Source organism: Leucopleurus acutus (genome assembly GCF_964270905.1).
Source record: "Leucopleurus acutus genome assembly, chromosome: 1".
NCBI lineage: Eukaryota > Metazoa > Chordata > Mammalia > Artiodactyla > Delphinidae > Leucopleurus > Leucopleurus acutus.
Window position 1 is genome coordinate 145,707,632 of NC_139142.1, and position 70,617 is coordinate 145,778,248.

The 70,617-nt window shown below is 48.3% G+C and overlaps 2 protein-coding genes across 5 annotated transcripts in view; one reads left to right on the forward strand and one right to left on the reverse strand.

The window, feature by feature from the left end:
- Nucleotides 1–18,556: 18,556 nt before the first annotated feature.
- On the reverse strand, nucleotides 18,557–25,160 carry CRABP1 (cellular retinoic acid binding protein 1). 2 transcript variants are annotated; one of them, XM_082835050.1, is made up of 4 exons: nucleotides 25,030–25,160; nucleotides 24,297–24,475; nucleotides 22,161–22,274; nucleotides 18,557–18,721 (listed from the first exon to the last, which is right to left on the reverse strand). In XM_082835050.1, exons 1-4 carry the CDS (start codon nucleotides 25,097–25,099, stop codon nucleotides 18,671–18,673), a joined length of 414 nt encoding a protein of 137 aa, XP_082691176.1. In that variant the 5' UTR covers nucleotides 25,100–25,160; the 3' UTR covers nucleotides 18,557–18,670. The 2 variants fall into 2 exon arrangements, with proteins under 2 accessions (XP_082691176.1, XP_082691177.1); XM_082835051.1 differs by lacking the exon at nucleotides 22,161–22,274.
- Nucleotides 25,161–58,414: 33,254 nt separating this feature from the next.
- The window catches only part of SKIC8 (SKI8 subunit of superkiller complex), an 18,144-nt gene continuing 5,941 nt past the window's right edge, over nucleotides 58,415–70,617 (forward strand). The window contains exons 1-7 of one of the 3 annotated variants that reach the window (XM_082839638.1): nucleotides 58,415–58,477; nucleotides 62,216–62,266; nucleotides 62,982–63,009; nucleotides 65,007–65,112; nucleotides 65,486–65,658; nucleotides 69,849–69,997; nucleotides 70,219–70,312. In XM_082839638.1, the coding sequence (XP_082695764.1) occupies nucleotides 62,255–62,266; nucleotides 62,982–63,009; nucleotides 65,007–65,112; nucleotides 65,486–65,658; nucleotides 69,849–69,997; nucleotides 70,219–70,312 (562 nt within the window). In that variant the 5' untranslated portion in view covers nucleotides 58,415–58,477; nucleotides 62,216–62,254. The other 2 variants (XM_082839636.1, XM_082839637.1) reach the window with 2 other exon arrangements.

A 70,617-nucleotide genomic window follows, 5' to 3' on the forward strand; every position in this document is an offset into this window, starting at 1 on the left:
ACTGCAATGCTTCTGGCACATATGTCTCAACAAATATGAATCCCCTTCTTCCTTCTCTTTAGTATCCTTGTTCTGAAACCTCACAGGTTGCCTGAGGCTCAAACAAGAACACTGCCCTCTCTCCAGAAGCCTTGGGCTATGCCAAAAGGTCCCATGGGCAGGCCTGGGAGCTGGGCTCTGCATCCTGGATCCTTCTACCCTGAAATCCACACCCAGATCCAGATTCACTTGGCATGCCGTCTCTCCTCCTAACTCAGGGCAGTGAGTGCAGGTTGCGTTAACTGTCCCTGCTATGAACATTTCCAGGACTGGGTTCCCAAGTAAATTCTGAACAATTTTCCTAAGGAAAAGAAATGAAAACGCTCTCTCAGCTTGAGCTCCCACTGCTCAAAGGCAGGGCTAAGTGGGTTCTCTGGCAGATGAACTTCTGTTAGCATATCTGGGGCTCTGCTCAGCTCCCTCATACCTGCTCCCTCCCCACCCCCTCCCCACTCCCAGATCATGATGATCTAAATAAGCAACCAGATCTATTATTGAACGGGGCTGGTTGTAACCTTTGTTTCTCAAATGAGTCTCCCTGGCTCCTGACCCCAGAGCTCTCCTTTCTGTGTTGACGGGAGGCCACGTCACCCTCATGGTGGGCTCAGCCCCTCTCCAGCCTCTGAGACTGATTCTGTCAATGGCTGGTACCAATGGAAGGAGCCCGAGGCTGCCACTTACCTCAGTGGCTTAATTTCAGGTCATCCTTGCTGTGGGTCTCACTGTGGCCTCCCGCCTAGAGTGCTGCCTCTGCTGTGTCAGCTCCCACGGGATCCTGCAGCTGCTCACCTGGCTAGACTTCCCTTATTGCCTGTAACAGCTGGACCTGCCGAGGGCTTCCCCAAGCCATCCTCATTCTCTCTCTCTCTCTCTCTTTCTCATCTGCTAATGTCTGATAACTGCAGCTCCTGGACGTGGAAATATGGAGATGAAGGAGATACAGCCCCTGGTCCCCTACCTCCCTAGGACTTCACAGTTGAGCAGAAGAGACAGGCATGTAATGAGACAACTACAGCCCAGTAGGCCAGGGTTCTGTTGGAGCGATGCACGAGGAACTCTGAAAAAACAATAAGGGAAGACGCACTGAAGTTTGCCCAGAGTAGTCAAGGGTGGTGCTCCAGTTATCTCTTGCTCCAAAACAAACCACCCCAAAACTTAGTGGCACAAAACAACCATGTGTGTTTGCAGATTCTGTAGATCAGGAATTTGGACAGGGCACTGTGGGGCTATGTCTTCCCTGCTCTATGATGCCTGGGGCCTCACTGGGGGTGACTCTAATGGCTGGAGGTGACTTGAAGATTGGGTGTCTGGGCTGGGCTGGCTGAAGACTGAGCTCAGCTGGGACTGTCGACCAAAGTGCCTACTTGTGGCCTCTCTAGAATGGTGGTCTCAAGGTAGTTGGACTTTTTACATGGTGTCTCAGGGGTTCAAGAGTGAGTGTTCCCAGTGAACAAGGCGGAAGCTGCATGGCCTTTTACGACTTAGCCTCAGAAGACATGCAATATTTCTTTCAATGTGCTCTATGAGTCAAGCAGTCATAAGACCAACCAGAGGGACTTCCTTGGTGGCACAGTGGTTAAGAATCTGCCCGCCAGTGTGGGGGACATGGGTTTGAACCCATGAAGAAGAAGAATCTTCCCATGTGGGAAGATCCCAAATGCCATGGGACAACTAAGCCTGTGTGCAACAACTACTGAGCCTGTGCTCTAGAGCCCACAAGCCACAACTACTGAGCCTGCGTGCCACAACTACTGAAGCCCACGCACCTAGAGCCCATGCTCCGCCACAAGAGAAACCACCACAATGAGAAGCCCACGCACCATAACAAAGAGTAGCCCCCACTCACCACAACTAGAGAAAGCCCGCGCACAGCAACGAAGACCCAACGCAGCCATAAATAAATAAATAAATACATTTATTAAAAAAAAAAAAAAACGACCAACCAGATTCAAGGGATGGGGTTGTAGAATCTACCTCTTGATGGGAGGAGAAGCAAAAAAAAAACAAACAAAAAAAACCCCCATTGCAGCCAAGTTTTCAAACTGTCACAAAAGTTTCTTGGAAGAGATACTCTCTGAGCTAAATTTTGAAGGCAAACTAGAAATTTACCAGATGGACAAAGTGTGGAGGGTGTCCCAGGCTGAGGGATCAGCATATGCAAAAGCCCAGGGACACAAGAGTGGATTGTATTACATGAAATAAGTCCTATCAGATTTCCTAGGAGCTCAGCAAAGTTATCCTTCCTGCCTCTTACCAGGCAGCCATCCTCTGCTGGTCCTCCCCAGCCTGCTGGGGCCCAGAGCTCAGACACCAGCTCCTCAACAGGGGGCTCATCCGGATCAGGGTTTAAGTGGCAAATCCACGTCCCAGCGGTCCCACTTGGCTCCCCAAGCCATAGTGAGCACACAGGGAGATGCCACCTGGGAGAGGCTTGAATAGAGTCTAGTCCTTGCCCACATCCATGTTCTCAGCTCTTGACTTAGAAGCCACTGAGGCCCAGCCAAAATTTCCTTGGTTTGGTTTTTCAAAGCACTGAAGGCTCTGTGTCTGTTGGCTTGAATCCCAGCAATCTTTCCATAATGGTTAGTTCTTTTGATTCCAGGCATAAAAACTCAGACTAGATTAAACAAAAAAGGGAAATTATTGGTTCTTGTAACTAGAATGTTCTAGAAATGAATCATGGAGTTTAAACAATACCAGAATTCTATCTCTTCCTCTCAATTTCTCAGCTGTGCATTTTTTCTGTGTTGACTTCATTTTCAAGTAGCATCTCCTCAAAAGTAACGACCAGGAGCTTGGAAAACTCTAGGCTTAACTATTTAATACTGAGAGGCAGCAAACGGCTTGTCTTCCCCAAATGCTTGAGCTTCCTTCCCAAAGAGGGTTCTGATTGGCCCAGCTCCGATCATATGCCCTTCCCAGATCCAATCACCAGGGCCACAAACGTGTAGTATTCTGACTGGCTATGACTGAATCAAGCTAACCCCAAGTAGGGGTTAAGGGTTAGTTTTTAGCCCTGCAGTAACCACATAGAATCACTTCATTTCAGGAAATAAGGGTTCTAGGGACTTCCCTGGTGGCTCAGTGGTTAAGAATCCGCCTGCCAAGGCAGGGAACACGGGTTCGAGCCCTGGTCTGGGAAAATCCCACATGCCACGGAGCAACAAAGCCCTTGTGCCACAACTATGGAGCCTGTGCTCCAGAGCCTGCAAGCCACAACTACTGAGCCCGTGTGCTGCAACTACCGAAGCCCATGCACCCTACAGCCTGTGTTTTGCAGCAAGAGAAGCCACTGCAATGGGAAGTGCGCGCACCGCAATGAAGCGTAGCCCCCGCTCGCCACAACTACAGAAAGCCTGCACACAGCAATGAAGACCCACCGCAGCCAAAAATAAATAAAATAAATAAGTGTTCTAGATTTTAAAATATTTTGTGTCATTTTTTAGTCATTTTCAGGGTGTTTATTGTTTAAAATTACCTGCTCCTTCACCATTCTTAGAAGTTGAACTCATGGCCTCTGTGTTCACTTTTGAAAATGGTGTCTTTGGCTGAATAACTGCATTAAATTTTTCTTATAACCTAAAAAAAAAAAAAAAAAAAAGAAAGAAATAGGGGTTCTGTAACTAGAATAGAAAAGGAAAATGTGAAGGGCAGACAAAAGTTAGCTGTCATGGTCCCAGGGCCACTAGAACAGTGGCACAGTTTGTACACTGTGCAAGGGAGGATGGGGTGCCTTCCGTATTTTCCCAGAGGGCGTTCCTTTTTCTAATTCACACAAAGGTGGCCATGTGGACTACTGCTGGGCTTTACAAAGTCGACCATGCTTTCCTTTCCCCAGTGCTTCAGTACTGCCTGGAAAACCCCTCCTCATTCTTCATGTCCTTGTTCGAATGCCTACTCCTCCATGAACTGGCTGGGATGAGCCATGAGTTCCCCATAAGCCCTCAGAATTATGACTTCTGCCTCAGTCATGATCTTACAATTGAACAGTTGTGATTCCTCATCTGTGTCTCCTCATCTGGCTGAAGACAGGCTCCACGAGGACATGGAGTGGGTCTGAGCTCCCCTTCCTGGCTGGCAGGAGGGATGCACAGGTGGGAAATGTTCAGTGGATGGGAAGAGAACAGAATTGTCCTCCTTGCTGCCACAGCCTCTCTCCTAGCTGTGGCTGCCCAAGTCAGTTACAGGGGAGCATGAGCCCTGCACTTCGGTCACAAAAGACTGTTGCCTGATCTGTGCATCTTCTGTCTGTCTCCCCTCACCCAGCCTCTGGAGATATTCCCCAAAGGAAGGGGCCTTGAAAGGTACATCCACAGGGCCACCACCAAAGGCGGAGGCTCCAGAAATCAAGCACCCTTCTCCAGGAAACCTCTGGGGAAGAGAAGGTGGTTGGCCTCCATCGGGGCCTCACTGAGGACTGCCAGGCAACTGCTCTAGGGCTCAGCTCTAGCTCCTGATTAAAACCAGATCCAGGAGCTTGGAGCCTTTGGTGAAACTGGATACCTATCAATGTAGGCAAAGGAAATATACTGCGGGAGGGAGGGAGGCTGGCCGGCAGCCCGGCAGTGCTGGACTGGGCAGTAGGTTGAGCCTTCCTTCTGAAAGGTCCCCAGGAGCCCTTGCTATGTGGGATGATGACAGCTTTGAGAAACTGGAGACCAGAACACACCCATTGCTCTGTCACTTTCTTCCCACTTCCTCTGTCGTTGTCTGCTTCTTTTCTTCAGATAGGAGACTTGGGTTCAATCCCACTACCAACTTTTATCCATTTGGGTTAGTTATTTAACCTCTCTGAGCCTCAGTTTTATCATCTATAAAATGGGGGTGAAAATAGTACCTACTTGATTGGCTTATTTTAGGATTAACAGTGATACTGTGTGAAAAGTGCTTAGCACAGGACCTGGAACAGAATATGAGCCCTTATTAAATGTCAGTTATTGTTATGCTTTCTGTCTCCCTTTTTTTCTATGAAAAGCTATTTGGTACCATTAAACTATAAACATATTCTTTGATGATCACAGTAAGGGAAACATTTCATGTCCCCAATAGCAGAAAAAACATTAGCTGTGGGGTCAGACAGCCCAGGACTGTAATCCCAGCTCTGCCATTTACAAACTGAGTAAGTCATTCCAAGGACTTAACCTCTCTGAACCTCAGTGCCCCCATCTGTAAAATGGGATACTGATAATACCTGACCTGCCTACACCCCAGGATTGCTGTGCATGTCACATGAGATACATGTGTGAAGGGGCACTGGAAACTGTGCAGAGCCATATACCTTGGTAATCATTATTTATGCTTCCATTACTGTGTCTTCCTTTTGGCTGTCTTATTTTCTCTTCTTTGGTCCTTCTCTTCTTTTTCCCAAAGTCTTGAGTCAAAAAGACTTCGTGGGACCGTAGTGCTGGGAGACCTTTGTGACCATGGGTTCAGTTGTCCTATTAGAAATCATGGGACTTCCCTGGTGGTCCAGTGGTAAAGAATCTGCCTTCCAATGCAGGAGATGTGGATTCGATCCCTAGTCAGGGAACTGAGATCCCACATGCCGCAGGGCAACTAAGTCCATGTGCCACAACTACTGAGCTCACGCACCTCAACTAAAGAGACCGTGTGCCACAAACTACAGAGCCCATGGACTCTGGAGCCCACGCGCCACAACTACAGAGCCCACATGCCCTGGAGCCTGCGTGCCACAACTAGAGAGAGAAAACTCGTTCGCCACAACTAGAGAGAAGCCCACGTGCCTCAATGAAAGATCCCGTGTGCCACAACTAAAGACCCGATGCAGCCAAAACTCACTTGGAGAAACACAAAGAAATTCAGATTCCTGGGCTCTAACCCAAACCTCAAGAATCAGAATCTCTTACTTTTTTTTAAATTAAGTTTTATTGGAGGATGGTTGCTTTTCAATGTTGTGTTAGCCTCCACTGCACAACAAAATGAGTCAGCCATACACATACAGACATCCCCTCCCTTTTGGACTTCCCTCCCATTTAGGTTGCCACAGTGCACTAGGTGAGTTTCCTGTGCTGTACAGCATGTTCCCATCAGTTGTCCGTCTTATACACAGTATCAATAATGTATATGTGCCAATCCCAGTCTCCCAATTCCTCCCACCCCACCCCTTTCCCCCTTGGTATCCATACATTTGTTCTCTACGTCTGTGTCTCTATTTCTGCTTTGCAACTAAGATCATCTATACCGTTTTTTCTAAATTCCACATATATGTGTTATTATATGATATTTGCTTTTCTCTTTCTGACTTACTTTATTTATTTATTTTCTCACAACCACTGTGCCACCAGGGAAGCCCTGACTTACTTAATTCTGTATGACACTCTCTAGGTCCAACCACATCTCCACAAATGACCCAATTTCATTCCTTTTTATGACTGAGTAATATTCCATTATATATATGTACCACATCTTCTTTATCCATTCGTCTGTCGATGGGCATTTAGGTTGCTTCCATGTCCTGGCTATTGTAAATAGTGCTGCAGTGAACATTGGGGTGCATGTGTCGTTTTGAATTATGGTTTTCTCTGGGTATATCCCAGTAGTGGGATTGCTGGGTCATATGGTAGTTCTATTTTTAGTTTTTTAAAGAACCTCCATAGTGTTCTGCATAGTGGCTGTACCAATTTACATTCCCACCAACAGCTTATGAGGGTTCCCTTTTCTCCACACCCTCTCCAGCATTTGTTTTTAGATTTTCTGATGATGCCCATTCTAACTGGTGTGACGTGACATCTCATTGTAGTTTTGATTTGCATTTCTCTAGTAATTAGTGATGTTGGGCAGCTTTTCGTGTGCTTCTTGGGTATCTGTATGTCTTCTTTGGAGAAATGTTTATTTAGGTCTTCTGCCCACTTTTTTTTTTTTTTTGCGGTACGCAGGCCTCTCACCGTTGTGGCCTCTCCCGTTGAGGAGCCCAGGCTCCGGACGCACAGGCTCAGCGGCCATGGCTCACGGGCCTAGCCGCTCCGCGACATGTGGGATCTTCCCGGACCGGGGCACGAACCTGTGTCCCCTGCATTGGCAGGGGAACTCTCTACCACCGCGCCACCAGGGAAGCCCCTGCCCACTTTTTGATTGGGTTGTTTGTTTTTTTTGATATTGAGCTGTATGAGCTGCCTGTATATTTTGGAGATTAATCCGTTGTCAGTTACTTCATTTGCAAATATTTTCTCCCATTCTGAGGGTTGTCTTTTCATCTTGCTTATGGTCTCCTTTGCTGTGCAAAAGTTTTTAAGTTTAATTAGGTCCCATTTGTTTATTTTTGTTTTAATTTTCATTACTATAGGAGGTGGGTCGAAAAAGATGTTGCTGTGGTTTATGTCAAAGAGTGTTTTGAGGACTTCCCTGGTGGTGCAGTGGTTAAGAATCCGCCTGCCAAAGCAGGGGACATGAGTTCGAGCCCTGGTCCGGGAAGATCCCACATGCCAAGGAGCAACTAAGCCTGTGTGCCACACTACTGAGCCTGCAAGCCACAACTACTGAGCCTGCAAGCTACAACTACTAAGCCTGCCTGTCACAACTACTGAAGCCTGTGAGCCTAGAGCCAGTGCTCCGCAACAAGAGAAGCCACTGCAATGAGAAGTCTGCGCACCACAATGAAGAGCAGCCCCTGCTCAACGCAACTAGAGAAAGCCCACACATAGCAATGAAGACCCAGTGCAGCCAAAAATAAATAAATAAATATAGTGTTCTGCCTATGTTTCCTCTAAGAGTTTTATAGTGTCTGGTCTTACATTTAGGTCTTTAATCCATTTTGAGTTTATTTTTGTGTATGGTGTTAGGGAGTGTTCTAATTCCATTCTTTTACATGTAGCTGTCCAGTTTTCCCAGCACCACTCATTGAAGAGACTGTCTTTTCTCCATTATATATTTTTGTCTCCTTTGTCATAGGCTAGGTGACCATAGGTGTGTGGGTTTATCTCTGGACTTTCTCTCCTGTTCCATTGACCTATATTTCTGTTTTTGTGCCAGTATCATACTGTCTTGATTACTGTAGCTTTGTAATATAGTCTGAAGTCAGGGAGCCTGATTCCTCTAGCTCCGTTTTTCTTTCTCAAGTTTGCTTTGGCTATTCGGGGTCTTTAGTGTTTCCACACAAATTGTAAAATTTTTTGTTCTAGTTCTGTGAAAAATGCCATTGGCAAATTGATAGGGCTTGCATTGAATCTGTAGGTTGCTTTGGGTGGTATAGTCATTTTCACAACATTGATTCTTCCAATCCAAGAACATGGTAGGTATATCTCTCCATCTGTTTATGTCATCTTTGATTTCTTTCATCAGTGTTTTATAGTTTTCTCAGTAGAGGTCTTTGCCTCCTTGGGTAGGTTTATTCCTAGGTATTTTATTTTTTTGTTGCAATGGTAAATGGGATTGTTTCCTTAATTTCTCTTTTTGCCCTTTAATTGTTAGTGTATAGGAATACAAGAGATTTCTGTGTATTAATTTTGTATCCTAAAACTTTACCAAATTCATTGATTAGCTCTAGTAGTTTTCTGGTAGCATCTTTAGGATTCTCTATGTATAGTATCATGTCATCTGCAAACAGTGACAGTTTTTTGTTTTGTTTTGTTTGTTTGTTTGTTTCTTGCGGTACGCGGGCCTCTCACTGTTGTGGCCTCTCCCGTTGCGGAGCACGGGCTCCAGGCGTGCAGGCTCAGCGGCCATGGCTCACGGGCCCAGCTGCTCTGTGGCATTTGGGATCTTCCTGGACCAGGGCACGAACCCGTGTCCCCTGCATCGGCAGGCGGACTCTCAACCACTGCACCACCAGGGAAGCCCTGTTTGCTAGTATTTTGCTGAGGATTTTGTGTCTATGTTCATCAGTGATATTGGCCTGTAATTTTCATTTTTTGTGATACCTTTGTCTGGCTTTGGCATCAGGGTGATGGTAGCCTCGTAGAATGAGTTTGGGAGTGTTCCACCCTCTGCAATTTTTTGGAAGAGTTTGAGAAGGCTAGGTGTTAGCTCTTTTCTAAATGTTTGGTAGAATTCACCTGTGAAGCCATCTGGTCGTGGGCTTTCGTTTGGTGGAAGATTTTTAATCACAGGTTTAATTTCATTACTTGTGATTCGTCTGTTCATATTTTATATTTCTTTTTGGTTCAGTCTCGGAAGGTTGTACTTTTCTAAGAATTTTTCCATTTCATCCAGGCTGTCCATTTTATTGCCATACAGTTGCTTGTAGTACTCTCTTATGATCCTTTGTATTTCTATGGTGTCAGTTGTAACTTCTCCTTTTTTGTTTCTAATTTTACTGATTTGAATCTTCTCACATTTTTTCTTGATGAGTCTGGCTAAAGGTTTATCATTTTTGTTTATCTTGGGCTTCCCTGGTGGTGCAGTGGTTGAGAGTCTGCCTGCCGATGCAGGGGACACGGGTTCGTGCCCCAGTCCGGGAAGATCCCTCATGCTGCGGAGCGGCTGGGCCTTTGAGCCATGGCCGCTGGGCCTGTGCGTCCGGAGCCTGGTGTGTCAAGAGTCTGTCCTCCGCAACGGGAGAGGTCACAACAGTGAGAGGCCCGCGTACCGCAAAAAAAAAAAAAAAAAAAAAATTTGTTTCTCTTCTCAAAGAACCAGCTTTTAGCTTTATTGATCTTTGCTATTGTTTTCTTCTTTTCTACTTTATTTATTTCCTCTCTGATCTTTATTTCTTTCCTTCTACTAACTTTGAGTTTCGTTTGTTCTTCTTTCTCTAGTTGCTTTAGGTATAAGGTTAGGTTGTTTATTTGAGATTTTTCTTGTTTCTTGAGGCAGGATAGTATTGCTATAAACTTCCCTCTTAGAACTGCTTTTGCTGCATTCCATAGGTTTTGGGTTGTCATGTTTTCATTGTGATTTATTTCTAGTATTTTTTTTTATTTCCTCTTTAATTGCTTCAGTGATCTCTTGGTTATTTAGTAGCATATTGTTTAGCCTCCATGTGTTTGTATTTTTTACAGTTTTGTTTTCCTGTAATTGATTTCTAATCTCATAGTGTTGTGGTCGGGAAAGATGCTTGATACAATTTCAATTTTCTTAAATTTACCAAGGCTTGATTTGTGACCCAAGATGTGATCTATCGTGGAGAATGTTCTGTGAGCACTTGAGAAGAAAGTGTATTTTGCCACTTTCGGGTGGAATGTCCCATAAATATCAATTAAGTCTATTTGGTCTATTGTGTCATTTAAAGCAGGGGTCCCTGACCCCTGGGCCACAGTCCTGTACCAGTACTAGTCCGTGGCCTGTTAGGAACCAGGCCACTCAGCAGGAGGCGAGCAGCAGGTGAGCGAGCGAACTTCATCTGCCGCTCCCCATTTCTCCCCATCACTCACATTACCACCTGAACCTCCCCCCACCCCCCATCCATGGAAAAATTGTCTTCTACGAAACCAGTCCCTGGTGCCAAAAATGTTGGGGACCACTGATTTAAAGCTTGTGTTTCCTTATTTATTTTCTGTTTGGATGATCTGTCCATTGGTGTAAGTGGGGTGTTTAAGTCCCCCACTACAATTGTGTTACTGTCGATTTCTCCTTTTAAGGCTGTTTGCATTTGCCTTATGTATTGAGGTGCTCCTATGTTGGGTGCATAGATATTTACAATTGTTATATTCTTGGATTAATCCTTTGATCATTATGTAGTGTCCTTCCTTGTCTCTTGTAATAGTCTTTATTTTAAAGTCTACCTTGTCTGATATGAGTATTGCTACTCCAGCTTTCTTTTGCAGAATCTCCCACTTTTTAAATGAAAATTTGTTTTAAATTACAAAAGTAATACATGCTCATTCTAAATGAGTTCCAGCAATACAGAAATAATAAGAGTAAAAATGGCCAATCCTCAGAGATAACTGCTATTAACAGTTTGGTGTGTGTCCTTGAGAGTTTTGTGTTTTTCCTGGAAAGAGCTGACCATTTTTTTTCCCCCATTAAACAAGGTCATCACTCATTCTTTAAAAAATGTAATATAGCTTGGACATCTTTCCACATCAGTACACATACGTCTGCCTTATTCTGCTTGACAGCTGCAGCGAATTCCGTGATGTTGCTTATTGTGGTTGATTTAACCACTTCCTTGTTGTGGACATTTTGGATTCTCCCTGGTGATTCATATGCAGCCAGTCAGCCTCTGTTCACATTTGGCAACCTTTGCTTTGCAGAGATGGGGAGCCAGAGGCCCAGGGAGGAGTTGCAAGCAGGCCAGTGTCACAGAGCAAGTTAGTGGCAGAGACAGGCTTACAATTCTGGTCTCCTGACGTGCTCTTAGCATTGAACTATATCATTACAATTCTTTTTTTAATGGCCAAGGGAACTTAATATTTTTCTGAACATACTCCTGATAGGAAGAGAAAAAAACCTCAGCGTTAATTTCATCTTGTGTATTTCTGAGAACTGGATTTCCCCCCAAACTTTCTTGCAGCTTTCAGTTTTCATTATGTTCTTTGTAAGAGTTCATGATTCAATATTTTTTTCCTGCACATTGTTTCTGAAGCCAACCTTTTTAATGCTAGAAGTCCCAAATCCCACTTCCCCTGAGTATGACTATTCTTGGAGACCCTGATCAAATTCCACTTTAGGGACCCAAACCCTTCCCCATCATTCACCATAACTGATGAGCCTTCCTCTCAAGGAAACAAATGGAATTATAAAATTGTGACTGTGATCTATGTTCTTATTAAGTTAATTTCTCCAAGTCCTGTAGCTAACTTTCTGAGAAAGATAAATTACCCAATTGTAACAAGTATGACATATAATGTTTGCAGAACCCTTGTGAGAATTTGCTCTTTGCCCAGAAATTATGCTTAATTTTCCTACTAAAGGAAGGAACATTAAGCCCGCCTCCCATGGGGTAAGAGAAGTTTGATTGTAAGTGACAACTGCCCATCAAGTCATGTCCTCTTTAAAGCAGATGCCCTCAGAGCTTGGTGCTTAGTTGCAGACAAATGTTTCCAAGTCTACTGCCTCTACCACAAAGGGGTTGGTCAGAAACTGCTCAGATTTGTGAGTAAGAAGGAAGAGATGTCATTCTCAGAAAACTGACCACAGTGTTGGCAACATCTGAATGTTGTTTATCATTGTCTTGGGCAAAAGATAAAGGGAACACAGGACTACAGAGTAACTCTTTTGTCTGATACCTGCTTCTTGGGCCAGATAGAACTCTGGCTTCTATCTTAGAATCAGAAGTGGACCCCTCTCCTGGCTCCTAGATCATGGCTTATACATATCATTGCCTCCTATAAGGACTGGACTCCTTGGAGAAATGGCTGATTCCAGGTCTGGAGCAGGAAATGTACAAAATGAGCCTGGAGCATCTTGTCATACCAAATGGCAAGGAATTTATCAAAGATGACTAGGATCCTACCGAAAGACTCAAGAGGGAAATTGAAGAGGCTCCCACTGGTCAAAGACAGGACACTTTAGCATCTATAAGGATAGCAACTGCAATGAATTAAAACACATCAAATATGTTTCGATACACAAATTCATAGTGACTTTCAAAAAGAAAAAAAAACAAAAACAAAAATACAATGGTCATCTTTAAAGGATGCCAGGAGGACCAATTCATTAGTTTGAAAACTAGTAAATACATGGAAAGAATAATTCATTCTGCTTTTCCTATATAAACTATACCTCATGATAACCACATAGTTGATGAGAGAAATTATCTTTTTTTGTTTTTTGTGGGTTTTTTGTGGTACGCGGGCCTCTCACTGTTGTGGCCTCTCCCGTTGTGGAGCACAGGCTCCAGAGGGGCAGGCTCAGTGGACATGGCTCACGGGTCCAGCCGCTCCACGGCATGTGGGATCTTCCCGGACCAGGGCACGAACCCGCGTCCCTTGCATTGGCAGGCAGATTCCCAACCACTGCGCCACCAGGGAAGCCCAGAAATTATCTTTTAATGGAAATATTCCAGCTCATAAGTGAAGAAAGAGTGATAGATTTAGAATAGGCCCATGTTTCAACCTCTAGTGAAACCATGGATCTAGGCAATGATCACCAATGGCTGCTAAGATCACAGAAAGAGAGGCAAACAGACATCACGAGTCCTCTAAGGGAAGTACAGCAGACCCACCACCGCTGCAGTATTCTGGCCAAGAAAATCAAACCTGAATGTGAATGAGCTTTTTGATCTACCAATTTGCAAGGAGACAGAAAACATGTTAAACAACACCCTGGAAATGTAATCATCGAAATTCAGACTATGGGAAACTTTACAAGACAAACAACCTGCTCCTCCAACAAATATACTATAAAAAAATAAAATGAGGTAGTGGGGAACTTATAGATTCAAAGAGACTTAAGAGATGTATCAACCAGTCACAAAGTATGGATATTTCAATCTTGATTTGAACAAATAGGAAAAAAAAAGTTATGAGACAGTCAGAAAAATTTGAACACTCACAGGATATTTGATGATATTAGGAATTATTTTTAAATTTCCTTGAAATTCTCTATAATAAAGAGTTTAAAAAAACCCAAACAAAACAAACCTCAATCCAGAGAAGGAAGTCTCCCTGATCTTGATGAGCACCTAAAGTGATGACCCTGGGTAAATCATTTCCACTGAGTTCCATCTCTTCATGGTTGAGTGTGCTTACAAGTGATGGGGCTCTGATGGGTTGGGATAAGCATAACTGTCCATCCAATTTAAGGGTTTTCAGTCAGAGAAGATTTCGACTCTACTCTGACCTACATTTATCTGACCCTCGTGGAACTTTGTGAAGATTAATTTTTCACCCAGTGACATACTGCATTTCTTTTATCTTAGTGCAGAGTGTTTGCTGGACATTGGGGAGGGCAGATATAGAGGCAAGGGATGTTTCTGACAAAATCCAAGGACTTTCCTGACACAAATGGGCAGTTACAGTAAAGGAGGGGAGAGCCCTGGAGTGTATTCTTAGAGGACAGGTGTCTGTGAAAGTGGTGGGAGGTGTTAGGTTGGTGGCGCGAAGGTTGCATCTGTAGGTTGGCTGCCCTACATTTTCTTGGATAACATCCGCTGTTTACTTGTGGAAACGTTGGCTGTCATGAGGAGGAGAAGGGACTGAAGTAAAAAGGACTTGAGAAAGATGTTATAATATGCATGGGGTCTTAACTTCCATAGAATTTTTAAAAATTTATTTATATTTTGGCTGCGTTAGGTCTTCGTTGCTGCGTGGGCTTTCTCTAGTTGCGGTGAGCAGGGGCCACTATTCGTCACGGTGCGCGGGCTTCTCATTGTGGTGGCTTCTCTGGTTGCAGAGCACGGGCTCTAGGCGCTCGGGCTTCAGTAGTTGTAGCACGCGGGCTCAGTAGTTGTGGCTCGTGGGCTCTAGAGTGCAGCCTCAGGGGTTGTGGCGCACGGGCTTAGTTGCTCTGTGGCATGTGGGATCTTCCTGAACCAAGGCTCAAACCTGTGTCCCCTGCATTGGCAGGTGGATTCTTAACCACTGTGCCACCAGGGAAGCCCCCATAGAATATTTTGACATTATTTATTCCTTTGGGCAAGATGACACATTGTCCAGTTCCACAGCACTGGTGGTCATCATCAAGACAAGGCTTCCTAGAAATCTGAAAGTCAGACAGACCCCTGTCCTTCTTTCCATGTATCAGTTAGCAATGCTTTTACTTGCAAGTATGGAAGCCACTGAATAACGGGCTTGAGCAAACAGGGGCTTTTTTTTTTTTTTAATCACATAGCAGTACATCCAAATTAGGGGCTGTATTATCTCAGTGACTCTGAGCTGGCATCTCTTTTCCTCGTGGTTGTAAAATGGTTACGCCAGCTCCAGGCATCACAATCTCACACCATATTAGAGGCAGTAAGGAGAAGTTACCTTCTCAGTCTCTCCTCTTTTATCAGGAAGAAAAAGTCTTTCTCAGAAGCCCCCTAGAAGACTTCCATTTATGTTTCATTGGCCAGAACTGGGTCACATACTCAACTCAATGCAAGCTGGGAGAATAAGCATTGACTTTCCCAGTCTATACTGTGGGAGGTGGGCAAGGGAGAGAGGGGTTTGGGACAGCTGTTGGGACAGGTAATCAGTAAGTTTGCTTCTTCCAAGTTTTCCTGCTCCTGAGCAGGGTTTCCTACACTATTCACCCTTTTCTTTTAAATGGGTCTTGTAATCTCTGCCCCCCTGCCTCTGAGATATAATATGGTATGTGTATTATACCATCTACCTGAGGGTAGAGACAACTCTTGCTGTCGGTGTTGGATGGTGTTTGAGTTGAGCACTGCTGTTTACTCCCTACGTCTGCCTTTCCTTGTGGACATCCATTCAGGAAGGCTTGGATCTTGTAAAAAAAAATGTTGGGCCTCCATCAGTCAGATAATCAGCACATGTTTACAGAGTAATCTCCATTTGCCAAGCCCCGTGGAGGGCTGGGGTAGAGTCGGCGGGGTGGGGGGTGGGGGGGAGCAGGGATGTTTAAGCAACCATTCCTGGACTCCGGGACCACACAGGCTGGTTGGCAGAAAATGTCAGAAACCAAGGAGATGTGGAATGACAACACAGGACCACAATAGAAGCCCTGCCTGCACAAAGCAGTCTGTAATTGTGAGCCTAATGTGGGGGCAAGAGACAGGGAGAGAAGATGCCCTAAAGGAGGTGGGTGCTGGCCTTCAAAATAAAAAAGATTTGAGAGGCTCAGAGGAGTGGGATCAGGGTCTGGACCCATGTGGCTGGATGGCAAGGATTATGTAGGACTCTATAAAGCTCTTGGTACTTTACAAACCTTAACTCCTTTCATCTCCACACCAACCAGGCCAAGTGGGTTTTATTGTCCTCATTTTACAATAGCAAGGGGCCAAGGCTCAAAGTGGTTGAATAATTTACCCAAGGTTTGCTAGCCAGCATGGAGGATAGCTTAATCACAGTTGCTGCCTACCAGTTCATTTTCCCCTATTCTCCCTTTTCTAACAGTTTTGCCCACTAGCCCAGGAGAGGTCATATGACTCAGGCCTGACCAATCATTGTACCCTATTCCCCTCAGTTGTGATTGGTCCAGGGGTGGTCATGTGACCCGAACCAGTTCTGTAAGGAAATCAAAATGGAGTAAGAGAGGGAGGGAGAGGTATGGAAGGGGCTCTGCCTCAGATTCTAGGCCCTAAGGCCCAGTTCCTGCAGCTTTTGCTTGAGTCCTGAGAGCTTCCCTAGCATTCCTCACAACCAGGGAGGTCAGCACATTCCTTAAAAAAAAAAAAAAAGAAAAAGCTTTATTAAGATATAATTCACATTACACACAATTCATCTATTTAAAATGTATAATTCAGTGGTTTTTAGTGCATTTGTACAGTTGTGCAACTATTACCACATCAATTTTAGAACATTTTCTTCACCCCCCAAAGAAACTCTTTACTCCCTTTTTCCCCCAACACCCCCAGCCTTAGGCAACCACCAATCTACTTTCTGTCTCTATGGATTTATCTGTTCTGGACAGTTCATATAAATGGAATCATACACTATGTGGTCCTTTGTGACTGGCTTCTTACACTTAGCACAATATTTTCAAGGTTCAGCCGTTGTAGCAGCGTACATTCTTCTTTGTTGGGGCTGGTTGGGGTTGGGCTTCTAGCACTTGTAAACTAAAGGTGTGGCCAGGAGTTGGAGCCAGGTCTGACAGACACCAAAGCCCTCATTCTTTCTGTTTTACCTGGTGAGGCCAAGTCCTGGAGGGCTTGAAGTCCAGGCCAGAGTTTGACCTTTCTGTTTCCGACCATGGGGATTCCTGAGCAGGGGAGTGACATGTTTAGAGCAGCATTCTAGTGAGACTATTCTGATGACAGTGATATTTTGTGTAGGTGTTCATCCTACATGTATGTGTATATTATATATCATATGCAATGTGTGTACACACAAATATTTTAAGGTTGAAGTTTATAGCAGAGATTCCCATACTGGGTTCCATGGAACGTGAATGTCCCATGAGCGGTGTTCTAAGAGGGAATGAGAAACACTGTGCCTTTTCCTCTGGAAAATGAAGAAGGAACAGGATTCAAGAGAAACAGGCTACGGACTATGTTCTGAGTCTAAGTGAACCAGTGGTGCTGCATAGCAGCCCAGGTCCTCCCCTTCCTTAGCAGCCCAGGTCCTCCCCTTCCTTAGGGGTCCTACTCCAGCCGCTTTCCTCCAAGAAGTCATCAGACAACTCCTCCTAGATGTAAGCAATAGAGTCTTTGAGAGGAGGCTGAGGTCCCCCATGAGCAAAGTAGGGTTCTGGGCTGCAGAGGTGTGAGAAGTCAGGTCAAGGTGTCCTCATTTACACTCAGGTGGTGGCACCTGGGCCTTAGGTGTCGGCTCCATCAGCTTAGGTGTGAGCTCTTTAAGGGTCCCTGTCTTCTGGCTTCATCCATGCCCAAACACTGTTGATCAGCCAACTCTGGCCTGGCTTTGCCAAGAACCCTTGCGCCTAGGATGGCAAGGAGAAACGCCCAAGAAGCCGGGCAGTCAACGTAAAGGAGGGCAGGGGCCATGGTGGGGCCCATGGGGAGGCAGAGGGTGTAAGTTCCACTTAAAAAGGGGGACGCTGCCAAGCCACCTGTGGCCCCATGAGAGATGCCAGATTTTCCCAGTTTTTCTCCTAAGGAAAGAGAAGTCCAGATTTTCGTGTAAAATCTAATTTTCAAATGTTAAAGTTGGCGACTGTGGATCATTGTCCTGTTGCATGTTGGGATCCATTCTTCTCCTGGCTATATCCTGGGAGGGTGACTCTTGTGGGCAGCACCCTCGCCCTCCCTCCCCCTCCCCACTCTCTTGCCCTCTAGATTCCAGATGGGTTTGGCTAGTGGTTAGAATAGATAGATCAGAGATTGAAAATTGGGAGGTCAGGATATTTAACACCCTTGTTGCAAGCCAGAGACTCTCCCCCCACCCTCTGAACCTCCAACTACCCACATACTGGGGCCATTGTTTTGGCAGTGATCACATTCCTCTGTGTACTGCCACAGCTCCTACACGGTGGTGGTCTCTTTCCCAGGCTATAGCTCTTGTGGTCTGGTGACCCCTCTATCCCTCTGTCTAGGGGAGTACCGGTTCCCTGCTGCTTGTCTCTGAGTGTCTCACCATCCTTTGTTGGTTCTCTTCATCCCGTCCATGTAAATGCCTGTGCAAATAGTCCCTTCATTCTGAGCTCTCCTCAGTTAACGCTTCTGAATATGCCCTCCCTTTCCTGCTGGGAACCACCAATATATCAGCTAATTCAATTAAAAAACAACACTGTGAGATCCAGACACACCTGGATCTGCAGTGTGAATCCTGTCAGAGGAAGCCCAGCTCACAACCCCTGCCGTATGCTCCAAGCACTGCACCTGGGCAGCAGGCAGAAGCAGAAATCACTACACAGACCAATGCAGTGCTGGGGTCAACAGGTACACCATGACCTTGTGTGGAAACCGAAGAGTCAGTCCAAAGAAGGAGAAAGCCTTGAGGTGTGTACAACCAGTTTAATGGCTGATGAAACCATAGAGATGCCAAACTATGGAGCACCAGGGACACAGAGGCACGAAGCCTTGGGGGGAAACACTACAGCATTATCGTGGGGAAAACAGGATCACCTAATGTTGATACTGGGGAAGAGGAGGTCCACTGGCAGCTCAGAACTATGACATTCCTCGGGGGAACATGAATCCACCCCCAAAGCAGGAGCAAGCCAGCCGCCTTCACTCCCGAACATAAATCCTCGTGCAGACCACATCGTCGGCGCCGAACGTCTGCAGAGAAGGAAAACCAATCAGTGCAGATGTCTGTGCAAAAATGTTTAAAGCAGATCGCTAATAAGGCCACTTACTGCCCTGTTAAAAACTCTGTAACAGACATTCAATTTCCTGTGCGGTGCACTCATGTTCAGCCCTAAGGGTTTTTTTTTCTTTCTTTCTTTTTTCTTTCTTTTTTTCCTCCCTTACACTCTGTATTGGCAGAGAGGCAACAGGGGTATAGAATTATGTTGTATGCAATTTTCCACTACTTCTGGAACCTGGGAATGCTCACATAAAAATGCAAGTTTCCTGGCTTTGGTTTTTTAAATTAAACTGAAGTGGGTGGCGGGGAGTATGCCATATTGGACATTTCTGAAGTGGTTCTGTCTCTTGTCAAGTGACTTCAAGAGAGCAAGGGGCTTGGGCAGCTGGAGCCCTGGGGTTCAGCACTGACCAGCCAGGTGGGATAGCTTCAGGGAGGGTGTAGAAGTACCTTCCAGGAAGCAACTGTCAAGCCTGGGAGACGCCTGAGATGTTGTATAAGTAATACTCAGGTTACCTGCAAGCTAGAAACATGGTCTCAACTGCAAAAGCACAGTGTCAGTGGCATCCAGACCCAGCTCTGCAACTCACAGCTGGGTGAGCTGGGGCACTGCTCTGGTCTCTTGGACAGTTTGGGGATGGAGGGGGGAGGGAGTTGAGGGGAGGGGTGCAATTGAACAAGATCCCACAGCTCTTTCCAGCTACTATTCTGTGACTGTTTGTTTGCTGTGGGGAGGACACAAATCATTCCACGAATGGAGGAGCACGGCTTTCTCCTGGCCTCTGAAGTGATATCACTGTAAGTAAGCTGTCTCAACTCTTTCAAAAACTAGCAATTATTCATAGGCCTGCTCTCCTAGGTCTCTCACAGGCAATTGGAACAGAGAAAGCAATATGTATGTTAAAAAACCCACAAAATTAAAAAAAAAACAAACAAACAGAATTTCCCCACTCTGTAGACTGACGGAGATATGTTTGTTTGCAGACGTACATTTTTCTGTGGGAGGGTCCCTATCTTTCAGATTGTCAAAGGGGCCTGAGGTTAAGAGCCCTGAACTCAGAGCTTGAATATACTTGGATCTTCCCCGGGTCCCTCAGTTGACCATGAGATGCTCTCAGGGAACATGAGTCGGGACGTTATTCAAACATGTGTGTTTCAGGGAAATACTAGTCATCAGTGATTATGAAGGAAGCAAATGCCCATCACCACCCTCTTTTCTAAGTAGGGAACTTCTGATCACACCGGCACAGCTGTACCTGCTCTGGACACCTTCCCTGTCCTCTTCCCTTTCCTTATTAGTGAGGAATGCAGATGATGCTGGGTGCTGGGGCAGGGTGAAGCGGGGGTTCCCATGGAAATTCACCTCTCAGATGTCCAGACCGCTCAGAACCTTGTCAGTTTTCTGAAACTCTTCCAGCTCTATGGCCATGGAGTGTCACGTGGAAGGCCAGCGTTTGGGGATTGGACTCTATACCTGTGCTGGAATGACCGACACCTCCCCCAGGCCAACAAATGGCTTCACGAAATGAGAAGAAATTGCTACATTTCCAATCATATTTGAAATGTCCTTCTCAGCCTGCAGACTATGCTCAGAGGTTCCTGAAAGAAACTCTCGTATAATGTGCCCGAGTCGTTTAAGGGACTACACTCACTTTTCAAAGGAAGGCAATTTACAGCTGGGGGTGCTGGGAGAGCTTATTTAAGTGAACTAGAATAAATTTCCTCTTGTTATACAGAGACAGCATCTCCCTACATTTGGATTTATTAATGATAATAACCCTTGGAACAAAATCCCACATTTTAGAACCCAAATGCCAAGAATGAATCCGCCCTTTGAGGCTCATATGTACGTCTGCGGAGCCAGGGAAGGATGCACGGGTGGAGCTGTAGCGGGAGATTTGGAAGTGGTAGAGCTCTCCTAGCAGAATTGGGCCCAGGCGCTGGCTGCTCAGATACTACTGAGATTAATAAAATCACACTTTCTCACGGACCACACGGAGCCTACTTAACCCTTAGCTACACTCAAGAGCTCTAAAATCATCTCCCTATTTTCTATCCCTGGACCAATGAACCATATGTGCCTTTTCCTCCTAAATGTCCATGTCTCAGCCTCAAATTGCTCCCCCAACCCCATCAACTATTCCTGTCCTTGAAACAACATTAACCAGATTGCAAATGAAGCCAGTCCTTTCTCATGAAAGAAAGTATGTGAAATCATCTCAGGGAAGGACAAGGGGAGAGAGCGAGTGAGATCAAGCAGCCTCCGGTAAAGTAATAGAGACAGTTCAATTTAGGGTCTTCTTGCAGAATAAACACGTCATTTCAGGGCTGAGAGAGACCTCAGGGATCAAACTTTAGCCCAACCCCTCATTTTACAGCTCAGGGAGGGAAGGGCCATGCCCAGGTCACACAGCCAGTCCTGTCCTAGCATTCCTTGCCACCTCCTTTTCCGACATTTCAGGGTGACACTTGCTAGGGTGGGGCAGGCAGGCAGTCTTTGAGTGGAGATGTTAACAACAGGTCTGATGGAGAACAAAGGATATCATTTCCTGGTTACCTACAACAGCGTTCCCCTTTTCTAGTGGGGGCGTTGGGGGGACGGGGAAGGGTATTACAAGGAAAGCTTGGTCTGTTCTGAAACACAAAGGGAGAGTGGCAGGGAGGTATCCTTTCCTCTGTCCTCTTTGCCCCTGTACCTAAATAAAGGGGGAGGAGGTGTGTGATTAAACTACAGGAGTTTCTAACTTGGCCTCACCAGGTATATTTTGTGTGGCCAGGGATGTTTAAAATGTTTCGATCTGATTACGTTTAAGGTAGAGTCCACCCTCCTCAGTTCTAAAGGCCCCACCCTCCACATCGTGTTAACACTGTGACTGCCCCAAATTAGCATCACTATACTTGTCTGGCTGCCGAAGGCCATTGGAGTTTATAAGTCCGGGGGTAAAAATGTTCTTTAAGGCTCTCAGTGCAGGCATACTAAAATTTCTGAAATCTTTCCCAGGCAGCAAAATGGGGAATGAGGAGGGGGTGGGGCGGTGGGGGGAATCCCTTCTGCAGAGTGAACGCTGGGACCTCCCAGAGCCCAAGCATTCGGAGCCCGGCTGGAGGGGAGGCCGGCTTAAGCAAGTCAGCGAGTCACCACAGGGATGCATGGGTTTGTATAGAGGCCGGCAAGGCAGCCTGTCTCTAGGCCCTGCTCTGCCCTCTGAGCCACTCCTCTCTCCTGCCAACCATCTAACAATGATTTCCTCTGACCTAAACTGTCATCTCAAGCGTTCTGCTCACATTTTAACCCAGGGCAAAGAGTGTCTCTCCCTGAATGGATGAGTGAAGATGATGATCTTGGGGCCCCGCCACAGGCAACATCTGGAGAACTGAGGGCTTGTTTCAGGGTCAAGGGGCCTCGCTCACCAGGATGAGCTCGTCGTTGGCCAGCTCGCGGGTCCAGTAGGTTTTGGGGCCGTCCCCCTCGAGGAGAGTTTGTGTGCAGTGGATCTTGTTCTCATTCTCCCAAGTGGCTAAACTCTGCCGGCAGGAAAACCATTAGTGACGTTAATTACACTCTTGGCAGTGGGAGCAGAGACAACAATGAGCATGGGAGAATAATTGCTGTGCAGAGAAGCAACACATGGTCCCTGTCAGCAGGGCTCAGAACCTTCTGTGCTGTGCTGTATCGAGCCTAAATTCAGAGGGCTGACCGCGGATTTGATGGGGTATAAATATACCTTGTATTACACAAGTACACACACACACACTCACCGAAGCAGCAAAGCCTCAGGCACATTTTACACCTCCAGGAGTAAAACTGAGGGCACGCAATGATTCATTTATGTCAAAATGGACGATCCCTTCAAGCAATTTGGCTATTCAAGGCAAGAAGCTCCTCATATCAGAAGTACAAAATTTTAGAATGGTAAAGACACCATACTTGTAACCACATCTGATCAGGAGCTCTGTTCCTTGCATGGATTTGGGGATAATGCCTTCCTTTCTGTTTGCACTCATCAGACGCAGCACACAGCCTGCTCTGATAAACCTGAGTGTCTCTGACTCTGAGGATAAAAACACAGCCACTTCCCAGGTTACATGTCTCTAGAAAAAAAAATTTTTAAGTCTGAAGGGTCTTCATTCTGTTGTAGGTGGGAGGCAAAAGGAGGGATTCCCTGCAGTTTTCCCCAGCGTCTGCACAAAGCAAAATGCTGAACAGCTGGGTTCCGAGGCTGTACTGAATGTGCACATACTTGCTTTTTAACTAACACATGGGACACATTCACTAGGCAGGGCACGGATAAAGCCCCACTCTCCAGGCTGTCGTGTGAACCTTTGATTTTTCTTTTTTAACCGGAATTACTGTCTCTGGCAGTAGTCACCATTGGATGTCCCCAAACTGAGTCCTGCCTATCGCCAGGGCTTCTACCTTAAGACTCCCAGACCTTCCCTCTAAGCTGTCCTGCTCTTTTGTTTTTATAAACGGTGCAGTGGCTGGGGCTCCAATCCTGCCAGCTCTGAGCCCGGACATCATTTTCAGGCTGTGCTAATCTGGGGGCCCAATATTGCTTTGTGGGACAGCGTGCTCCTGGGGGTCTGTGACTCTGTGTCCTCCCAAACCCCATGCCCAGAGAGTCCCACTCTAGATCAGACAGGCACCACTCAGGAAAGGTGAAAAACAATTTCTCACTCTCTGGAATGTTATTCGTTCTTTCTTTAAACCTTGGGGAGAGGAGGGAGACATTTTGTCACTTTTAAACTAAGTGGTAGCAGCAGCGAATTGTTTTTCCATCTGTCCTCAAAATCCATGCGGAGCCAACCCTCCATTCTACTCCAGAGACCAACCAAATGCAATTTTTGCCCATCTAAAAAAGGAATTTACAACCCCTTGCTTCAGTCCACCCGTTCATCCACCCTGGGACCTATATACAAAGAAATACAGAATTCTTGCCCTTGAGGACTAAGAGAGAGCACTTAGTCCATTTTCCAGGCAGAATCTGCCTTGCTTTTGGAAAGATTCCGTCGTTTCCTTTAAGAAACCAAACTGAGGGCGGGCGGGAGAGGTCCCGGGGCCATCGAGACTGCTGAAACTGGATCCAGAGCATTCTCAGGGCGCCCAGGGACCCCGGCGGGCGGGACTCGAGAGCTGCCGCTCCACCTGCGGCAGGAAACGTGGCAGCCTCGCGGCCACGGAACCTGGTGGCCCTGAAACCTCCTCCTCCTCCCCGCCTCCTGCGCTGGCGCTGAGGATCGCAGCAAAACGCTGCTGCGGAAGCCCCTGCAAGGAACGCGGTGCAACCCAGAGCCCGCGCTTTAGGCGCGGCTGTTAGCACCTCGGGAGGCGACTTAGGGATGAGGTTGGGGAGGGGTTGGGGTAGGCCTTTCTCTTGAGCCCAGGGCAACGCGGTGCACAGATCCTCTCTTCAAACAGCCGGTGCACACGCCCCGCAAGGAAAGGGCGCCACTGGCTGCAAAAGGAGCCGCGGGTTCGTCTGGCTGCAGCGGTTCACGGGTAGGGAGCGGGGACGTGGGAACGCTGCCCAGACTCTGGGGCCTCACCCTGCACTTGCGTCCGTCCACTGTCTCCTCCTCAAAGCCTTCTCCGACCTTGAAGTTGATCTCAGTCGTGCGCACCGTGGTGGATGTCTTGATGTAGAACTGATCCCCGTCCTGGCGGATCTCCACGTGCGGCTTGGACGCAGCCGCCACGGCCACTTTCCTCAGCATGGCGTTCACACCTGCGCCGGGAAGAATGGGTGCGACTCACGGGGACTCGCCACCCACCAGTCGTCCCAGGACTGGCCCGGCACTTCTCAAACCCTTTGACTATATATAGATGGGGGCCTTAAAACTGATTCATTCCTCCCCCAGCCCTCGCCCTGATTTTTTTTTTTCCGAGGTGAGCAACTGAGGCTCAGAGAGGGTAAGCGGCCTTCCCTGAGCAGCACAGTGTATTTCGTGGTAGGGCCTGGTCTCAAACTGAGTCGCCAGTTTTAAAGTCCCTGACCCACCTAGGACTTCAGTAATAACCTCTCCTCGCGATTAGCTAGCACGAGATAAAGGCCGAACCGTCGGGGAAAGCGCCAAGCATCCAGCAAACGCTCTCTGGATGCGCGGAGCCCGGGCTCTACTCGCCACTTCTAGATGGGGTGTGCCTTGGAATTCGCCCCCAATCTATCGCACCGGGGACTCCCTCTTGCCTGGTGTTGGTCCCTAAAGCCCACCCTCTGCGGGTCGGGGGGCACCGCCGGCTGCTACTCCCCGTCGGGGCACGCCATCCGCGCCAGCTTACCCAGAGCCTTGAGCAGCTCGTCGAAATTCTCGCTGCTGCGCATCTTCCAGGTGCCGGCGAAATTGGGCATCTTGGCAGTGGCGGCGGCGGCGGGAAGGTGGCGGCAGGCACGGACAGCTGCGGCGCAGCGGGCACACTCCAAGCTGCAAGGCGGAGACTGCGGCTCTGCGCCCAGCCCCACGCGCCTTGAGTCTCCGGGAGAGCGCCCCCAACCCCCGCGCTGCTCCAAGCACCGCCCCGCCAGCACCGCCCCCGCCCCCCGCGGCCCCTACCCAGCGTGAGCCCTGCTCCCAGCCCTACCGTGCCCCCACTCTGCCCCTTGGCGTTCCAGTCTCCAGTGGTGCAGGCTTGGCACCAGCTCTCCTACAACTCTGGGTGTGGGGGGGCGCCTCTGCCACCCCCAGGCTACTCACATCCTTCTTTAAAGTGGGTGGTGGGAGAGGGTTAGCTGAAACAAGATTGGCCAAGAGGGGCAAATTGTTGAAGCTAGGCGGTGGGGACTTGGGAAACTCATTATACCATTCCTTCTACTTTTGCATTTGTTTGAGAATATACATAATATAAAGTTTAAATAAGTGGGTAGTGGGTCCACCAGGGGCTGAGAGCCTTTCCCCACTCCCAGTCGCCTCCACTCCCAGTCCGGGATCCTATTCCGCACCCCTCTTACCCCCCCAACCCCCCAACCTCCATAACACCACCACCACCACCACCACCACCACCACAAACAGGACCATGGGAGCAAGTGGCGAAAAAACCTCAAACCACTCCAGCACCGTCTGGGCGCTGCTGCGCAGAAGCCAGGATCGCGCGAGATTGTGGGTCCTCCACGTTGGTAGGGCGGGAGGGAGCCCAGGCTGCTGTACCCCTACGGGTAGCTCAGACATACTGCGGTTCGAGAGGGGTGGACTGAATAAGCTCCAGAACCCTGGGTAGGAGCGGCCTGTTTTGCAGAAAAGTGAGGCTTTGTGCCCACAGGCAGGCTGGGAGGGCCAAGTGGAGGAAATCTTCTCTCTTCTCCCTTTGATCCCAAATACACACCATAGCTAAAGCCCCCTCAGTGTCTCCTCTACGGAAGTACAGGAGTACGAAAATTCACCGCAGCTCTTAGAGCTGTCCACAGCAGACCCTAAAATTCCCTTCCAGTCTCTTTCCACTATTCGGCCATCAGTATGCCTTGGCAAACTACATAACTCAAGATTCTAGAACCTGCCATGCATCTTCCCACCTCCAAGCCTTTGCCCCTGCTGTGCCCTCTCCCTGGAATGCCTTTTTACTCCTCGGATTAATAAAATCTTGCCCACTCATGAAAATCCATCTTTATGCTGTCTCTTTTGAAAATTCGTTTCCTAATCAAATATGATTATTTTTCTCTGAACCCACAGAATCCGTGTTTGGTCCTGCTCTTTTTTCAGTTTTAATCCTGCTATAAACTGAACTCCTGGAGGGCAGGGACTGAGCGTTTATCAACTTGTCCTCTCTTCCACAGGCTTAGCCAGGTGGGGCTCAATCAATAAGCACTGATTTGAGAAGGGTGTATGTGTCCTGCAGCCCAGAGGTAGTGTAAGTGTGAAGATTTCCGGAGGGACTGTAGGAATCTGTGCTGAGTGCCTGCTGAACAGGTCTCTGGACCTTTGGAGGTGTCTGGGGCTGGGCTCCTGCCCTGAGGCCCTGAGGAGCTGTCCTAGAAAGCAGCTGAGGACAGTAGAAGGGAGAGGAGCCATCACCAGCTGGAAAGGGGTGTGGGCAGAGCCAGCTTTATGGACGTGAGACCTATGTAGTCACACGGGGCCATGCACTTGGAAGGGCCCAGTGGTTGGTTCAATGATCTGCTACTGCCATCTTGAAATTCTTAATCATTTTGGGGCAAGGGGTCCTGTATTTTCATTTTGCACCGGATCCACAGATTATGTACCTGGTCCTGATTGTGGGAGGCAGAGGATAGGGCTGCCACAGAATCCAACCCACTTTAGAGAGGGTCTGGTATCTGTACAGTGAGGAGGCAAAACAGGGGTGCCATCCATCTAACACAAGCCTCTGCCTCCACCCAATTCTCCCCCGCAACATAGCCTCCACCATCTTCAGACCAGGCTGGGGAGGAGCTGGAGCTGGACAGTGGAGGGCAGCAACGCTGGGAGTCAAGACCACAGGGGAAGCTGTAAGGGTGACTGGCAGGTGTGCAAAGAGGGAAAGAAGAAAAGAGGCAGGAGGGGAAGTCATGGTAAAGGAATAGAGAGGATGGGGCCAGAGGGGTCAGATGAAGGGGCCCACCCCCAGGTTGGGGCTGGTATGATGGAGGACATTGGTGCATTGTCCAGGCACAGAGCAAGGGTGGGAGAAGGATCCAGGAAGGGGAGGGCACGGCCAGATCAGAGTGTGAGATTGTCCTGGGGTCCTGTGAACCCACTGTCCTTGTTAATGAAGTTCAGAGCTGGCCAGGGCAGACAGGAGGGGCTAAGACTTCTCAGATGCCCCAAACGTTATGAATGGTCACATGGAGTGGGGGAGGGCAGCTCCTATCACTGGCCTGGCTACTAGGGGAACCCGAGAGCCAAAGGGCAGCACAAACCCTACCACTGTGTTATTTCTGGGGACCCAGCCTGAGGATCCAGAGCAGGGCTCCTGCCGGGGGGAAGATCTAACTCTTGGCCTGGGACTCAGGACAGATCGGCAGAATCACCCCAAATCCTCCGCGCCTCGCTGCCCTCTCTCATTCCTTCTCTCGTTTCCCCCTTCCATTCATTAATCTTGCCAGCCCCCTTTCTGAGCTGGGAACTGGGTTGGGCCCTGGAAATAGTGACCAATCAAAATCCAGGTCCTATCTTGAGGGTCCAACATTTAACTGGAGGAAAAAACCTAGAAAATCTGCAGTCTCCATGTGGGCTAATAGTGCCTATGAGGCAGGCTTTTAGCCCAGCCTGTTTTGAGCCTTAAGAGTCTATCAAGGGAATTCCCTGGCCGTCCAGTGGTTAGGATTCCACGCTTCCACTGCAGGGGTCCTGGGTTTGATCCCTGGTGGGGAAACTAAGATCTCACAAGCTGCACACACAGATAAAAAAAAAAGGAAGAAGAAGATTCTATCCAGAGAGGCTAAGGGAGTGAGGGGGTATGATCAGAAAGAACATGTGCAAAGCCAGGAGCTGTAGAACAGGGCTGCGTGTTTGAGGACCATCACAACATTTGTCCTTTGGCGTGGCTGGAGCGTCTTGTCTGAGGGGCGTGAGGCCGGAGGTGACATAGGTGAGCAGAAGTCACTCCACTAAATGCACACGGCCACGAAGCAGTGCTCCTGGGGGGCACATAGAAGGGTTTTAGCGGAGGTGAGCCGTGGTCCTATGGCATTCTGGGGAAAGTAAATTTGCCACTGCTTCATTGTGGAGGATCGATCAGATGGAGCAAACATTGCCGGACGCCCAGGGAGGATGCTGTGCCCTGCATGGGCGAGCAAAAGTGCTATTGGCAGTGGAGCCTGGAAGGGGACGGGTTAGAGAATGGTGGTTCCTGATCGCCAGTCTGTGACGTGAGCCAGGCATCCCAGCAACCTGGAGGTGCTTTCTCGGAATCAGATTCCCAGGCCTGGCCCTGGAGCTTTGGATTCAGTAAGTCAGGGAAGGGCCCAGGGAGCTCTGTTTGACAAGTCTTCAGGGTGATTCTCCTTGTACAGCCAGGTTGGCCTCACCATATTGTATGACCAGCTACGCCTGGCAGGGAAGGGGAAGGGAAATAGATGGAAGGGACCAGGGTGACTCCCTGGTGTCCGGATTGTACACTTGGTGGTCTGACTTGCTGCTAGGGGAGCACACGGGCAGGAGATCCGTCCTGTTTGGGATGTGTTGGGTGTGAGTTGTCTGGGGCATCCAGGACGCAGCGGGCAGCGGGCAGTGTGGTCCTAGAGTTCTGGAGAGAGATCTGAGATGAAGACAGTGGTGTGGGTGTTGCATGCGGGGGGCAGTTGAAGCCATGAGTGTGGGTGAGATGTCCCGGGACAGGGCACAGATAGGGAAGGAGGTGGAGCTTGGAAACTCTCAGCGTGTAGGGGGCAGGTGAGCAGGGGAGAGCCAAAGGAAGCAGGAGGAAAAGCAGAGGGGGATGTCTTACCAGCTAGGAGCACAGCGTTGTACAAAAGGAGGGATGGGCCAACAGTACCAGCTGCTCCAGAGAGGTTCATGGAGGCAGGGGAGGGAACAGGTGACTCAGGTGACTGCAACCAGAGCAGTGTCAGAAGGTGGTGGAGTCTGAAAGCAGGCTGCAACGGGTTGAGTTTGGAATGGAAAGAGTGAAATGGAAGCAGAGAACGTAGACTCTTCTTTAGAAAAGCAAGGCTATATGGGGGAGAGGAGAGAGAGAGAGATTAGCAGTTATGAGAGGAGGTGGCATCAAAAGGACTATTGGGGGGTGTTTGCATTTTGGGTGGAGGAGATTTGATATTTATAGGCTGAAGGCAGAAACTAAAGGAAAGGTAGAAGATGCAGGAGAAAGAGAAGATGGATACAGGTGGTAAAGGGGAGAGAAGATGAGACCCAGAGTGCAGGTGCAGGTGTGTACCTTCAGGGGGAGGCAAGAGGAAAGGGGGCTAGAAGTGAAGGGAGCTCCTCAGTTCTCTCCTTTCCCCATTAAGTAGGAGATGGTCTTCTGTAGAGAGTGAGAGGAAGGTTGCAAGGTTGGGCTCTTGGCCTTGGAATAGCCCCTTCTGGAAATGGGAGAGGTGAGTCAGGCTGCACAGAAGGGATGCTGGGCACGAAGCAGGTTCCAGTGAGGTCTGACAGGACTGGGGCGGGGAGAAAATGGAGGGGCTCGAGTTCCGGATGTCCCGTGAAGTTGAAGAACGTGTATCCTGGGGGCTGGCAGGAAGGTGGGCGTGGTTAGAGAGCGAGATGCTGGAGTTTAGGATGATGAAACCATCTTTAAGATGCTGATGTATGTTATGAATCTTACAGAAGGGCATTTGGTATGCAGCATTTCCGGAATCTCATACCTGTGAAATGTCCTGCAAGACTGGTGAGGCACCAAACCCACTTTGATCGATTCCACTGAAAGACAATGGGGGCCGCAGAAGATTTTTAAGGAGAAAAGTGACTTCGTCAGATTGCATTGTAAACAGATCCCTCTGGTGACCTGTATGGAGGATGAATTGAAGGAGGTTGAGCGCTAATGCATGGAAACCAATGAGGAGTTTACTGCCACAGTCCAGGCAGGAGATAAAGAGGGCTCAAGCCTGAGAAAGGAGCAGATTGAGAAATATTTAGAAAGTAAAATCAGTAGGGCAAGGGGACTGAAGGAGGAAACTATATATGTGTGTGTTAGGGGGTCCTAGCTTAGAGGTGGCATGGAAGGTGAGAGACGCAACCCAGATAGATAATTTCATGAGAAGAATGTTGAGGTCCACCTTGGATGATATAATAACTTTGAGGTTCATGGGGACATACAGATGGAACTATTAGGAGGTGAAATTCCATAAAGCAACAGGAGGGAGCATTCGGGAAGGCCTCTGCGATGAGGAATTCAGTCTGCCATAGTGTGGGGCTCTGAGGGTAGAGAAACAGCCTGGTCTGGGATGAAGGTCTGGGTTAATACACATCACAACATTTGAATTTCAGGCTTCAGAGTGGGTCTCAGCTGGGGCAGTGGGAGGCCGGGTGACAGGGGCCTAGAGTTCCAAATGGAATTCTGGTGACAAATGGTCTGGGAGCGGGGCAGTGCCCTGCCTGGGCAGCCAAGAAAGGGTGTCAAACTCTGGCCCCTTAGTCCAAGGAGATTCAACTGGCACTGGCAGGTGGGCAAAGGTGACTTCTTCGCTGAACACAGCTATACACTGTCAGTCAATTCTGCACCTACGGGACTCTAGCACATTCCCAGGGTGCCCTGTGTATTTGTTGCATGCTCACACACACACGTGCTTACAGTCAGGATCCTCTTTTTGTGTTGATCTTTGAATCTCTAGCGCAAAAAGACTCTTTTGGAACCTAAGATGCATGGGTAGATTCATCCACTCAGCATTTTTGGAGGGGATGCTGTGGGCCAGACATGGGATTAAGAGGTGAAGGGACATCGTTCTAGAGCTCACAGCCTGGTGGGGAAGACAGTTGCACCAAATAAAGTTTGAGATAATGTGGTAAGTGCTATGAAGGGGGAAGGGGAGGCACTTTGGGAGCCCAGGGGAGGGCGACTCACTTCCAGGGCATCTGAACTTCCCAGAGAAGGTGACATTAAGCTTAAGCAGGGCTCTGAAGGGTGAATAGGATTTCACCAGGCAGACAAAGGGGAAAGGACAGAGGAAACAGCAGAGGCAAAGGGCTGGAGCCAAGCAGGGCTCTGAGGCCCCTTACAGCCCCAATAGGGAACCGGTCTCTCTCTCTCAGAATCAGATGGCCTCACTTTAGGATCCAGGGATCCCGGAATCCAGGCCAAATGTGGGTGTCATCAGCTGCCTGCAGTTGCCTATGGGATGTGGCCAATTCCTGGCATTTCCTCCCTGACGTAGATTTCTCAGGGGCCTGGGGCGTCTCTCCAAGACCCCTTTGTTCTCTGGCTGGCAGCTCTTGCCTTCGCAGACCCCACGTTGCCAGCTCCTCCCAGGCCACTGACCTGCATCCCTGTCGGGGTATTTCTGCTGAGCTTTGCTACTTTTGCCTGGAGGCACGCCAGGGCCTCAGCCTCCCAGGGGCCCTGCTGGCCTGGCCCCATGCCCTTAGGCGGGCGGAATTCATGCTGGAAGAATGGAGGTCAGAGTTCAGTCCCGAAAGCTGGGGGCTACGAGAGTCCCAGTGGGGGTCTTCAGGACAGCTCTCTGTAGTGGGGGCTGGGGACACTGAGCCGGGACAATCTGGAAGTCAGCAGAACAGGACAAAGAAGAACTGGATTCCCGGGGAAGGCTGGGGATGGAGCTGCACTTGCCCTGCTGGGTGGGTTTCTTCTAGGTTAATGGAGTGGAAGGAGCACTGGACTGGGAGTCAAGGAGCAGAGGCAGCACCAGGGCTGAAGGGGTCCTGGGGATCATGGAGACCCACAGTAGAATTAAGGCAAGTAGCTAACATTTATTGAGCTTTTACTATGTGCCAGGCACTGTAGTAAGTGTCTCATGAGTATTCATTCTTTTTTTTTTGCTGTACGTGGGCCCCTCACTGTTGTGGCCTCTCCCGTTGCGGAGCACAGGCTCTGGACGCGCAGACTCAGCGGCCATGGCTCACGGGCCCAGCCCCTCCACGGCATGTGGGATCTTCCCAGACCGGGGCATGAACCCGCGTCCCCTGCATCGGCAGGCGGACTCTCAATCACTGCGCCACCAGGGAAGCCCCATTCATTTCTTACCACTGTCCTGTGAGTGGTACTCATTTATAGATGAGGGAACTGAAGCACAGGAGAGGAAGTACCAGTTCAATGTCACTCAGCTAGCTAAGAGAGATTTGAGAGGTGAACCCAGGTGGGCTGGCTCTTACCACCCCACTCCACTGGTTTATTGTACAGATGGGGACCTAGAAGCCCAGAGACGGGTGCCTGGCCCCAGGTCAAACAGTGGAGCAGGGTGGAGCCCTCATCCTTGCCCGCCAGCCCCAGCGATCTTGGGCTTGTGGAGGTCTCTGGGGCCTGGGATGTCTGATCACATGAATGCTAATGAGGACAACTCTGCCCAAAACCAGAACCAGGAGAAAGAGGTGTGGCAGGTCCATGTCTCTGTGGACCAGGACTTCAGTCCTGGATTGCCACTGAGTGGCCGTACAACATGGAGCAACACAGCAGCTGCTGTGAACCTGTGTGTCCTCCTCTGTAAAGTAAAAATGAGAATACCAACCATGCCTGCCCTAAAACATAAAATGAATTAATACATGTGAAAACAAAGGATCGAACCGTTGTCAGCCATTAGAATCTATACTCAACTCACTCCTAGCCTGTTCACCAACAGGCTATTGGGAGCTCTGGCTTCCCAACTGGGAGCTCTGGTTTCTCCTTTAAGTGATCGTTTCACTCATTCATCAAATATTTATTAAGCACCTATGATGTACCAGGCTCTGAAATTCTCAGAATAACTCTGTGGCTTTTGTTATACCCATTTTATAGATTTAAAAACTGAGGTGAGAGGTTGGGTGACTTGTGCAAGGTCACAGAAGTCAGGCAGAGCCAGGAATTGAATCCGTGATTGTCCGAGCCTCCTAGGAGCTGATGAGTGAGGCTGGTTCCCAACTCCCATGGTGCCACAGAATAGCGGGGAAGGGGGAAGACAGAGCAGAAAGCAAACCTAATAACTTCCCTGTAGCAGGCACAGTGACAGAAGGGGGTTTTAAGAGGTTTAGGAGGAGGCAGAAAGGATGGTGCCAAGGGCAGTCCCGGAAGGCTTCAGAGAAACGACGACCCTTGAGCTGAAGCTTAAAACTTCATTTGCCAGGTGAACCTTTCAGACAGAGGGAACAGCAAGAGCACAAATCTGGTAGCTTGAAAGGCAGGGAAACGAAGGAAAGGAAGGGAGAGGAAGGTAAGCGGAGGAGGGGATCTCTCAGGTGCGGCGGGGGAGTGGGTGGAGCTGAGAGCTGGGAGACAGACTGTGAGGGGAGCAGTGAGGTGCTGGGGGGAGGCTGCCACAACTGCCGGAGGATGCTGCAGCCTGTCCTGGGGCATTGCTGCTACGGGACAGGGAAGGTGAGCAGCCCAGGTACAGGGGTTGCATGCAGATGTATAGCATGAGGTCCCCACAGTGTTAGTCTAAAATGGAAGACATTGCCAACATTAAAAATCAGAAGATTTCACACGTAACTCCAGATTTCTGGCTCCTCTTGAAAACTCAAATGATTGAGTAACTTGGGGCTGACTTCCTGTATAATAAGCTGTTATGGGTTACATTGTGTCCCCCCAAAATCATATGTTGAAGTCCAAAATGAGGTCATTAGGGTGGACCCTGATCCGATATGACTGGTGTTCTTATAAAAGGGGAAAATGTGGACAGAGACACACATAGAGGGAAGATGATGCAAGGAGATACTGGGGGAGGATGGCCATCTACCAGCCAAGGAGAGAGGCCTGGAACAGATTCTCCCACACAGCCCTCAGAAGGAACCAGCCCTGCCAACACCTGATTCTGGACTCCTGCAGAACCGTGGACAGCAAATTCCTGTTGTCGAAGCCCGCTGGTTGTAGTACATTGTTACAGCAGCCGGAGAGTGAAGGCTAGCTGAGCCTCCCCTTGGTCCTGCCCCCATTTCCCGCCCCTGCCTGGTCCATGCAGTGGTGGAGGTGGAGACTCTGTCATTTCACCCCATGTCTCTGCCCCACTGTGATGCAGGGGCTCTGAGGACACCCCAGCATAACCTGCTTCACTGAGGAGCAGCAGAAGGGACGGAAGGACTCGGTGGGCCTGGTCGGTGGGCTAGCGGCCCATCTTGTCTGTGAGGTTTGAACTCAGGAGAACCACAGTCAGTACTTGGAAGGAAGGGTACAGTCTCTTTAGATCATCTGAGCTTCAAGGGACTTCCTGATTGACTGGGCTCTGGGTCAAGCATCAGAGTCACCTGGGAGCTTTTGGGAAATGCAGAATCCCAGGTCCCAGCATAACCTGCTGAAGCAGATCCTGCATTTGAACAAGATCCCCAGGTATCATATTCAAATTTGACAAGCCCTAGTTCTTAAACTTGGCTGTGCATTGGAAACTGGGGACTCCAAGTGAACACTGATGCCTGGGTACCTCCCCAAGAGATGCTGATATAATTGTTTTAGGATGTGGTTTGGACATCAGATTTTAATATTTTTATTTATTTGTTTGTTTATTGTCTGCAAGTAAAGGCATGCAAATATTACTAGTGCATACAACAGAAGTTCTGAGAACTGAGTACAAATATTGAGTTCTCACTGTTAGCTCTTTATTCACCAAACTCACCGGCATCACAACTAAACTTCTTCCATCCTCGTTATTGTCCAACATTCAGAGGATGCTCTTCCTAATACGGATGCCTTCCCTTCCCCTGTCATAGCTGTCCTGGGATTCTATTTAAGTGCTAACTTTAGTGCCCTCCTGGACATATTCTGGGGATATTTCATCATGTGTTTGTCTAGTGCCATTTTTAAAGTACAGTAAATAAACTAGCTCAGCTAGGGTAAAAAAGATTAAGTAACAAGAGAAAATTAAAAGAAAAGAAAAACATATTGATCAGAGGGCCCCTCACATGCAAAACAAATTAAAAAGGACCTGTAAATAAGAGAATGATTTCTACACCTATAATGGAAGAGAAACTGTACCACATACAGTTTGTAAGAATTAAATGAATATTTATTAAGTGAATGACTAAAACTTGGCTGCACATGGCAATCACTGGGGTCTCCAAGTGACCACAAATGCCCGAGTGCCTCCCGCAGAGGCTCTGACGCAATCATTCTAGGGTGTGGCTTGACATCAGATTTTTAATAGCTTCCCAGGTTATTATAATGTGCAGCCAAATTAGGGAACTGCTGGTCTATTGTAGGTATTTTTATTTTATTTATTTTAAATATTTATTTATTTTATTTTTTTGGCTGCGTTGGATCTTAGCTGCGGCATGTGGGATCTTCACTGAGGCATCTGGGATCTTTCATTGCGGCACAGGCTTTTCGTTGTGATGCACTGGCTTCTCTCTCACTGTGGTGTGCGGATTTTCTTTCTCTAGTTGTGGCATGCGGACTCCAGGGTGCATGGGCTCTGCAGTTTGCAGCACTCAGGCTCTGGTTGAGTCACACGAGCTCAGTAGTTGTGGCGCGTGTGCTTAGTTGCCCTGTGGCATGTGGGATCTTAGTTCCCCAACCAGGGATCGAACCCGCGTCCCCTGCATTGGATGGTGGATTCTTTACCACTGGACCACCAGGGAAGTCCCTATTGTAGGTATTTACACCAACTCCCCTTCCCATTCAAAAACTTTTATAGCAAGTAACAAAACTAGAGCTGGGAGGTCCAGCTAGAGAACCCCAAGATGACCCTGGCTGTCTGGGGAGGGGTCCCTGCAGATGGGCCCCTGACCAGTGAAAGGCCTGCTCAGGGCACCGTTTGGGTGAGTTGAGAAGGCTCTAGTCCTTGGACTGTAGCATTTAAGTCCTGGGAGGGACTTGGAAATATTGTCTAAAGCCCAAAGATGTTAAGTGATTTACCCAAGATCCCATGACTATTCTTGGTAGAGCTGGGACCTGCGGGTGGGTGTCTGAGTCCCTGTTGGAAAACTTTGTTGCTCAAAGTCAGTGGTATAGTCTCTCCCCTGGGGCCTGGAAACCACTGTCGTGTGTGCTGTCATAAAAGGGTCATGGCCTGAAGTACTGGGTCAACTCTGGGCCCCTGCTGTGAAATCCAAGATATGTCCAACTCTGATGAACTTCAGGAAAGGAAAACAGGCTGCAGCTGACTCTGAAGACCAGATGGTTCTAATGAAGGTAGAAGGGAAACCATTTCTTCTTGGAAACCATCAAGGGACCAGCAGAGGTAAGGGAGGCAGGACCCTGCTCCCAAATTTGCAGGGGGTCCCAGTCCACCCCCTGTACTGTGGACATTAGTCAATGTGATAGGCAGCTGGGGCTTTCAGGGTACAAATATTGGACTTGAGGTTGAAATTACTTTTCATTTGCTTCCATTCATGCCCATCAATGTTTTTCACTAAGTAGCTGAGACAGTTGGGGGTAAGAAAGTATAAGGGAAAGAACATGGGCTCTGGAGTCCTGAGGACCAAGGTTTGAGACCCGTGTCTCTTTAACTAGCTGTGGGAACTTGGGCCAGTCACTCAACCTCTCTGAGGTTGGTTCGTGTCTGTGAACTGGAGGTATAATAATGCTGATACTCGTAGACCTCCCCTGGTTCTGGGAGGATCACATGAGATAATGTATGTGAACATATACTGTTAAGGGCAATGCCTGTTAGACAGATGCCTGTGCTTTGTACACTGTTAAGGGTGATGACTATGTTAGGCAGTGCGTGCATGCACACGTAATGACAAGCCATCTATCTGAATTCGAATGTGTACATATAGGCACAGGTCCAAGAGCCCTTATTTGAATCCCTTGGGACCGGATGGGTTTCAGATGTTGAACTATGCAGATTTTCAAAATTAATATGATTCCCCATACTCAAGCACCTTAAAATTACCACAGAGAAACATGCATAGTCACACGAAATTGGATAAAGAATAAACGACCTCCTGTCAGTTTGGATCTGGTTATGCCTCCTAATAAGTTAGGAAGAAGTGTTCTGTTTTCAGAACGTTTGGGGTTTCAGGATTTTGAAAAAGGGATTGCAGACCTGTGTCACAACAGCTGTGATGTATTGCGCATAATGTCTTGTGTGCCTGGCACTATGCCTGGTGCTTCACACACCTTTTCTCCTTAATCCTGCCCATGTCCTGTGAGGATGGAAGGTGTTGTCAGCTTCATGGGGTGAGCTGTGTGCAGGACTCCCCCATGGGCTTGGCTGTGAATGGCCGCATTGGCCAGTTGAGTCAGGTTGGAGAAGATGGCCTTGCTAGGAAGACATCCTGGCATGGGGCCCTGCCATGGTCCACTCACTCCTGTTCCTCCGTTCCCTAAAGTATATCTTTAACACTAAAGCAAGGCCCATGTCCTGTTAGCCCACTGATTCAATTGTTGCTTTTGTTCTTTCTTAAATTCTCTTGGCCTTTGCTTCAGTGGTTTAAGTTTGGGCATTTCTTTTGTTCTGTAGGGGTGTGTGTGTGTGCGTGTGCACATGCGCCAGCCCTTGTGTGTTTGTATCTGGGTGTGTGTTTGTGTGCACTTGGTCTCTGGGGTGGGCTGGGGCGTGTCTGCCTGCCTTGTGTCTCTCTGCTCTGTGTGTGACTTGGTGTGCCTGCCCAGGTGTGTCTATGTCTCCGTGTGTTCAGACACCTGTGTGTCTTGCGTGTCTCCGTGTTAGGGTGACAAACTGTCCTGGTTTGCCTGGGGCCGAGAGGGTTTCCAGGACATAGGACTTTTTTTTTTTTTTTTTTTTTGCGGTACACGGGCCTCTTACTGTTGTGGCCTCTGCCGTTGCGGAGCACAGGCTCCAGACGCGCAGGCTCAGCGGCCATGGCTCATGGGTCCAGCCGCTCCACGACATGTGGGATCTTCCCGGACCAGGGCACGAACCCGTGTCCCCTGCATTGGCAGGCGGACTCTCAACCACTGCACCACCAGGGAAGCCCAGACATAGGACTCTGAGTGGTAAAATGGGAAAGTTTTGCACAAGCCGGGCTGAGTTGGTCACCCTATTTCCAGTGGAGTTCTATCTGGATATTCATGCTCCGTGATTGTGCTAATGTGTACGCTTCCTCTGTGAGTCTGCAAACTGTGTGTCTGCAAACAGATACACCTCTGTGTGTTCAACTCTGTGCGCTCAGTCTCTGCGAGTTTGTATCTGCATGCTCTGGGGGTTTCTCTCTGTGTGGGTTGTCTCTGTATATGTCTGTGAATCTCCCTGCCTGGAAGCCTGTGTCTGAGGGGCATGTGAGACTGGGCCCTCTCTGGGGGGCCCTGCCCAGTCATGTGTGTCCCTGCTGTGGGATTGTTGCCAAGATGTCCCCTCCTGTGGCTCAGCTGCCCTCTCTTCTCATCCCCACTTCCCAATGATTCTCTCTTTCAATCCATCCCCTCTCCATCCTCAGGCCTGGGCCCAGCCCAGAACCATCACAACAGATGATTCACTCTCCCATTCCATTCTCCATGCTGCCGGTGCAAATCCGAGGTTCCACTGTGACTCTGCCAGTCTCTCAGGCACCTCTCAGTCTTCTGTCTACTTCCCAGCTCTTCCCGGCACCCTCAGTCCTGCATGAGATCTTTCCTGGTATCCCTGTCTCTCCTCCATACCCCATGTCCCTCCACCCTCCACTTTCCCCTAATGCCTCTTCTTGAAGTCTTACCTCAGTGTCCTCCTGCTCTGTGAATACTTCCCTGTCCATACCAGTCAGAATCAATCATTCCTTCCTCTGCCCTCCTACAGGCAGAGGAAGGAAGCTGGGTCAGTTTCCCACAGGTGGAGGGAGCAGAGGAGAAAGGAAGGAAACTCACCATTTATTGAGCACCCCCAGGTGCCAGGGACCAGGCTAGGCCCCTGCCACATTGTCATTTCATTCTTACAACCATCCTGTGAGGTAGCTGTCGTTATGGCTGCTTTTCATGTCAAGCAACTAAAGCTCAGAGAGGCTGAGGTACTGGCCCAAAGCCACACAGCTAGGAGGTGGTGGAGCTGGTCCCAAAGTCCAGACTCCTTCCACCAGGCCACCTTGTCGATGACATTTGTAAATGCAGGTGTACATCTGCCTGCCCCATTGGCCCGTGGGCCTTTTGTAGGCTGAGACCAAGTCCAATTTGTCTCCATGGCCCCAGCGTTCAGTGCAGGCGCGGGCACTCAGCGGGCACTTCATAAACGTTTACTGAATGAATGCCTGCTCTCGAAGATGACAACCTCAGCTTTCATTAGTCTGATTTATACAAGTACTGGGATCCTCTGGGCTGCAAGGCTGGGGAAAAGTTGGCTATAATTTATCAGAAAACACAGCAACTGTCCCAGCTTCCCTTTCATTGCAAAGAGAAGGTAAATTGATGGCTAACAGCCCTGCACCGGGAAGGGCCCCCATCCTGGTTAACAGTGTGTGCAGCAGGTGATAGAGCTGGTCCCCAACCATCCCCCATGTGGGCCCATCCACCTGCTGCCTGGAGGTAGCCACAGGGGGGTCAGCTGCCTCTCATCGATCACCCTGCTCAGGATGCCAAATGGTGCCTTTGAAAGTCCATAAAGGGATAGACACCCGTTCATCCCTGATCAATCACCTCTTGCCGCCCCTTGCGCGGCACGTGCGGGCGCAGCACAAAGCCTGCTCGTCACGGGTGCTCAATCACCACGGCGGGATTAATGGTTTTTCAGATGAGAGCAACACCCACCTCCTTCTCCCTCATCCCCCAGCCAGGTGTCTCCAGGACAATGCTGCAGTAGCCGGAGCAGCTCCCAGCTCCCTGCGGCCCTCCTTGATGGAGATTGACGGATGTGGGGTGTGTGGGTCTATAGAGTCCCTAGGCTCCTGCAGGAGCCTGAGTCAGCTCCTCCTGGGAGCGGGTGGGCAGGACAGCTGCCTCAGCCTTCCCAGATGTCCAGGAGAATCCATTCTCTTCTCCCCAACAATGAGGCAGCTGGGTGAGCCCTGGGAGCCCCATCTGAGGGGCCTTGGGCCTCAGGCCTCCACTGGACCGAGGGATCAGGCCTTCGAGCATGAGAGCTGGGGCACTGTCTTGCTTCTCTCTCTTCACCCGGGTGACAAGCTCAGTGGCCCCCCTCTGCCTCCCGAGTCTGCCCCAGCCTGGGCTTTGAGTGATGAAGAGGGTTTTCCTGGCGTATGAGGGTGATTGCATTACTGCTGATAACTTGAAAATTAATCATCATAATAAGACCTGCTGGGCTGCTGAAGGAGACTGATGGCTGCCCGCATTCCGGCAGCACCGCACTTCCTGTCCTCATCCTCAGGGCTCCCCAGGGCCCTGCAGGATGCGAATATTTAATTAATGTCCCTCCCCCGCTCACTGGAGCGTTTGTAAATATGATTCATGGCCTTATTGTTACCTCAGCTGAATCGCCCCTCTGCCTGCAGCATTTCTCGGGCAAAGCCAGGCGCCTGGCAGCTTAACTCTTCCCATGTACCCCCGGGGCTGCCCACTCCCTGTGCCCCTGCAGGATTCAGCAGCATCTGGGGGCCCCAAGGCTGCATGCAGCCAGCCTTCCCTTCCACAAAACCCAGGGTGGAAATCAGAGGCCATGATTCACGTGGCGTCTGGACCGCAGTTAGTTAATGGGATTTTGAGGAGGGCCCCCCGGGAGCAGAGGCCTGACTCAGGCCAGTTATTCTAGGGAGCGGGGGATGACCCCAAGGGGAGGCACGCCTCCTCCCCAGCCCCACTCAGAAGCAAACACACACAAGAAAACTGGACGACAGTTAGCAGACATCTTCTCACCAGTGTGAATGAGGCAGATGGCATTGCTTTGAGGGGAAGGCGTCAGATGGGAGAGCAGCAGACCAGGGCTCTTTTGTGGGCTCTGCCACCATGCGCTTCCTGACTTTCGGTAGGTCATCAGGCCTCAGTCTAAACATATACATTGTGCATTCATTAATACCTATTCTATTAAACTCACCGGATAATGGGATGCTGGGGAAACCATAAAGTTCTGTGTGCATTTGAGGAATGCAACACAGTCAGGGCTGGGAGAGCTCACCTTCTCACCATACAGATGAGGAAACTGAGGCCCCGAGAGGGAAAGGGACTTGCCTAGAACACAGTCAAAGCTGGGACTAACTGTGGATCTGCTGACTCTCAGCTAGAGGGTTTTTTTGGAACAGAGTTTAGAAATGAACAATTTCATTCTTTCACCTCAGTTCCCAGATTTGCTCAGTGGTTATCACCCTAGGGGACCAAGGAAGGGCACTTCTCTTAAGACACAGTGCAGGCCGGGAAATGTCAGTGGGTTTGCCCGGGGTGGGGGTGGGGCGTTGCAGCCTGGGGGTTGGTGGTCACATGGTGGGGACCAAAGGCAGCTGGCTGTCTGGGCACATCCTCAGTTTTGGGGTCTATCATGGAGGACTGTCTCAAGCTGCCCTTGCACCTCCCTTAGAACCCAGACAGGGCTGACCTTGTGGGGTATCCATCCAACACATGGGAACATGCCCTGGGGACACTGCTGTGGACGGGCCTTTCCTGTCCTCACACCTCCCTGTGTGACCTCAGCCGCTGCCCCTGCCGGGCCTTGTCCCCGTTCTCTAGGAGCAGTCTCCAGCATCTCCCAGTCTTCAAGTCAGTCTTCACTCAGCAGCTCACAGATTTGACTGTGGCCTCCCCTGACTGAAACCCTTCTGCAGTAGTCCCCATCTTCCAAATCGAGTCCTCGGCCTGGCCTCAATGGTCTTTGTGATCTGGGTCCCTGCATCCCACTTTGCCTCATTTCCCCCATGGCCTCCCCCTTTTCACTTAGTTTGCTTTGCACTGCTCTCCCTTCTATCTGCCTGGCAAGACTCCCTGCTCACAATTCAAAACGCAGCTCACATCTCCCCAACTCTGGAAGCTTCCCAGACCCTTGCCTCTGGAACCGGCAGCCCCCATCATACCACTCTCAGAGCGCTGTCCTATATATTTATACACCTGTCTTCTCCCCCGGTCTGAGAGCAGCTCCGATCCGGTGCCCAGCCCAGGGCACGGTACAGAGTGGACTTTGGTGATGCCCGATGAGTAGATAACATGGTGTTTGAATGAGAGGATTTTTCTAGCTTGGTTCTCAGCTGACTCCACAAGTATACACGTCATGCACATATAGCAGCTGTTCGGGGTGTGGGGGGGTGCTGCATACTTCCCTCCCTTCCCAGGCCTTTGTCTGCCCTGCTCCTCAGGGCCAGGAGCCAAGAGGCCCTGGAGAAGAGATTGGATAGGACAGAGGAGGAGAAGAGAGAGGGGGAGGCTGGAGCCCCACACATCTGGGGCCCGGTTCCAATCAATGCCACTTCTTGGGCATCCGGTGGGAGGCCCGGGATCTGAAGAGCTTATCAGGCTCCGGATCTCTGTCCGTCCCCTGGGAGGTGGGGAGGTGGTCGGGGGCTTTTGTCTGAGCCCTTTGATCAGTCTCTGTGTCCTACTCTCCCCATGGCAGAGAGAAGCAAAACTATTGATACGATCCCAGGAAGCAGGGCAGTACCTGGCTTTACGAGGTGAGTGAGACCCTTGGGACGGAGCTCCTGCTTTCACCCAAACTGGAGGTTCTTCTGGGCCCAGGTGACCTGGTACCTAGGCTGGTACCTGCCTCCTGCCCTTCCCCCTCCAGATGCCTCTGTTCCTATTTGGCATGGATGCCTCAGAGATGGGGAGAGTGGATCTTACAAGAGGTGGGGGCTCCCTGCCACAGGCATTTTGGGGGGCACAGATGAAGGATAGCAGTGATTGGGCTACTGGTCTTCAGAGAGGCCAGGGCCAGCACTCATCAGAGCCATCCGCCCAGCCCATGAAGGGAGTATCAGACGCACTAACTCATTAACAATGGCCCATACATCTTCTTTCTCTGCCCTGACACATCCATTGCCCCTGACAGCTGACACGACTGCCCTGGAGGCATCACCCTCTGTGTGGGGATGGGGGACGGGGTTGTTGAGTGGGAGAATAAAAAGTCTGCTTGGGAAGTTTATTGTTTCAACCACTTCAAAACCTTAGAATTCTGTGGGGTCAGTGGGAAGCCTGTGGGTGGACTTGTGCGGCAGACTCGGGTTTGATGTAGGCTGTATCCCTCTCTTGCCATGGGACTTGGGGCAAGTCACTTCCCCTCTCAAGGAACCTTAGCATCCTTCTCTATAAAATTTGGCGACCAACCCGTCCCTCGATGGGTTGTTTGTAAAGTTAGGTAAGACAATGGATGGGAACACGGGCGCTGCCCACTTTTTAGACTGGATTGTTAACCTGAAAATGACACCACCGTCCTGCTGTTCCCATGCTGGGCTCACTTTGAAAAGCAGGCTAGCCTGCCCTGACAGGTTCACATCCTGGGAAGCAAGTCCTTGTGCATAACTTATGAAGAGCCTTTGGAAACCGCGTCTAGGCATTGCCAACTTTTTGGAGGGCGACAGATGCAATCAGTAATCGATGGGCTGTTTCATGTTGCCCAGTTGTATTGTGGTTCAGTCACTGGGATGGGATTCTGCTGGCCCTTGTGTAGATGTGGCTTTGGTGTGTCGAGCTGTTTTCTGAGTTTACTTGCCCTGGACCTCTTCTCCCCAACCCACAGCAGCCCTTAGCACTGCTCACCAGAGACCCTCCAATGGGCAAGTCCACTCCCAGGTATTAAGTGGCGTGGGCACAGAGGGGCTTCTCAGCTCCATGTCTGGAGCCTCACAGATCCCCAGGCTGGACTAGGCCTCAGGCACCTAAGGCAGATCCTCCCCATTACATGTGCATTTTGCCTGCATCTAGGGGTGTCCCCGCAAGGCAGCCCAAGCCACTGAGGGTCAATGGCACAGCCTGTGAGATGCCCCTGCTCATCCACCTTTCCCTGTTCAGCTGGCTCGGCCTTTGGTGGCCTTGGACCTCAGCCCACGGCAGCAATGCAGAAATTTCAGCCAGAGGCTGTGACTGGACCATGCCATCTCCTCCCCAAGATTTCTGTCCCCAGCACCTGCAACATCTTCTGATGGTATGCATTTGAGTTTCTTCCTCACCCTGGTCTTCCTTTTGGGGATATGTTCTACTTTGTCAACGTCCTTTTTTTAAAAAATATGTGCACATATTTAAAAATTAAAATATTTTATAGAAAAATTAGAAAATGGAGAAAAGAAAAAAATAACCTGCTGTTTGCATTTTTGTATTTCCTTCCAGTTTCTCCCTCACATCTGTTACGGTGTGATCACATAGTACATACAATTATGAACCATATTTGTTTTCTTACTTGTATAGCATAAACAGTTTCCATGTTGCAGTATGGTGTTCGCTTTACTTTTTTTTTAATTTAAAAAAATAATACAATGGGCTGACTCAATATTATAAAGCTTTCCATCCCAAGATATTCTATAAATTTAAGTCTAAACAAAATACTAATAGGATTTTTTTTTTTCTTTTTTTTTTGGTACGCAGGCTTCTCACTGTTGTGGCCTCTCCCATTGCGGAGCACAGGCTCCGGACGCGCAGGCTCAGCGGCCATGGCTCACGGGCCCAGCCGCTCCGTGGCATGCGGGATCTTCCCGGACCGGGGCACGAACCCGTGTCCCCTGCATCGGCAGGTGGACTCTCAACCACTGCGCCACCGGGGAAGCCCTAATAGGATTTTTTATATTTGGCAGGCTGGCTCTAAAATTTCTGTGAAAGAATAAATATATGAGGATCACCAAAATAGCTTTGAAAAGGAAGAGCAAAGAGGAGGAACTTATCTCACCAGACATAAAATATTATCTTAAAGCTTTAGTATTTTAAAACCCTAGGAATTGGCATGGGAGTAAACAAACAGATCAGTAGAACAGAATTGATAATCCAGGAAAGTATCCATGCATGTGTAGAAAAGCCGTAGATTAAAAGGCGGCACTTCAAACATAATGCACTTATACAATATTCAAACGGTCCAGAATGAAATACCTGTCTCCTCCTCCCTTTTCCTCCCAGTTTCAGAATCTCCAGTGTGGATAATTCCATCATATGGACTTACATTAATTTACTTAACAATCAAATCCCCTTCTATTGGACAATTAGGACTTGTCCATTTTTTAACACCATGAGGAGCACTGCAATGAACATCTGTGTCCCTGAAGGTTTTTTTCCCTTCTGTTTTCGGATTCTTTCCTTAAGAAACTGTTCCAGGAGTGGGATTGCTGAGGCAGAGGTAGGGCCATGCGAAGGCTCTTGGCAAGTATCCCTGAAATGCTTTCCTGAAGGGTTGGGCCTTTTGTCGCTTCATTCCTTCCTCATTCATTGAGCTCCTGTGCTGATTTTGGGAACTGGGGACCCAGGCCAGGCACAGAATATATATAATTCAGCTGAAGGAGAGGCATGGAAACAATCTTCAAAACCAGGCAGTATGTCAGTGCTTGGAGCAGAGCACTGTGAGTCTAGAGGAAGGCTCTTCAGGGCCAGTGGCATTGAGACTGGATGCCTTCCTGAGATGGGCACAGGAGGTGGGCAGAGGTAGATCACACAGGGCCTTCAGTGCCAGGCCAAGGAGTTAGGACTGTGCCCTGGGTCCATGGGGAGCCATGGGAGATGGATAAGTTGGGGCATGCTGACGGAGGCAGCCTAGAAGCAGCTCCCCCGGCTTCAGGTCCTCCATTCCCATCTCTGCTGGTCTGCTGGCCCTGCCTAAACCTCTGAAACAAGACAGCCTCCTACAGCCAGAGGCCAGCCCAGCCTCTGGCTCAACCCCTAAAAGCCCCCAAATGCACAAAAGCTCCATTCCGCCCTCTGTTGCCCTTGGGAACATGAACTTGTCTCAGGGTCATCAAGGGTGTGTTGAGCTGAATTGGTGCCGAATGGGGTGGGGGTATCTATGGAAGTTCATCACAGTAGTTCTTGTCTTGGTCCTGCTGCTGATTCCTGAAGTGACCCTGGGCAAGTCCCTGGCTTTCTCAGGCCTCAGTTCCCCCACCATAGAGTGGGGAGTTCGAATCAACTGGTCTGAGAACTTTGTCAGCCTGGACTTAATTAACATGATGCAAATGGAACCCCAGCTCCATCAGATCGAGCATCAGCTATAATGGAGGAAGCACTGACATAGGTCAAGCAGAAACCTCACCTGACTCGGATGGCTTTTCTGGGGCCCCTCTCACTATTGCCTCCTTCCAGCTGTCTCTGTTCAAGCCTGATCGATCTGGTTCTGTCCGCGGAGGTGAGCACAGGCCACTTTCCCCTTAGTACACAGCCCAAGGTCTGTCCCAGGTCCCTGACGTCCCCCAGGCAGCAGAGGCTTAGCGACAGGTCTCATTCATCTTCCCCACCACATCCAGAGACAAAGGGCCGAATGTGTGTGCAGATGGGCCTGCCCTCCATCATCCCTCACAACCAACTGCCGATAATGGGCCTCCAACGAGGCCCCTGTGGCCACCAGCTGACCAAAGTGTGGCTGGGCAATGATGCGTGCAAATCCAGGGACTGGATGACAAAGCAAGCCTGTCGGGGGAGGGAATGGAGCGGGGAGGAGTGATCGTGGCCCCATGGTAAATCCCATAGCTCATTCTGACACAGGTACATTATGCCTCTCAAAGACCGCTTGCTCCTGGACAGTGAGCTGCCAGATTAATTGACACGGGGTCTGCGGAGGCAGCCACTACAGAGCAGGAACCCCATCCCCAAAGGCCTGGTGCCCAAGGAGCCATCATTTTCTGTGAGGACAGAATTATCCCCTGCCAGTCCAGAGCTCAGTACCCTTCTGGGCTGACTAAGACCTTGGCCACTACAGCGGGCCCATGTTTGTGTGACTAAGAAAACTGGATCTCAGGGAGAGCTGTGATGTGCTCCAAGCACACAGCAGGCTGGTGGCGGAGCTGAGGTCAGAACCCAGATCTCCTGACCACCCTCCCAAACCCTTCCCCTCACTCCTTGGACAAGTCCCAGAGGAGGCTGTGTAGGGTTCTGGGGCACAGTTGGGCTTCCCCATCCTCTGAAGGGCAGGGCCAGCATCACCCTCCCACAGAGCCAGCAAAGGACCTGGACCTTCCCTAAAGCCCAGGGCCTGGCCTCCCTCCCTGGTGAAGCCCCCAAAGGCCAGGTCCTTCTTAAAAGCAGATACAGAGCAGATGGGGAGGATGGGAGACAGGGTGGAGGGAGTGCCAGCAGCCTTGAAGTCATAGCTGGCCCCTCACTGAAAGCCAAAGGACTTGCCCTAGAGGGACAGAGGTCTGCAAACGGAATAGGCATCAGGGGCTCAGCTCTCATCCTGCTCATCTCAGTCAGTCCTGCCCTCTCTTTAGACCTCAGTTTGCCTTTCAGCAAAATTAAAGATTATAACAAAAACTAATGACTCAACCACTAATAGCTCCTATGTATGGAGCACTTTCTGGGAACCAAGCACTGTGCTAAGTGTGGCATGGTTATCTCATTAACTGAATCTTCGTAACAACCCCAAGAAGTTCTCATCTCTTTTACAGATGAGAAAACTGAGACGTAAATAGCTGAAGGCACTTCTCCCAGTAGTGGCCAAGCCCAGGTTAGAACCCAGCCTGACACCAAAGTGCGTGTCATGACATCGGGCTGCCTGGGGACGCTCCTCTGGCTTAGGGACAGAGAGGGGCCAGGAAATAGGGAGGGATGGATTTCTAGAGGCCCAGCTCCAGCCAGCAGGGCAGGTCAGCGTGGGTTCCAGAGTGGGGAGGCCCTGGGCCCCGGAGAGAGGCACAGTGCGGAGAGGAACAGTGTGGCTTCACCATTCTGAGCTGCCCGGCCCACTTCCCAGCAGGACTTGCTGAAGCCCTTCCGTTCCCCTGCTGAACCTCTGCCTCCAGCCCCCTTTCCCACCGCAGGGATCCCTTACCCGTCCCCCTCCACAGGGTTAGCCACAGGGTAGTCTCAGCCTGGTTGTCACGGAGACTTCAACAGCCCCAGGCCTGAGCCCTGCTCCCCACTCTACCTTTCTGGTTCCCTGTCCTGAGGCTAGGTCATGGAGCGAGGTCACCTCGTGGGGCAGAGCTCCCCCAGCACCCAGAAACCCCACTGGTCCATCACCTGAGCACATCTAATCCTATTACTGCCCTCCCTCCACCTTCCCCTCAGAGTGGCTTTGTCTCTCTTCACTCCTTGGCCTGCAGGAAAAGACACAAAAAGAGCCCCTGCAGGGGCCTCAGGGAAGGATTCCTGCATGGGCCGGGCAGGGCATTGAGTGGCCAGCTGGATTTGGAGAGTGGGACAGGAGGAGCCAGTGAGAGAAGAGAGAGGGGTCTGATTGTAAGGGGAGCCAGCACTGAGGCCAGAGAGGTAGGCCACGGCCCAGACTGAGGGCCCCAAACGCAGTGGGTGGGGACTTTGCCTGGACCTTACAGGTCTGCACAGCAAAAGGCCCCAAGATCTGGGTGCAGACTTGGCTGGGGTGCCCGGGGAGATCCTGGTGTGGATTTGATGATCTACGGGGGATGGAGGAGTGCCAGGCTTAGAGCCTGTCCTGGTTCTAACGTTCTTTCAGCCTTCTGCGGCGCTGCTGTCAGCAGCTCAGAAACGGGAGCAATTCCAGAGTGACTGCGGCGGAGGGGGCAGTACATACAGAGCAGGGAGAGCCTGGAGGCTACACTGTGATCCTGGGGTCTGCTCTGCCAGCCCTGCATCTGGCAGTTCGCTACGACGGCTTATACATCCCCTGGAACAGGAGGCTCACCCCTCCTAGGCAGTACCTGTCCTGCGGAATCGTTGTGCTTGTGACAAAGAGCCTTCTGGCTGTGGGTCCAGACACGTCTTCGGGGCCCCACCTCGAGGTCATAGCCCGCATTCACTCCTCTGACCAGCACTGCCCTGCAGAAGTCTGCGGAGGAGGCTCGGGCACCCACCCCTGCCACCCCCATCCCGGTTCTCCGCAGGTCAAAGATGCTATTATCTTTTAGCTATTCCAGGGAGTACAGCCTCCTCACCCCACCTGAACACTGCCTCTCCCCTGGAGACCTCAGCTGGGCAGGACCTGTGCTCTCGTGACTGAGGGCTCACAGCTGATATCTACTGGCAGGGGGCCTTGTTTACCTGAGCCCCTTCCCCAGCCTTGGTCTCCCTGATTCTGGAATTGAGGTCCATGGAGGACCTGGGTCAATTCCTCTCCATCTAGGCCTTTGTGCAGAGAAGAACTCAGCTCTGCAGGCACAGGACACCCCCAGGAGCAACTACCCACACCCCCGCACCAGTGTGATGGGTTTTGGTCGACACCCCCACCTACCAGCACAGGCTTCTCACTTATCTCCCCCAGCTACAGACCTTCTTCTAACACCCCCTCCCTGGGGCTGAGCAAGGCTCCTCAGAGCTTCCCCCATTCCACAGGCCTTCTTCTTCTTTTCAAAAAAATATTTATTTTGATTTATTTTGTTGTGTCAGGTCTTAGTTGTGGCAGGTGGGCTCCTTAGTTGCGGCTTGCTGGCTCCTTAGTTGCAGCACATGAGTTCCTTAGTTGCGGCATGCATGTGGGATCTAGTTCCCTGACCAGGGATCGAACCTGGACCCCTGCATTGGGAGCGCAGAGTCTCATCCAGTGTGCCACCAGGGAAGTCCCTCCACAGGCCTTCTTACCCCTCCAGGAAGCATCTCTGAATGCAGGGGAGTGAGAACTTCACACAGGAGTTACTCTGCTTTATCAAAACAGTAGATTATTCTCAGCTATGGGCCTTTGGAAACTCAGCCTGGATTCCCCCCAGAGCAGAGCCTGAGGCAGACTCCCAACTGGGGAGCTGATTTAGGAACCTGATCCCCGGGAGCAGGAGGGAGAGACAGGTGAAATGGGGAAGAAGAAAAAGCCAAATCGAGGATGCATTATTGAGTCGGCCCCCAGTGCGGCTGGCGTTTGACCCCGGGGCCTTCTGAAGAACCATGTAACAGGTGTCTCAGAACTTTCCCTCAGGGGAAAATGGGAGAACATTTACCCCTCAGCTTCCACCCCCCATTGGTCAGGGCTGCCCCACCAACCATAATTCCCCCACCCTTCCTGGTGAATGTGGAGCAGCGCCCCCAGGCAGGAGGGTAGAGGTGGAGAGTCAGGGGGAGGGGAGGTGCCATCAGCTTACACAGAGGCCAAGCTGGTTGAAACCTGGGGTTAATAGGACCTGGGCGGGCTGTGCAGAAAGCAACCAGCACAGTAAAGAATACAGTTTAATTGTGTGCAACACAGGCAGCTCACAGCCAGCGTGGCAAACCAATGGGCAGAACACCTCAATTAGGACAGCTGAGGTGGAACCAAACGTTAAGACTTGAAGGTGCCCCAGAGCCTATGGTCTCCCTGGACAGACAGATGAGGAAACTAAGGCCCAGAGAGGGCTCTGGCAGAGGCCAGCCAGAAACTTTCCCTTCCAGAACCTCCAGTGGTTAAGGAGACAATTTGGGTGAAATGCCAGCTTCCTGCCTGTCACGCAGTAAGTGCTCAGAAATAGGAATTATAACAATAACAAGCGCAATAATAATAACAGTTCCTAATGTGAGGTTCCGTGTTCTGGCTGCCACGCCACACAGCCTCTTGGGGCACTTTTGACATAACCGCACAGCAAGTTCTCCACATGCTTTAAGGCTTCTGCTCTTAATTTTGGTTAAGTGACAGACAAGGAAAAAAGTTGGTGCTTTCAGCTGGAAACGCAGCATCACAGGAATGCACTTGAAACTCTTCTCGGGTGTGCGGCTTGGACCTTAGCTGCCTCTCTGAGTTAGGGCTCTAGGAGGGAGGAGCTTTGTGGTGAGGCTGTTCTAAAGTTCCCTTTGTTTTTTGTTTTTCAATTCTCTTTGTCCTTCAGAAGTGCATTCAATACAGGATACCTGGTGCTTTCCCAAGCTTTCTGCCTTAGTGCTGGCACCTTTCTGTCCTGGCAAGAGACTTTGGGCTTAAGCTGTGGAGGGGAAGGGATTCTCAAGTTCTACTGGCAGTGAGCTCTCTTCCCAGGGCTTGGTTTGCCCCCTTGGCTCCCAAGTCCAGGCCCCTCTGCTCAGCATTGCCTTGCAATCCTGCCTTTCCCACCCTGCTCTCAATCCTTATTCCCCCTAAATTTGCAAATAGAAGTCTCCATATTTTCAACTCTTTCACAGTCCCTTACTCCAACCCTGTTTTCCCAGAGGATACTCCTTCCCAGCAGCCTCTGAAGCGGACACCGTAAGGTATTCGCACCCCTTGCACACCCTGGGTCACGAATCGCTAGGGGTGTGCTGGAGCCACGCATACAAGCTTACTGCAGCAGATTCTGTGCATTGGTCAGTGACATCAGGTCTGTAACTGAAATCGTCCGCGGGAGCTATATTTACACCACAGCGATTGGCCTCTGCTATGAACCAGGTTTAGATTCCTTCCCCGAAGACCCTGTTGTTGTTGTTGTTTTTTAAAAGAAGATGTTGGGGGTAGGAGTTTATTAATTAATTTATTTATTTTGCTGCGTTGGGTCTTCGTTTCTGTGCGAGGGCTTTCTCTAGTTATGGCAAGCGGGGGCTACTCTTCATCGCAGTACGCGGGCCTCTCACTATTGCGGCCTCTCTTGTTGCGGGGCACAGGCTCCAGACGCGCAGGTTCAGTAGTTGTGGCTCACGGGCCTAGTTGCTCCACAGCACGTGGGATCTTCCCAGACCAGGGCTCGAACCTGTGTCCCCTGCATTAGCAGGCAGACTATCAACCTCTGCGCCACCAGGGAAGCCCGACCCTGTTGTTAAACGTTGACCAGCACACCACGGGTCCTCCTCCTTCTGCTGCTCTGAAGCTCTCATCATCCAGGTAGACCCCTCTCCACCTTCCTCCTCACCCTCACCTACCAACCTGTCCCGTCTCATTCTCTGCAGGCTGTGGCTCACAGCTTCCCCACCCAACTCCCACCACCCTCTGGGGGCACGCAGCCTCCTCCTGGCAGGCCCAGCACTCTGGCCTCCCTGGCTCACTTTCCAACACTCTCCATTTCTTCGGCAGCCTGTCTTTACAGCCTGACTTTGCTGCTTTCTGGGTCAGTCGGTAGATGCCAACAATGCCGGGAAGGTCACGGTGTGGGGGCAGAATTCTCTGTCCTGCTGGGCTTGCCCAGCCCCTGCCCCTCCCCCAGCACAGCTGCACTCCCCTGGGTGTGTGACCCAGTCTCCCAGTCTAGGGTGAGTCCACTCCTGGCTTCTGCCCCTTCTTGAGGGGTGTGGGCACTGCAGGCAGTTAGAGGTGGGGCTCCAGCCCTCAAGGTCAGAGAGGCAGCCTGCACAGGGCCTCAGGGAGCCTGGGTTCTAGTTCCCATTTTGCCACGGCTTTTCAGGTGCTCTAGATTAACCTTGTTCTCTGTGCCAACTTTTCTCTTCTATAAAATGGGGATATGTGATTCCTAGACATCTGGTGTAGGGAGAAGCCGGCGGGCTACAGCATTTCTGATTCGAAGGCTGATCCCTGTTGAGGATGGTTTAGAGGCCTGGCAAGGATCACTGGGAGCTCCTTGGCAGCAGGAGCTCCATCTGATGCCTTTGTATGTTCCCAACCTGACCCCACACAAGCCAAGATGGTGACACTGGTATAGAAGCCCTGGGCAAGAAATGAGAGTCAACCCCTGGCCAGCAGCTGGTGAATCAAACAGAACAGAACCACCCTGATCAGTGCTTGGGCACAAGGCCATTCAGTTCCTAGGCTGTGCCCACAGGCTGCAGCCCTTAGGTCAGGTGTGTGTGGAGGGTGAGAGGGCCTCAGCTGCCTCTCCCCAGGCTCTCTCTCCCCTGCTTCTACCATCTGCTCTCACTCGCTTGGGGGATCTCCCTAGCCAGCACCTGCAGGGATTACCAAGGGGAATCCCATAGCTTGGTCTCCAGGCCTCCAAAGGATATGGCGTTTCCATCCTCCTCACCCCAGGTTTTGTGGGAACCACTGCGCCATTCCAAGGAGCTTAACAATAATCCTTGGTACCCAGCTTCCTCTTCCATCTTCTCATTTGGTTGAGATCAGTGGTTCTCACATGTTAGCCTGCATCATAGTCACCTTGGAGGGCTTCTTTAAACAGATTGCGAGGTCCAGCTCCAGGTCTGGTCTGGAGCCTGAGAATTTTGCATTTTGAACAAGTTTCCAGGTGATGCTGATGCGACTGGTCTGGGAACCACACTTTGAAAACCACTAGCAGTTTAGGCCATGGTATTATTATGACTTCCATTATGTAGGTAAGGAATTTGAGGCCTAAGAGGCCCCTTTGCTTGGGGTCCCATAGTGACCGAACAGTAGGCAGTTTCTGCCTCTGGGGTCTGGAGGAGCCCAAGAGAGCAGATATCAGCTGCTCCATCCCTGTCCGCAGAACCGGTCACGTTACCATGGGCAGGCAGTGACTGCCACCCTGTGGCCAACGTCGGTAATGCCCCGAGCTGGTGGCCTGCGGCTTTGGACTGTGTTCAGGAGACTGGGTGGGGCCTACCCAGGGACCCTGGTTGCAGAGTAGGAAGCCAGTTCCAGGAGGTTCCCTGGCTCAGCCTCCCCAGACCACCTGGAGAAGGAGCAATGAGTTCCCTATGGGTTTGGATATGAACCGAGACTCCTGCCTCTGGCCAGATAAGAACTCTGTCCCCACCCTCTCAGCCACCCCTGTCCTTCTTGTGACCTCCTGTGCCCCACCTTTCCCTCTCCTAAAACTGTGGAATTGGGAATAAAAAAAGAAATAACCATCTCCCAATTCGACCTGGGTTTCAACCTTACTCTGCAATTTGCCAGCTGAGTGACCCTGGAGAAGTCACTTTACCTTTCTTAGGGTCAGTTTCCTTCTCTGTATAATCCCTATGCAGCATGATCACAAGTGTCCTGTGCAGTTGTGTTTCTCAGTGTGTGGCTCCATCCATACACTCACCAGTGCAGCTCTCCAAATGTTTGAAACCAAAACAAAAATTTGGAGATGTTAGGATCTCCAGAGTGGGATTTGTGCACCCCAGATAGTGGGCAAGACCATCCACTGGGATATGGGAAGAAAATATTAGACCGTCTGACTATATTTTTTTTCATCTTTTTAAAATTCTATTTTTGTATTTGGTCCATAAGATATGCAAATATATTAGCAGAGTAGTACATACACATCATTTATAAATAATATACACATATGGGGGGTGCATGGTAAAAGTTTTTAAATGGTGGGTATGTGAGGACACTGCTTTAGAGGAGGAAAGGTTCCCATAGCTTTCTAGAAGTTTCCTTGTGAGGAAATGCACAGAGTAGATCATTTCTGGGTGATGTCTAGGGGTTGCCCTGGCTATTAGCTTCAGAGATGCAAATGCCCTTAGCTGTCCAGGGAACCAGTGAAGGAAGGAGACCTTGGGCCTTTCAGGGCCTTCCTAAAGGTGAACTGCGTGTTCATGACTTTTTAGAAAATAATTGTAAGAGTAATAATAGCAGACATTTATTGAGTGTTTACTATGTGCCAGGCACTGTTCTAAGCACTTTACATATGTTAACTCTTTTAATCATCATTATCAACCTAAAAGGAAGGTACCATGATTATCCCCAATTTAGAGATAAAGGAATGAAGCCCAGTGAGGTTACCTAATTTACCCAGAGCTGCAGACTGGAGCAGACAAGATTGAACCCAGGCATTCTGACCCTAGAGCCCGAGTTGTTTAACCCCTATGTGCCCAACCTGAAAACAAGAAGGGCCTGGGAGATTGTTGGTGGGAGCAAGGAAGACAGAAGGAGGTGCAAGTTGATCCTAGAGTGGCAGAGTCTTTCGGGGTGGAGTGAGGGGAGTGGCCATAGACGGAGAGGGCACCATGTGACGAGCTGCAGCCTGCAGAACACACAGGAGAAGAGAGAACAGCAAGGGGGAGAGTTGGGGTCAGCTGTGGGAGCCAGTGGGGAGCCTGGGATGAACCGCAGAAAGGTGGGGTGGGGGTCCTGACATCAGGCTTTGCCAGATGGGGTTCAGAGGAGGACCGCAGGGAGCCCATGTGGAGTTCCTTGAGAGCCCCACACGGGGCAGACACAGCCCGCAGACGCCTACCCCTCTGCCTGTGCTGAGCAGAAAGCAGGACCTACACCTGCGCCCCACTCCACACCCACTGACTCTCGTGTTTTCTAGGAAGTCAACGGAGGCTTCCTGGAACGGGAGCAGAAGTAGCCCTTCCTCTCAAGGAGGTGGTGAGCTCCCTGTCTTTGGAAGTGTGCAACCAAAGGCCGGATGACTCCATGATGGGTTTTCTAGAGGAAGATAGGTGTGGGGTAGACCCTAAAGGCTCCTTCCCTTCTGAAATGCTCAGACCTGTGACTCTGAGTGAAGGGAAGAGGTATAGAGTGGAGACGAGAGGAGTCAAGGGTAAGTCCTTGGACACTGTGATCTTGTATCACTCTACTTATCTCAGCCTCTCTCTGGGTCTGACTGGCTGGAAAAACAGTGAGCCACTCTCTGGGAACAGCTCTATCCCTGCAGGGCTGCTGCCCTTCAGGGCGGGCCTCCTTGTGCTCTGCAGAGCTTTTCAGGGCAGGCTATACACCTGAGTTATTTCACAGTGAGCTTGGATTTTTCACTTGATTTTATGCTAAAATTCTTTCCATCCCTCCTGATCTGTAGGATCACAACTTACAGATATTTAAATGTCATGCAGTTACATTGGCAATTCTCTCTAGATTTGCTTTGCAACAGGCTTTTGAGGGATCTGTGATTTTTGGTAGAAAATAATTATATCTTTATTTTCTTTAACCTCTAACTAGAATTTAATATTTCCTTTAATAATGAATGTAGGCAATAAACCCTGAAAGTATAAGCAGTAGCAGTGGCTTTGTCGCCAAGACAAATCACAGATATTTTCCTATCACATTACAGCTGTTGCAGATCACTTGAAATATTGTTTATGCATATTGCCACTTTGAAATTACATAAGTTGTTAGACCTGCTGCGTTCATAAAGAAGCACATATACTACTATTTCACAAATATTTTGATAACTATTTTGATATAATTGGTTTCCTCTGTAATCCTATGTGTTTTGTTTTGATGCATTTAAAAACATTATGCTGAGACTTCATGCGATGCCAAAGATGTTCACGGCACAAAAAAGGCCAGTTATCCTTGCTTCACAGTCCTGATACTAAGGCCAATGACCTCATGTGCCTGGCGCTCTAGGGGTGCTTTAGAGGTGAAAGCAGGTGCGCAATACATCCTTTTTGAATGAATGATTTGGAGTTCCTATCACAATTATGGAACTATAAAGCTGGAAAGTCTTTAGAAAGCCTTTACTGCAATGATTTTCAAAGTTCTTGGTCACAACCCACAGCAGGAAATACATTTTCCTTTGTGATCCATTACCTGCCTATATGAAACAAGTTTTTTAATAAAATATGACGTATCTTTAAGTGCATGATACACTCTTACAACTTCTATTTTTTTAATCTATTATATTTCTCTTTTGAGAGATGATTAATTGAATTTTCATTCAGAACAACTATAATGGCTGACAAAAATTGAATTAATACCCAGAACAATTTGCTTCAATTGGAAATTAATAGTAGCAGATTTGGAAGCAAGCAAACAGAAGGCAGAAAGCCTTAGTATTCTGACAACAGATAAAAGGCATAAAAGTGATCAGTGTGCTCTCAGAATAATTTAGAGGTGGAATATTTACAGTTAATGTGCAGGGAAAAAAATAACCCACATAAGCCCAAATCACACAAATTAAAATTCATTTAACTATATAGTTGTAAGCATTTTTTTTAGACAAAATTTCACCATTCTTAAAGTAGGAGTATTCAAAAATACTTCTTTATATAAGCTAAGAGTAAGTAAAGATGGCCCGATTATCCTGGTTAGGGAGAGATCACATAATAATCAGTCTATATTCAAAATCCAGAGAAACCCACAAACTCTGCCAATAAAAATAAAGGGGCAAAAACTAAGACTGGCCAAAACTGGCAATCAGTTGCACAGGGAGGCAGTGGATCACTCCTCACTTCACTGCTAAAAGCCATTGCACTGGGGACCGACGTTAAGTCCTTTCTACACTTTAGGAACCTGGATGCCAGCCATTACAGGGCCCGATTTCTGTGAACCAAGTTCTGTGGAATTTGCCTGAACACTGGGGTCCACTCAGCACTTAGGTCAATGTGATAGGAATTACCTCCGGTTTCAAGACAAGCTTCCTGGCCTGAGGTTATAATTTGTACATTCTTCCTTAGCTTCAGAGGCAAATGCCCTGTGGTCAAATAGATCCAGAATGGTTGCAGGGATAACTTGACTTTTACGAGACGCCACGTAAGACTTTTGACAATTCAAGGTAAGTCTTGAAGCCTGCTCACTTTGACCCAAATTTCCAAACCCATGACATGCAGGGGATCCACTGGGGCTGGATGAAGTTTCCATGGACAGAGGTGTCACTGAAGGGATGACTGAGGACCAGAGAATGGGCCCTGGGAGACTCGTGAGTGTATTCAGCAAATTTCTGGGCCACACAGCCTCCTCAGAAAGACCTCAAAGATGAACTTTATCCAGTTGTATGGACAACAGATATACGGTTTAACAGTTTCCTGAAATCATCATAGAACTCAAGATGGTCCTAATAAACTAGATACTGGGAAACTCTAACTTGGGGTGGGGGTGGAGATAGGGTAAGAGTACGTGGATACTTCAGAGGGTTGCATTCACTGTGACTATACTATCATCATGTCCTACTAGAATCTTTTTGGACTTCTAAACCAGTTTTAATCAGGAGAGACTGTACTCTCTCCCACGACTAGCTGAAAGAAGGCTTAACCCTTCAGGGGCCGCCCCCAGACATTCCGCTCCCCCAAACATCTGTTCCCTCCTGCCCAGAGAGCCTTGGGCAGTGACCAGCAGCCAGGAGCAGCCGGGCAGCTTTGCGAGGATGGGGTGCGTGCCTCCACCCTTCCATCGCCTTGTTTTAAAATGCTGGTCGCGACCTAATAAACTGATATCCGTCACAGTAACAGGTTGTGACTTGCAGTTTGAAAAACAAAGCTGTATTTCACTGAAAATTTTTTGAAGCAACAGAACTCTTGCAGTCATCATGTATAGTTTAATCTCAAACTACAAATGAAGAGACTGGAACCCAAACGGCCAAGAAGTCAGCTGCTGAAACCTAAAACTGCGCTTCCGGAAGCATGTTCCCAGTGGCCCCGCCCCCCGGGGGAAACCAGCGTGACCGGGGCGTAGCCTCTTTCCCCCTCTACCCTCCTATCCTCCTACCCTCCTCCCCTCCTACCCTCCTCCTCGTCCGCCCCGTGCGCGGCGTAGCGACGGCAGGGAGCGCTCCGACATGCGCCGGCGCCCTGGGGACCAGCGAGATGCCCCGCCCCCTCGTGAGCTCATCGCCGCGCGTCGCGGTCGCGCGGAGACTGGCGTCAGACGAGCCGCAGGGCAGTGCAGCCGGGCAGTGAAGCGGTAAGTTAGTCCGCGCAGCCGGTGGGGATGGCAGTCGCTAACCGCCCGGGCTGGAGGGCGGGTGAGCGAGGGTGGGCCCGAGGCTGCCTCTAAGACGGTTTGCTCAGGAATGCTCTAGGCTGCGGGGCCCGAGGGTAGTGGCTTCCGTGACTCCATTTATCCTGGCTGCGTCTCGACGTGCGGGGCCTAAGGGGAGAGGGTAGATTGCCTCATCTTGCATCCTGAGGGTGTTCTCTGCAGCCTCGAGATTAGGGCTGCTTTCTCTGCAGTAAAGGTCTCAGTGTCCGTAGACGGAACGACTGTCTTAACCGAAGTTTTCCAGTGGTGGGCCACGCTGTCTTCTTAGGTAGCGAGCTGGACAGGTACAAGCACAGGCTGAGTTATCTTTACTTCAAGTACCATGTAGTGTTATGGGTTACTGACCTGCCTGAGTACTTTAATAGGGACATGTGTAAAGTTCTTTAGAAACACTGAGGAGGGAGCAATGAATTCTGCCTAGGAAGTTGGGAGGAAAGTTCTCTAAAGAGAGAAGGTAGCAAGAGAGGGCTTTGGGGTCCTCTTAGCTCTTAAATTATTAGAGGATAAGAAACTGATGTAAGAGGTAGTGTAGCTTGGTGGCCTATACTATAGCTTGTATCCACCTTCTACTGTCAGACTAACCTTAGGAAGCTTCCTTAACCTCTCTTGAGTCTCACTTTCCTTATCAGGAAGGTAGAGGTTATAATAAGAATACTAAGTGGGGTGAGAGGGTTCAGTGAGCTAACCTATGTGTAGAACGTAAAACAGAGCCTGACTCATGGTATATCCTCAAACGTGCATTCATTGATAGAAGCACACCTCTGTCTTGAGGAGGCTGGCTTCATGGAGTTGGCTTCCTGCAAACCTTCCTACTGTTTTGTTTCTCTCTGTTGCAGGGATGTGAGGCAGGATTTGGAAGGGGAGAGGGTAGGCCTCTGCTTCACTGGGCAGAGGGCTGGTGCCCAAGCAGAGTTGTAATACTGTTCATTTCAGCAAAACTGGCTTGAGCTCCTGCCTGTCTTTCCTACCCTGGCCAAGATCCTGTTCTTGGGTCACAAATTAAGCACTACCAACTTGATTGAGATCTTCACAGGCAAAGATTATTTACAAATCGTTTGTTTTTTCTGTTATCCTTGGAAAACCTTCACGGTAGCCTTTTTGTGTTTACAAATTTAAAGTAAGTAACCTGAACCTGGATGCCTTAGCTGTATGGTCTCCTCTGTCGATGGATAGAATTGAGGGGGCCATGAACTTGGATGAGAAGAAAAATTGCATCCTTATGTTCTCTAACCTCTAACTGAAATTTAGCGTTTCTTTCGATTATGAATGTTGTCAACAAACCACAGTATTGACAGGTTAACTTTGTCACCAATAGAAATTACAGATATTTTCATATCTTAGCATACTGTGTAAGCTCATGACAGCTTTGAAATTACGGTAGTTATTAGACTTGCTGCTAGATCTTGTTATGTAATGTGTAAATTAAGAATCACATGTTATGCTATCACAAATTTAATTTTTGTATTTGGTAAAATTTTTTTTTTTTTGTATTTGGTAAAATTTTATTTCGGTATACAGTTGATCTTTATTCTCAGCTTCTGTATTTGCAAATTCATCTACATGCTAAAATTTATTTGTAGGCCCCAAGTCAGTACTTGCAGTGCTTTTGCGGTCTTTCTTGGACATGTGTGAGGTGGTGAAAATTTTGAGTCAACTGACACACATTCTCAGCTGCAGTTGAACAAGGAAACATTCTGCCTTCTTGCTTCAGTTCTCATGCTGTAAACAAGTGTCTTGTTTTCAGTCTGTTAGTGCCATGATTTTTGGATTTTTGTGCTTTTATTGGTGATTTCAGTGTTTAAAATAGACCCCCCAAGCACAGTGCTAAAGTACTCTTAGTGCAGGAAGACTGTGATGTGCCTTATGGAGAAAACACACGTGTAGATAAACTTCATATAGGTAAGCATTTTGGTGCTGTTAGCCATAAGTTCAATATTAATGAATTACCAACGTAAAATAAGGTGTCTTTATTATTTTAATAGACCTTTATTGGAGTATAATTACTTCACAATATTGTGTTAGTTTCTCTTGTACACCAGAGTGAATCAGCCATATGCGTACATGTGTCCCCATATCCCCTCCCTCTTGAGCCTCCCTCCCACCCTCCCTATCCCACTCCTCTAGGTCAACACAAAGCGCTGAGCTGATCTCCCTGTGCTATGCTGCTGCTTCCCACTAGCTATTTTACATTCAGTAGTGTATATATTTCGATGCTACTTTCACTTTGCCCCAGCTTCCCCCTCCCACCCCGTGTCCTCAAGTCCATTCTCTATGTCTACATCTTTATTCCTGCCCTGCAACTAGGTTCATCAGTACCTTTTTTTTTCTTAGATTCCATATATATGTGTTAGCATATGGTATTTGTTTTTCTCTTTATGACTTACTTCATTCTGTATGACAGACTCTAGGTCCATCCACCTCACTACAAATAACTCAGTTTCATTTCTTTTTATGGCTGAGTAATATTCCATTGTATATATGTGCCACATCTTCTTTATCCATTCATCTGTTGATGGATCCTTAGGTTGCTTCCATGTCCTGGCTATTGTAAATAGTGCTGCAGTGAACATTGTGGTACATGTCTCTTTTTGAATTATGGTTTTCTCAGGGTATATGCCCAGTAGTGGGATTGCTGTGTCATATGGTAGTTCTGTTTTTAGTTTTTTAAGGAACCTCCATACTGTTTTCCATAATGGTGGTGTCAGTTTACATTCCTACCAACAGTACAGGAGGATTCCCTTTTCACCACACCCTTTCCAGCAGTTATTGTTTCTAGATGTTTTGATAATAGCTATTCTGACCATCGTGAGGTGATACCTCATTGTAGTTTTGAGAAACATGCATAAAACAAAGTTACATATTGTTTGGTTACCAAAAATATTATCAGAGTCTTGCAGGAACCTAATGCAGTGTCTCCCTTAGGAGCAGTGGATCAGTCAGTGTTCACTAATTCGGTGTTCAGTGATGTTATAGAACATAACTGCCTGGAATAAAAAGAATGGCCCGTACTTGGTTTCCTTTCTAATCCTATGTGTTTTATTTTATGTATTTAAAAACATCCTGAGAAGGGGTTTATAGGCTTTACAAGGCTGCTAGAGGGTCTATAGCACACACAAAAAAGATCGAGAACTCTTATTATAGCCTGAGAAATTAAATCTATTCCTATGGCTAAGTTTGTGTTTAGCTGAGCTAAGTCCTTAAAGACTTCAGCACCTTTTGGGAGACCTGTGTCTCCCTCTAGCTCATGTCCTCATTTACATGCCTGCTGGCTCTTATAGGCATTTTTGGCTGAGATCCCCGTATGAACTCTAAGAACTTTGCTCCCCCATATTTGCTTGTTGAGTTTTGAATAAATAAAATTTTAAATTAAAAGGTCCTGTGGTTTTTATCTCTCTGAAGAGCAGCAAAGGAGGGAGACTGGTCCCTCTCTGTAGTCAACTTGAGGAGAAGAAAACATGAGAGGTGATAGATACTAGTTGAGAAAGAAGTCCGTGCCACCTGGTAGGGCTTGTGAAGGGGGCCTCCGGGACTGATCCACAGAAAAGTGTCCGGGCAACTCTGCCAAAGAGTTGCCTTATTTTCTTGATCAAGGGGAACCTTCTGTAGCCCCCTCTGTCCTGATGACACCCCCTTACTGAAACCCTGGTATTGTTTCCACAGAGCTGTCTGGCCTTTAGCCCTTCATCCTTGGTTAAGGAAATGACCAACCAGGTAAGGCCTATGGAGAGAAAGAATATCAGTTGGTCTCTTTGGCAGGTTCGAGCCCAGTACGTTGTCTGGGTGTGTAGTCAGAAAACTAGCATCTGATTCCTGCTCTTCTCCTGAAGAATAGGGTGACCCTGGGCACCTAGTCACCAGAGGGTAGGTGGCACTAGTAAAATGCACAACACTAAGAGGAGGATTATTTTACCTAAGTCTATACCACAGTTTACAAAGGGATTGAGGAAGCTTAAAAGAATTTGTACACAAAAACGAGAAAGAAACAAAGATCAGAAAAAGAGAAACATATCTTTGTAATAAATTAGGGACAGAGTTAACAGGTTATGCAGACTGTGTGGTTCTATACAGCTGCAAAAATTAAGCTGCAAACTGGACTCTGAGCTTCCTGGTGATCAGAGCAGGAAAAAACACGTAATTTACTACTCTCCTTTTTGGGTTGGTAATAGTGGTTAGGGAGAAGAGACAATAGTTGTCTAAAATTAAAGAACTAATTTTTTTCTGGTATGACTCTACAAACCTTGCATGAGCAGGAATCAAGGAGCTCCTAAGAGATCAGGCAGGGGAAGCAGCTAACACTGTGGTGACTATATCTACTGGGGGGGGGGGGGCAGGGCGGTGAGTTGGGTGCCAGGGGGTGTTTTAGGGAAGGGATGGGACACATCTGAAATCTGACCATTGGTTTAATGTGTCTTCTGTTCTTTTTTAGTACAGTATTCTCTTCAAACAAGAGCAAGGTAAGCAGCTTGCCTGTTCAAGCAAATTTACCTATGAAAAACTGTTGTCCCTGGCGTAAGGTTTTTGTCATGCTGACCAGACATGCAGTTTCCAACTGTACTCTGCAGAAACATTGGCAGAAGCAGCTGAAAACAAATACACTTAAAAACAAACAACAACAACAACAACCAAGCCACTAACTTAAAAGGAAAAGCAGGAGTCAAATGACAGACCGGAGAACTCCAGGCTGAGGAAAGCTTTCCCACCTGAGGAACTCTGAGCTTCCCAGCTATCAAAGTGAAAGAAGGAGGGCTTCCCTGGTGGTGCAGTGGTTGAGAGTCCGCCTGCCGATGCAGGGGACACGGGTTCATGCCCCGGTTCGGGAAGATCCCACATGCCGCGGAGCGGCTGGGCCCGTGAGCCATGGCCGCTGAGCCTGCGTGTCTGGAGCCTGTGCTCCGCAACGGGAGAGGCCACAACAGTGAGAGGCCCGCTTACTGCAAAAAAAAAAAAAAAAAGAAAAAAAAGTGAAAGAAGGAAACGCTTTGAGTCTCAGAAATCTGTTAATGCCACAGCTCATCTGGGGAGGTAAACTTGAGCCTGGCCCTGAACTCAGAAGTTCTCTTGGGGGTTTTTATCGGGCTCCTTCATTTACAACAAGTGCAGAGGACCTTTGACCCTCAATGAAAGTGAAGGGTATAGTAACAGCGAGGTGAATTTCTGTCAAGACTACTGAGTGTGGGGGGTGGGCTGGGGGCTGTGCATTGGAGGCAGTGGTGGGAATGGGAGCAGGAGGCAGGTCAGAGTTCAGTCTAGAAAGGTAACTGGCCAGTAATACCGGACTTCATACCTGAAAAGGAGTATGTGCCTGGACTATTCACATGTATCCCATTTCTCCACCACAGCCTGGATGAGTTAGGTAAAGCCTGGAGGAATTTGTGGAATGCCTAATAAAAGCTCTTCCACTTTAAGTAGGTGACATTTAGGTAGTCTAAAGTTTAAGCCAAAAGCATTCTTTCAGGTTAGCTAGCATAGGTAACTAGTAGCTAGTGAGGCATGCCAGTCAGCTACCTTGTATGCAGCGAATGCCATCCGGCTGGCAAGCTAGCAGGCTTGGGTCGGGTGGGGATTGTAACGGAAGCCATGTATGTAACTCACAGCTGTTTAAGTTGAATGCCCTTGTATTCATATCTTGGAAAGGTGTTCCTGGAGAAATGCTGCCAGGTATGAAGAAAGCCACCTTGTGCACTTGTCACATTTACATTCCTGCACCAGGTCTGCAGACCCACCGCCATGGCCTGCCAGATATGCAACTTAAAGACTTAGAATTTAAAGTGGACGTTAGTTAATAGAGAGGTTGGGTTTGAATCCCAGTTCTGCCTCTTAGCTTTTGACTTCGGGTGAGCTACTAGGCTTCTCTAAGCCTCTGATTCCTTATCTGTAAAATGAAAATACTGTTCACAGTACCTATTTCATAGGGTTTTTGTGGCTGAGGTAATACTTATAAAAAGATTAAAGTAATAACTGGCCCATTAAACATAATAGACATTGTGGCAAAAGGCAACTCATGCGTGGAAGCTGCTTTAGTTATTTATTTTCAGACCTGTACTGTTTACAGTTGACCTGCCTACTGGTTTCCAAGGATCTCTAAGAAATAACTCTTATCAACTTTAGATCTCTTTTTGGGGTGGGTTTCACTTTAGCTAAGTGAGAGCCATTCCAAACTAATGCATGTTGGATAGCATGCTAAAGTAGACAGGACACTGGATTACTCTGGTACTGCTGCCCCACCTGGTAACCTGTGATTTGGGGCAAGTAGCTTCTTCAGAACCTCCAGTTTTCATATCTGCCTCCACAGTTACAATAAAAGCTGTATGAGAAAGCAGTTTGCGAAACAATAAAATGATACAGGTAGATATTACCTCAGAGTTGTTGTAACAGTATTTCAGCTTCATCTTAGCACATTCAGTTTAGAAGTTGCATGAAGACTTTTAAAATGAAGCGCTTTCCATTCTAGCCCATGATGATGCCATTTGGTCAGTTGCCTGGGGGACAAACAAGAAAGAAAACTCTGAGACGGTGGTCACAGGATCCCTGGATGACCTGGTGAAGGTCTGGAAATGGTGAGTGCCCTCTCCTCTAACATGCAGCCTTGGAAATTGGGGTTTTTACTTCTGGGCTCCCAAATTGCAATCAGAGAAGTATTAACTGTTTTCTGAGCAAGAAAGCAATAGTAGTATGGTGGTATACAAAGGCAGATTATTTTTCTCTCACTCGTTTTCCTGTTATTCGCTGTTCAGGCCCTATAGTTTAAGAAAAAAAAAAGTCTCATGGCTAAAAGTTGGCTGCATTTGGTGTTCTGTGGCTCTTGATTTCCTCTCTGATTCTGCTTTTCACAGACCATTGGTAATGCATACTTACAGGGGCCCAGAATTTCAGATGCCAGGTACAGTGTGTTGTGTGTGAAGAAATCCATTTCTCTGTCCCCCATTGAAGGCGTGATGAGAAGCTGGACCTACAGTGGAGTCTGGAGGGCCATCAGCTGGGTGTGGTGTCTGTGGACATCAGCCACACCCTGCCCATTGCTGCGTCCAGTTCTCTTGATGCTCATATTCGTCTCTGGGACTTGGAAAACGGCAAACAGATAAAGTCTATAGATGCAGGACCTGGTAAGAGTTTTACTCTTAGAGAAGATACTAGAGGTTTACAATCCGTTTTTGAAACCTTTAGGGACAGATGTATTTTACAGTTCAGAATTTTTTGGATTTGAGACTGGTAATATGGGTGCATGAACTGTATGTCATGTAATACCTTCAGTGGGGCTGGGGGCAGCACTCTAATCAAATACTGATACCTCAGCGACTAAACATGAGTATTTACACTAAGAGAGGTATATACAAGCTATAAATAGCCTTACATCAGTTCAGGTCAGGTTTTATTACCAAGTGAATTTTGGTACTAAAATTATTTTTTTAAACTTACAGTTTTCATCGCCTTTGGGTTTCAGAATTGTTGATTTGGGATTGTGGACTTGTGTTTGAATGGTCCAGAGGTCCTCTGTTTGCTATATTCTGAATTGATACATTCACTGCCTTATAGAGGTCTAGAACATAAAGCACTGTGTCCTCATAGATCTGTATCATGGTAATCTCTACTAATTATGATTAAAGTGCCTGTTTCTAGTATATGATAGATATATGAAACTTCTAAAGAAACAAATCCATTGTTTGTTTGTTTTTTTAAGTTCTATAGGACAGCATAATCTTGTCCATTAGCCTTGATAAATATCTGAGGTAATGGAAGTTAATGATTTCAGTAGGTTGGATTAATGTGGAACAAGCAACATGACATTTCAGGATTCCTTGTAGCCTTATATTTACTTGTAAATGACTGCATAGCATTCATGAGCAGAGCCTGTTCTACCAGAATAGGTGATGACCGGTAGAGAGTACAGAGAGTCTGGTCCCTCTCTGGCACACCCCTCTGTGGGTTGACTACAGAAGAGCTGCTCAGGGATTTCCTTAACTTAATTCCCTTGATTGGAGACCCAGGTGGATTTGTCTCCCACTGGTTATGTTCAGTAGACCCTATAGGCTGTACTCATTCTGGAAAGAATGATGGTCCCAGGGTTTTAAGGACTCTGGGTTGTCTGGAAACTGAGTTCATTTCCCCTCAGTGGCAATGTTCCATGTCTCTGATTCTTAACTATTGCAGCTTTTTAAAGAATGCATATGTCCAATCCCTATTTTGGATCCACTGAATCACAGTTATTGGGGTGTGTGGGCTGGGGTATGTATTTGAAAAAAGCTACCCAGACACTCTGACTCCCCAGATGATTGTTTTTGCATGTGTCCTTGCCCTGTTGACATCTCTTACAGAGGACTTGGGTCCCCAAACTAGCCCACAAAGTCTGTTAAGACTCTGCTTTATAGCTGAGAGGAGGAAGAGGCAGATCTGTTGCTGCCTTTTCATATTGGACACCTAAGCCCTCCCATGACGCCAAGGTCACTGCGTGGTTTTGTGCCCCCCCCACCCCACCCCCCGGGCACACCACAGCTGAAGAAATGATTACTGGATTGGTTCCAAGGAAAAGGATGGTGTCTGTATCCACCTTGCCTTCCCTGACAAATAGTACCTTAAACTACATACTGGTTCCACGTGTGGCAAATGATCATTGAAAGATTACTGTTAGGAAAGAAAAAAGATACTGAGATGAGTAGAGGGTTGGGTTTATTTTCTTTTTGGATAGGAATATTCCTAAACTATATCAGACCATTAAACAACAGTTATTTGGGTGAGTAATAAAAGCAAGCATTGCTATTGACAACTAAGGAGCGGCTGAATTGAATTCATCTGAAGGTAAAACTAATAAGTCTAGGTCTAATGAATGTAGGGAAATGGGCATTTACATTATACCTATCTTGAAAATATGCCTGGAGAATGTGAAAGAAGGAACAGAAGAAGGAGAAAAAGACAAGAAAGAAAATCTCAGATCCTGAAGAAGAAAGTGAGGAAGTAGAAGAAAGGGAAGATGAAGGGGAAGATCCTCCATTGGGCACCTCACCCATCCTGTAGCTCCAGCAAACTGACATTGAAGAAGAACAAAGGCGGAAGCATAGGGGCCTCTCAACATCAGATGGTTCAAGATGTCCCAATGTAAAGAAAAGCTACTCTTTTGCTGATGAGGTGGAACTTAGTGATTTATTATGCAAATGTTAAAATAAATTTTAGACTGCACATTTTAATTGAGGAATAAAAATTCCTAAAAAAACAATTCCTTCAATTTCGAGTATAAGGATATTTGCCACTAAAAGTTCTGTATTATCAAACAGTTAATAGGCAAATGTAAAAATTATTCAAAAGTGTGATTTTATTAAACTTCAAGGAATAAAAATCAGATTTTCTAGTAACTATTATTCCTGTAAACAGTTAATTATGATAGGAATAAGAAAACAATCCTGTTAGAATAATGCTTTACTCATTTAGGAGTAAAGATAGATATTAAAGAGCAGTTATTTGAGAGATTGATTATAAAAGCTTTTTCAGATCTTCTTGGTTAATTGAGCACTTTTGAAGTTAATTTCCTTTTTAAAACAAATATTTCATAAGAAAAGTGATAGAGCTAAATTATTTATTATTACTTTGAATATGTGTGTTAAAATTTGTGAGAGGGCTTCCCTGGTGGCACAGTGGTTGAGAGTCCGCCTGCCGATGCAGGGGACACGGGTTCGTGCCCCGGTCCGGGAGGATCCCACATACCGCGGAGCGGCTGGGCCCGTGAGCCATGGCCACTGAGCCTGCGCGTCCGGAGCCTGTGCTCCGCAACGGGAGAGGCCACAACAGTGAGAGGCCTGCGTACCGCAAAAAGAAAAATTGTGAGAGATTTTTTATTTTAAAACTCACCCTGGAACATGGTTGCTGACCCATCTGTGCTAGGAGCCCCTGTCTACCATGAGTTAAGCTCAGAGAGGCCTTCACTCTCCCCTGGGCTGAGAAGGGCATGACCTCTTTGAGCCCTGCCCCAGGAATAAGGAGAGTGACATGGGAAGGAGCCTTTCTCTCCTCTCCCTTTGATGTAACAAGCACTGTTTCTGGGCAGGTGCAGGAGGGGCAGGACTTAGGGTACATTCCCATATAAGAGTGGGTATGGGCAAAGGGACCTAGACTAGCACTGGACAACTAGATTATTCCTTGGCCTCTAGGCTCTGCCCCCGAAAGCTCCCAAAGCTCTTTGGGGTTGCCTATGAAGAGGTTCCCATGTAGCTGAGAAAAGAAATGCTAAAATATTGTCAGTGGTCCAGATGGAAATATAAAGCACATGTGTTTACCCAGGCTGCCCATGAGTCTGGAGACTTTTACACAGAAGCACTGTGATACACAAATAACATTTGAATAGAACGCTTGAAATTAGGCTGTGTGGTATAACTTAAAAACTAGCTGATTTTTTTTTTTAAACAAGCAGTGCCTCTTTCCAGTCCTTAGTCTCTGTTAATTTGTGGTAAATACTTTGTCATATTACAGTTTTATATAAGAGTATTTCTGGTACCTTTTCATTTATTTACAGTTTTATTGAGGTAGACTTTCACCTCTATAATTGCACTCTGTAATTAACCCATTGTAAGTATACAGTTTAACAGGTTTTAGTAAATTTCCACAGTTGTGCAGCCACCACTCTAATTCGGTTTTAGAACACTGCGTGCCCCACAAAAGTTCCCTCATGCCCATTTATAGTTAATCTGTGCTCCCACCCTCAGCCTCAGGCAACCACTGCTCGGCTTTCTGTGCCTATAGTTTTGCTTTTTTGAAAAATTTCACATAAGTGAAATCGTATTGTCTTATACATCTTCATTCTTTCTTTAGCATAATGTTTTTGAGGTTCATCCGTGTTGTAGCATGTATCAGTAGTTGGTTCCTTTTTATTGCTGAGCAGTGAGTATTCCATTATGGGATATTCCACGTTTTGTTCATCCATTTACCAGTTGATGGACATTTCGATTCTCTCCAATTTTTTAATATTCTGAGTAATGCTGCTATGAGCATTCAGGTACAAGTCTGTGTGTGGACATGTGTTTTCATTTCTGAGTGGAACTGCTGGGTATTATGGTAAGTGTTTTTACTTAAAGTGTCAAACTGTTTTTCAAAGTAGCTGTACCATTTTATTTTCCCACCAGTGTATGAGGATTTTGGTTTCTCCACATCCTTGCTAACACTTGGTATTGTCCTGTCTATCTACATTTTTAGTAAAAATTTAAGATGCCCTTAAACTAAATTGGTATAGAATTAATATCTTCACAACGTTTTTAAAATTAAAGTCACGTCTTTTCTCACTATAGTTTTTTCCCTTCTTTTTTCTGTTCAGTGGATGCCTGGACTTTGGCCTTTTCTCCTGATTCCCAGTATCTGGCCACAGGAACTCATGTGGGGAAAGTGAACATTTTTGGTGTGGAAAGTGGGAAAAAGGAATATTCTTTGGACACAAGAGGAAAATTCATTCTTAGTATTGCATATGTAAGGAAACGTTGCTCATTTTTTCTCTCTCTGATTCTTTCAGTTTACTCTTCTAGCCCATTGTATTCCTTGGTAAGCGTTCTGCCTTGGTCTTGTCAGGCGGCTACTGGCATGGTTTGCCAGTCAGCCAGTTAGACCTGCAGCCGGCAGATGGCTTGTGTTTGGTGGGGATGGCTTAACAATATGGAGTTTCAAATGATCTCAATATGTTCTCTGCGCAGAGTCCTGATGGGAAGTATCTGGCCAGTGGAGCCATAGACGGAATCATCAATATTTTTGATATTGCAACCGGGAAACTTCTGCACACGCTGGAAGGTGTGGTTCATCGTTTATTTTGTGCAAACTGGGTTATCAGATCACAAAGGAAGACGTATTCTTTCATTAAAATGCTGCTAAATGGCAAATGAGCATTAGATTTGCAAAACATCAATCTCAGTTGGAGATCTCAAATGCCTCTAAGGTTCAGTTTTGTCACTAGTTATAACCTAGACATATTAGCTCTCGTACCAGTGTTAAATGCTTTTTTTGGTGAACAGGCCTTTTTATTTATGTGTTAATATATCCTAGCTATATGAGTGTCTTATTTCTGTCATGTTTGGTTCTAAAGAACTTTGTGATTA

What these genes read in the sequence shown, in the direction of transcription:
- CRABP1 (XM_082835050.1), bottom strand. Translation starts at nt 25,099, where the DNA reads ATGCCCAATTTCGCCGGCACCTGGAAGATGCGCAGCAGCGAGAATTTC. An exon ending in CGAGCTGCTCAAGGCTCTGG is followed by an intron (nt 24,476 to 25,029) that starts GTAAGCTGGCGC and finishes TTCCCGGCGCAG; the next exon opens with GTGTGAACGCCATGCTGAGG. An exon ending in TGGACGGACGCAAGTGCAGG is followed by an intron (nt 22,275 to 24,296) that starts GTGAGGCCCCAG and finishes TCCTGCCGGCAG; the next exon opens with AGTTTAGCCACTTGGGAGAA.